The 68159-nt window shown below is 31.3% G+C and overlaps 10 protein-coding genes and 1 pseudogene across 18 annotated transcripts; 7 read left to right on the forward strand and 4 right to left on the reverse strand.

Moving 5' to 3' along the window:
* The first annotated feature begins 442 nt into the window (after positions 1–442).
* On the forward strand, positions 443–2643 carry LOC100790002 (protein ALTERED XYLOGLUCAN 4). Its single transcript, XM_003519760.5, has 2 exons — positions 443–826; positions 1322–2643. The coding sequence occupies exons 1-2, from the start codon at positions 634–636 to the stop codon at positions 2395–2397; spliced, it is 1269 nt and encodes a 422-aa protein (XP_003519808.1). The 5' UTR covers positions 443–633; the 3' UTR covers positions 2398–2643.
* A 1643-nt stretch (positions 2644–4286) lies between these two features.
* On the forward strand, positions 4287–6502 carry LOC121172655 (protein ALTERED XYLOGLUCAN 4). Its single transcript, XM_041010344.1, has 2 exons — positions 4287–4656; positions 5252–6502. The coding sequence occupies exons 1-2, from the start codon at positions 4443–4445 to the stop codon at positions 6331–6333; spliced, it is 1296 nt and encodes a 431-aa protein (XP_040866278.1). The 5' UTR covers positions 4287–4442; the 3' UTR covers positions 6334–6502.
* A 1289-nt stretch (positions 6503–7791) lies between these two features.
* LOC100791055 (protein ALTERED XYLOGLUCAN 4-like) lies at positions 7792–10927 on the forward strand (annotated as a pseudogene).
* A 1095-nt stretch (positions 10928–12022) lies between these two features.
* Positions 12023–14277, forward strand: LOC100809648 (protein ALTERED XYLOGLUCAN 4). The gene is made up of 2 exons (XM_003519472.5): positions 12023–12428; positions 13024–14277. The coding sequence occupies exons 1-2, from the start codon at positions 12155–12157 to the stop codon at positions 14151–14153; spliced, it is 1404 nt and encodes a 467-aa protein (XP_003519520.1). The 5' UTR covers positions 12023–12154; the 3' UTR covers positions 14154–14277.
* A 4279-nt stretch (positions 14278–18556) lies between these two features.
* Positions 18557–20796, reverse strand: LOC100814460 (protein ALTERED XYLOGLUCAN 4). The gene is made up of 2 exons (XM_003519481.5): positions 20315–20796; positions 18557–19832 (listed from the first exon to the last, which is right to left on the reverse strand). Exons 1-2 carry the CDS (start codon positions 20622–20624, stop codon positions 18742–18744), a joined length of 1401 nt encoding a protein of 466 aa, XP_003519529.1. The 5' UTR covers positions 20625–20796; the 3' UTR covers positions 18557–18741.
* Positions 20797–24916: 4120 nt separating this feature from the next.
* Positions 24917–26904, reverse strand: LOC100819246 (protein ALTERED XYLOGLUCAN 4). Of its 2 annotated transcripts, none has more exons than XM_003519490.5 (2): positions 26509–26904; positions 24917–26221 (listed from the first exon to the last, which is right to left on the reverse strand). In XM_003519490.5, exons 1-2 carry the CDS (start codon positions 26744–26746, stop codon positions 25131–25133), a joined length of 1329 nt encoding a protein of 442 aa, XP_003519538.1. In that variant the 5' UTR covers positions 26747–26904; the 3' UTR covers positions 24917–25130. The 2 variants fall into 2 exon arrangements, with proteins under 2 accessions (XP_003519538.1, XP_006574591.1); XM_006574528.4 differs by having other exon boundaries at positions 26740–26879.
* Positions 26905–30274: 3370 nt separating this feature from the next.
* LOC100776316 (protein ALTERED XYLOGLUCAN 4) lies at positions 30275–32775 on the forward strand. The gene is made up of 2 exons (XM_003519494.5): positions 30275–30741; positions 31228–32775. Exons 1-2 carry the CDS (start codon positions 30525–30527, stop codon positions 32331–32333), a joined length of 1323 nt encoding a protein of 440 aa, XP_003519542.1. The 5' UTR covers positions 30275–30524; the 3' UTR covers positions 32334–32775.
* Positions 32776–34267: 1492 nt separating this feature from the next.
* LOC100791581 (uncharacterized) lies at positions 34268–47438 on the forward strand. Of its 6 annotated transcripts, XR_005889023.1 has the most exons (5): positions 34293–35252; positions 41685–41988; positions 42123–42240; positions 45780–45984; positions 46118–46386. XR_005889023.1 is itself a non-coding variant. In XM_026124585.2 (3 exons), exons 1-2 carry the CDS (start codon positions 34615–34617, stop codon positions 41953–41955), a joined length of 909 nt encoding a protein of 302 aa, XP_025980370.1. In that variant the 5' UTR covers positions 34292–34614; the 3' UTR covers positions 41956–41988; positions 42103–42462. The 6 variants fall into 6 exon arrangements, 2 of the variants coding, with proteins under 2 accessions (XP_025980370.1, XP_003519810.1); XR_003263611.2 differs by having other exon boundaries at positions 34268–35252; positions 45780–47438; XR_413044.4 differs by having other exon boundaries at positions 34268–35252; positions 42103–42240; positions 45780–46386.
* Positions 42392–46559, reverse strand: LOC100777910 (probable serine/threonine-protein kinase PBL28). Of its 2 annotated transcripts, XM_003519497.5 has the most exons (7): positions 46418–46559; positions 46128–46315; positions 45761–45959; positions 45519–45682; positions 45324–45428; positions 44153–44275; positions 42392–43088 (listed from the first exon to the last, which is right to left on the reverse strand). In XM_003519497.5, exons 1-7 carry the CDS (start codon positions 46491–46493, stop codon positions 42852–42854), a joined length of 1092 nt encoding a protein of 363 aa, XP_003519545.1. In that variant the 5' UTR covers positions 46494–46559; the 3' UTR covers positions 42392–42851. The 2 variants fall into 2 exon arrangements, 1 of the variants encoding a protein (XP_003519545.1); XR_005889000.1 differs by lacking the exon at positions 42392–43088 and having other exon boundaries at positions 44541–45428.
* Positions 47439–54641: 7203 nt separating the features above from the next.
* LOC100783267 (MLP-like protein 423-like) lies at positions 54642–55835 on the forward strand. The gene is made up of 2 exons (NM_001254195.3): positions 54642–54910; positions 55239–55835. The coding sequence occupies exons 1-2, from the start codon at positions 54724–54726 to the stop codon at positions 55511–55513; spliced, it is 462 nt and encodes a 153-aa protein (NP_001241124.1). The 5' UTR covers positions 54642–54723; the 3' UTR covers positions 55514–55835.
* A 5425-nt stretch (positions 55836–61260) lies between these two features.
* On the reverse strand, positions 61261–65350 carry LOC100792109 (WAT1-related protein At5g40210). Of its 2 annotated transcripts, none has more exons than XM_003519763.4 (7): positions 65038–65350; positions 64841–64903; positions 64333–64446; positions 63200–63431; positions 62481–62639; positions 61669–61820; positions 61261–61489 (listed from the first exon to the last, which is right to left on the reverse strand). In XM_003519763.4, the coding sequence occupies exons 1-7, from the start codon at positions 65229–65231 to the stop codon at positions 61348–61350; spliced, it is 1056 nt and encodes a 351-aa protein (XP_003519811.1). In that variant the 5' UTR covers positions 65232–65350; the 3' UTR covers positions 61261–61347. The 2 variants fall into 2 exon arrangements, with proteins under 2 accessions (XP_003519811.1, XP_006574594.1); XM_006574531.3 differs by having other exon boundaries at positions 61323–61489; positions 65110–65350.
* Between the last annotated feature and the right edge of the window lie 2809 nt (positions 65351–68159).

A 68159-nucleotide genomic window follows, 5' to 3' on the forward strand; every position in this document is an offset into this window, starting at 1 on the left:
TCATGTTATCACATGTAATAAATACAGTAATTAATATATACTAGTACCATAGAAGGGAAATTTTGTTTGCTCGTCGTATATTTATATAAACACTACATTTATTATATTAAATAATAAATACATCTTATATTTAATGACATTAGTTATCTTCATTGTGAATGACATTTAATAAAAATAATAATAAATATTAAATGAAAAGAGAGAGAGAGTACGTAAATAATATATAATATATACAATGATAATGTAATGTTTCTTTTTTCACTGTTTTTTTTTTATCGTTTTTTATATTGTAACCTAATCACAAATTTTCATGATTAATTGTGTAAAAACTTTACATGCACAATACTTACGTGTTAAGATGAAGAAAAAATGTTACTTTTTATATTTACATAAATATATAGTAGGCTAATATATAAAACAAAAAATAGTAGACTAATAGGATAAGATAAAATTCTATTCACGCCTTACGTTGCTAACAGTCCTGCGTGTAGCAGATTACTAATTTAGTATTTGGAGTTTTTAGTTTAGGTGAGGAAACAAGAGAAATCCAAATCCTATTGACACGTGTTTTACGTGAGGAGATGCTAGGAGAAAAAACGAAGGACTGAGAGAACTAAGAGATTGGATTGTAAGATGAATAGTAAGAGATTTACCAATCTTCTTCCTTCTTCTTCTGTTTCCTATGCTCTCCCACCCATTGTTCTTCTTGCCTTTTGCATTTTCTTTTACTATCTCTCAGTTACTTCATCACCAGAAAATCACCTTCCCCATTCCATCCCCATCACCAACCACTCTTCTCTTACTGCTCCTACGCCTAGGTCTCCAGGTATATATTATGTGTGCTGGATAATTTTGTCTTGTTCAAACTATATACTAATGTTATAAAAAACGGTTTGCAACCTGATTTTGGCTGCAACTTCAAGTTTTTGAGGTCTCTGTGGTCATATATAATTGTAATTGGGACCGCATCAGTTATATTTATCTTAATTTCCTATAATATCAAGGATTGTGACAAAACTATAACCCCAGTTTAAGATTTATATTTATCTTAATTTCCTGCAATATCAAGGATTATCACGAAATTGTAATCCCGGTTTAGGATTTGAGTAGTGATAGATGTTGTGCTAAAAAATTCATTGATAAAAACAATGTTTGGCACAAGATGTTTTCTAGCCTCATGTTCAAAAAAAAAAAAAACTGGAGAGAAAGATGAAATAGAAAACTCCTTTGATAAGAACAATGACTTGTGGATTTTGCCATCAAATTCATCTTCTACATCTGCAATTTAAGTACTCAAGTTCTTTTCTTTTTTTGTTGGCAGTTTATGAGAAGCCATGTGACTACTCCGATGGCAAATGGGTCCGTACAAAAAGAGGCCCTTTGTATAATGGAACAACCTGTGTTAAGATGAAAAAAAACCAGAATTGCATCGCCAATGGAAGGCCTGATCTGGGGTACCTTTTCTGGAGATGGAAACCAAGTGAATGCCATCTTCCAAGGTTTGAACCCAACATTTTTCTCCAACTCATTAGCAACAAGCATGTAGCTTTTGTTGGTGACTCTGTGTGCAGGAACCACATAGAGTCCCTTCTTTGCATGTTAGCCACCGTCATAAAACCGAACCGTGTCCGCCACGAAGGTTCCCGTCGGTGGCTCATACCTTCTCACAACGCAATCTTGTCCTTCTATTGGTCCCCATTTCTTGTGCAAGGTGTTCAAAGACAAATCAAGGGACCACACTATAATACAATTCATTTGGATCGTGTTAACATTAGGTGGGAAAAGGATTTGGATGAAATGGACATGATTGTGTTGTCTTTTGGGCATTGGTTTATGGCTCCTTCAGTTTACTACGAGGGTGAAAAAGTCATAGGATGCTTGAACCATCCTGTTTCTAATTGCACCACCGAGATTGGTTTTTATGGTCCAATAAGAAGAGCTTTGAGAACTGCTCTTAATAGCATAATTGAGAGGAAGGTTATTAAAGGAAATGGAGTGGATGTAATTTTGAGAACATACGCGCCTTCTCATTTTGAAGGTGATTGGGATAAGGGAGGTAGTTGTGCAAAGACTAAGCCTTATGGTGTTTGGGAGAGACAACTTGAAGGGAAAGATGCTGAGATCAGAAGGATTGAGTTGGAAGAAGTGGAAAATGCTAAGGCTAAAGCCAAAAACTTTAGAGGGTTTAGGATGGAGGTAATGGATGTAACAAAATTAGCTTTGTTAAGACCAGATGGTCATCCTGGTGCTTATATGAATCCTTTTCCATTCGCTAATGGGGTTCCAAAGCGTGTGCAGAGTGATTGTGTTCATTGGTGTTTGCCAGGACCTATAGACACATGGAGTGAGATTTTTCTCCAGATGTTGGAAAACATGGCACGAGCAGCCAAGGAGTGAAGAGTGAAGCATTCTTCATATCCGTTAATTCATTTGCAATAATTTTTTCGCCACACATGTGATGTGTTGCGTCAAAACTAGAAAGAGTATTTTGTTATTTTGTTTGTGTGTAGGTTGGCTAATGTACCCTACTTATTTTTTTTTTATAAGAAATAAGTTAACAAATTTTAACATCAACTAATCTTAAATGTATCTGGTGGTAACACACATTCTTTCCTATAAAATAAATGGTTGTACATTATTAAATGTTTGTGAAATTTGGTAACACATACACCCATTTTTTTTTATAGAAAGAACATGTTAATAAATTTTAATTAGGACTGATCTAAAAATACATTAAGTAGTTAACATATTACATATATATATATATATATATATATATATATATATATATATATATATATATATATATATATATATATATATATATATGTAATATGGATAACTTAACGGATACATATATAAAAAAAAATTTACTCGTTTATTAATAGAACCAAAGTGGGAAAATTGGAAAAACAATTAATATACTTAGTCATACTTTGCTATTACCCACAATTGGAAAATAATTAAAAAATTTCTCATAATATGTAAAGTAAATTACTTTAATTTATTTTTGACGTAAATCTATATTTTAAAATATCTATAAATATTTATAAATTTCATAAACACGGACCAATAATTTCATCCAGGAGGACTTCAAAATTATTCATTGTCATCCTGTATGGTCTACCATGGAATTATGGATGACTTTGGAATGACTCAGCGAAAAAGACATATCGTACATTTTTTTTTTAATTACGCGACACATCACTAATTTTTGTAAGGTATTCCGGGTGTTGTGCATTTTGTTTACAGTACATGTTAGTTGAATAATTGTTACTTGTTAGGATTTTTTTATATAAAAATCAGTAATAATTTAAATATTTTTATAATACTTTTTATTAGTTTCAACTTTTTATACTATTTTATAATAAATATTAAATACGTTATATATTTTTAAGACACTAAATACATTTATTTTTTATAAAATGGTGGAAAATTTTCCAGTAGTTATAAAATATAACATTAAAAAATTAATTCAATCTCTATTTAAAAAGAATAACTTTAAATCTTTCTAAAATTTTCTCTTATTATACTTCATACTTTTTTTAGGATAAAAATTAAATGTATTTAATTTATATTTCTAAGACACTAAATATTTTTGTTTATATTAACAAATCATACACATATACATATATACATACATTAGGTTCATACTTTTTTTTTTTTATAGCATGTGTATATTAACAAATGTTTGTAAGACTTCTTACTATATTCACACTTATTTTTTAGTCCAACTACACTAGTAAGTTATAACTTGAATTTCTATTAAAATACATAAATAACATAACTTGTTAACACATAATACTAAAAAAAATGTGTATAAGAGAGATGATGAATCTAGTTATTCTAAAAAAGTTATTTTTTATCTCATCATTTATTTTTGTGAAATTTAATGGTTAAAGATTAACTATTTATTAGAACATTTATATTTCAAACGAACAATAATAAAAAAAATTCTTTTATAATTACTGTTATATTAACTTGATCTGATTCATCCTCTCTCTGTCTCTCCATCCTCAGTCTTCATTCTCTTCTAAGCTTACAATTCTGACAAGAAATTCATCTTTGAAATTAACGTCAGCAATTTACAAAGGTCTAAAAATATATAATAAAAATTATGAAAGCCTAACATAAAAAATCAAGATAAAACGAGAGACCAAAAACATTTTACCCAATATTTAACTTGCAACATGCGGGCTTGGTTAATAACTTCTACAATAATATATATATAGGGGAAAAAAAGGAAGAGAAAGGTAAAGAGAAAAATGAGGAAAAGAAAATAGATGTATGTTTATTTTTTTTATATAAATACTAAATTAATAGGATAAGGGAAATTATATTCAAGCTTTACGTTGCTAACAAAAGGAATACTAGTCAAATATAAGCACGCGTTTTTGTAAAGAGGCGTTAGGAGAAAAAACGAAGGACTCTGAGAAGCAGAGATGAGAGGAAAGAGATTGATTTTTAATATAAGTAGTAAGAGATTTAGCAAGAAGCTTCTGCCTTCTGCTTCCTATGCTCTTCCACCCATTGTGCTGCTTTGCTTTTCCCTTTACTTTTTCTGTCTCTCCTTTACTTCATCTCCAGCAAATGAGCCTCCTAATTCCCTCTCCATCACCAATCATTCTTCTCTTTCCGCTTCTCCACTTCCACCAGGTATATATATATATATATATATGTTGCATAATTTCATATTGTTAAAACTATGTATATTATGCTAGTGTTTTTTAAAAAGTACGGTTAGCAACCGCTATTTTAGCTGCAATTTCGTGATTGCAATTGCGGTCCCATTCGTAACACTAGTCTATAATTTTTTGTAACATTAAGGCTTGCAAGAAACCGCGATACAGTTGGAAACTTTTATTATTTATGTTTAGTGATACACATGACTTATAGAAAGAAAAGAAGATAAAAAAAATTAATAAATATGATAAGTGGTGCGATAAAAAGAAAAAAGATGAGTGCTTGATAGTACAAAAAAAGTATCATGCACGAAAACTTTTATCAAAGGGTTTTCCATGATTTCCTTTCATCTATCTTTAATTTTATTTAATAGCTAAGCAGTCAAATATATGAAATCAGTCTTTCATACTTTTTGTATTTCGTACCGTGTTGATATATAAAAGAAATAAATTTCATACTGGATAGCATTACCCTTCTATTATTTATACATTTGCTTGTCAATTTTGCCTCAAATTCATCTCTTAAGTCCGCAATACAAGTACTTAATTTGCTCTTTATTTATTGGCAGTTTATGAGAAGCCATGTGACTACACCAATGGTAGATGGGTCCGTACCAAAAGAGGTCCTCTATATAATGCTACCAACTGCCCCAACATGAAAGAAAAACAGAATTGTATAGCCAATGGAAGGCCTGATTTAGGGTACCTTAATTGGAGATGGAAACCAAGTGAATGCAATCTTCCAAGGTTTGATCCTAACACTTTTCTCCAACTCATTAGCAACAAGCATGTAGCTTTCGTTGGGGACTCTGTATCCAGGAACCACCTACAGTCCCTCCTTTGCATGTTAACCACTGTCACAAAACCAAACGGATTAGGCCACGAAGGTTCTAATACTCGATGGCACTTTCCTTCTCACAACGCAATGCTGTCCTTCTATTGGTCCCCATTTCTTGTAGATGGTGTTGATAGAAAAATCCGGAGACCACCACATTATAATAAGATTTATTTGGATCGAGTTAATGCCAGGTGGGAAAATGATATTGATCAAATGGACATAATTGTTTTGTCCTTGGGGCATTGGTTTTTAGTTCCTTCAGTTATCTACTGGGGTGATAAAGTTATAGGATGCATGAACCGTCTTGTTTCAAATTGCACCACAGAGATTGGTTTTAATGGCCCAATAAGAAGGGCCTTAAGGACTGCTCTTAATAGCATAATTAAGAAGAAAGTGAAAAAAGGAAATAATGGAATTGATGTTATTGTGAGAACATACTCGCCTTCTCACTTTGAAGGTGCTTGGGATAAGGGGGGTATTTGTTCAAAGACTAAGCCATATAGAGAATGGGAGAGGCAACTTGAAGGGGAGGATGCTGAGATCAGAAGGATTCAGTTGGAAGAATTGGAAAGGGCCAAGGGAAAAGCCAAGAAATTTAGAAGGTTTAGGTTGGAGGTACTTGATGTAACAAAATTAGCATTGTTGAGACCAGATGGACATCCTGGTGCTTATAGGAATCCTTTCCCATTTGCTAATGGGGTGCCAGAACGTGTGCAGAATGATTGTGTTCATTGGTGCTTGCCAGGGCCTATAGACACATGGAATGAGGTTTTTCTCCAGATGATGAAAAACATGGCACGAACAGCTAATTAAGGAGTGAAGAAGTTAAGCATTCCTCATAAACTAGAAAGAGTATTTTGTTTTTCTGTTTGGCAGGGAACAACAATTTTAGAGTGTGATTTGTTTCACAGTGGAGTAACAAGAAATGATTTTAACTATACTTAAATTTAATTTTAGATTTAAATATATTTTTTTGTCTTTACACTTTAGCGTTTTTTCTGTTTTTATTCTTGCAATTTTTTCTAGTTTTAATTTTTACAAAATGTATTAATTTTTTTTCCCTAAAATATTTTAGTTAGTATTTTTTTATTGTTTAAAATGTTATATATTAATTCTTTAAGAATAAAAAACAAAACAAACATATTTTACAATGATTAAAATATAAAAAAATTACAGAAATAAAAATAAAAAAACACTAAATTATAAGGATAAAAAATTTATTTAAATCTTAATTTTATAAAAGTATTGATATTTGGTTAATATGAGGTAAAATTTGATTTTGTCTCAAATCTTAATTTGACCAAAAATGACAAAGTAAATACTTTTGCATTGATTTAGAAAATTTATATTGAGAAAGTGATAGTCTTTGTCAAATGAGAGAAGGAGAATAGGAGAGAACATGAGTATAATCTGAAGTAGAAAGGGGAATTAGAATGACGTGTGTTTGCTAATTAATTATATCTTTAATCATGGTCGTTAAATTTAATCCTATAATTACAATTTATTGTTCCTTTGTTCTCGCTGAAGTCACTTCTTATGTGTGTGCACACCACACTGAAATTTTATCAGACTTAACCTCATTAATTAGGTATAAAAAAATAAATAATTTCAAATTCAACTGAACAATTCAAAATTCAATATAACAATTAATATTTGATTAATCAATGTATTAATCTTAAACAAAAAATTAAGATTCACTCGTAATGCATAACTTAGAATATATATAAAACATAATCATTAATCACGATAAAAAAAAAACAACAAGCATGTAAAACATTGTCATACACCAATAAAATATGGAATAAAGCAAGAAACAAGAGAAGCCAATTTCAACATGTCATGTTTCAACATTTTCATTTGTGTCATTTCAAGTTTGAGAGAACAGCCGCAAGATTTTGATGATCGTGGAACTGAGTTAATTTATATATACCAGCAAGCTAGAGAATGGATGAGGATTTGTTTTGAGTTATTGCTGGAGATGCTTAAAGCACGCAAGAAGGGAATTCGAAGAGCAAATGTGAACACTTTGAGATATATCATATCATCACCAAAGCCATTGGATCGGATGTCCTAGCAACTATATTAAATAATCTCAATAAAAATGCATGTGTTCCTCATGTGCATGAGTATGACATTACAACAATCAACAAGTGAAAGGTACTAAGATTTGGTTAACACAGATAGATTTCAGTAGTTTTAATTTTGCAAAATTTTATATTTGAATAACATTTTTTTACTGCATATTTGAAGAAAAAAAAACACACACACACACATAATTTTTGCATACATATATATTAAACTAAAAAGAAAAATCTTTGCTTTTATATCTATATAACAACTAAGTTAATAGGATAAGAAAAAAGTTTGATGCTTTTTCCAAAAAAAATAAATAAAAAATAAAAGGATAAGATAAAATTTTAATCAGGCCATACGTTGCTAACATTCCTGCGTGTACCAGATTGCTCGATTGAGTTATCAGCAAACAAAAGGAATACAAATATAGGGACGTGCATGTTTTAGGTAAAGAGACGTTAGGAGCAAGAAACGAAGGACTGAGAGAAGAAGCAAAGATGAGAAGAAAGAGATTGACTTTGAAGATAAGAAGTAGTAAGAGATTTAGCAGCAACAAGAAGCTTGAGCAGCCTTATGTTTCCTATTCTCTTCCACCCATTGTGCTGCTTTGCTTTTGTGTTCTCTATTACTGTCTCTTCTTTACTTCCTCTCCGGCAAATTATGAGCCTCCTCATTCCATCTCCATCACCAACCACTCTTCTCTTGTCATTTCTACGGAGCTTATTTCCCGTTCCATCTCAATCCCCAACCTCTCCTCCTCCCTTTCCGCTTCTCCGCCTCCACCACCACCACCACCAGGTATATTTATATGTGCTGCATAATTTCATCTTGTTAAAACTATATATATATATATATATATATTATGCTAATGTTTTTTAAGAAAATGTAGGGTTAGCTACTACGATTTCGCCAGCAATTTCGAGTTTTTAAGGTTTCTGCAATCACTCATGATTGTAATTGTGGTCATATCAGTAGTTTTTATCTGCAATTTCCTATAATATCAAGGATTGTAACGAAATTGCAACCTCAGTTTGAAAATTTAATTATTAATGTATGAATAATGATAAACATGAGGTATAGAAAAAAAGAAATTAATAAGAGAAAATAAAAAAATCAATAGATATGATAAGTGGTGTCATTGAACAAAAAAGAGAAAGAGAGAGGTATGAAGAAAGTCGAAGTAAGAACGAGATAGAAGAGAAAATAAATGCATGCTAAATATTTTCTATATTATTTCTACACACTTGCTTGTTGATTTTTCCTTAAATTCATGTTCTACGTAAGCAATGTAAGTACATAATTTGTCGTCTTTTTATTGGCAGTTTATGACGAAAAGCCTATTGATCAAAAAATAGTTTATGAGAAGCCATGTGACTACACCAATGGAAGATGGGTCCGTACCCAAAGAGATCCTTTATATAATTAATGCTACCATCTGTGTCAACATGAAACAAAACCAGAATTGTGTCGGCAATAGTAGGCCTGATTTGGGGTTCCTTTACTGGAAATGGAAACCAAGTGAATGCAATCTTCCAAGGTTTGACCCTAACACTTTTCTCCAACTCATTAGCAACAAGCATGTAGCTTTTGTTGGGGACTCTCTTTCCAGGAACCACATAGAGTCCCTTCTTAGCATGTTGACCACGGTTACAAAACCAAACGGATTCAGCCACCAAGGTTCTACTCGGTGGGTCTTACCTTCTCACAATGCAACCTTGTCATTCTATTGGTCCCCATTTCTTGTACAAGGTGTTCAAAGAAACAATGATGGACCACGTTATAATAATTATAACAATTTATTTGGCTCATGCTAATATGAAGTGGGAAAAGGATTTGGATCAAATGGACATGATTGTGTTGTCCCCAGGGCATTGGTTTTTAGTTCAGTTTTCTACTGGGATGATAAAGTTATAGGATGCCAGAACAATTCGGTTTCTAATTGCACCAAAGACATTGGTTTTTATAGTCCAATAAGAAGGATTTTAGTTAATTTGTTGACAAGTATATCAAATTTGTCACAAATAGTAAAGTATTCCGAAGTCTGAGTATCGAATTCACAATAGATAAGATAAAGATTTAAAGATGAAAATAAAATATTTAAATTAAAAGATGATAAAGATAGAAGATAAAGAAAATAAAAAAATAAAATAAAAGATTAAGATAAAAATAAGAAAAGATAAAATAAGATAGAAAATAAAAAATAAAAATAGAAAATAAAAGAAATAAAATGAAGAACGTGATAATGTTGAAACCTATCTTATTTGTCTAGGATGTATGAGAAATTTTTCTTTTTGATATTTTTTGAATTTGTTTTGCTCTTAGTCATATATTCACTTCATGATATTTTGAATATTTTTTTGATCTTTTTCTCTTATAATCTCTCAATATTTTTTTGATCTTTTTCTCTTATAATCTCTCCTTTTCATATCTACAAGTTATAAATAAAAAAATATCAAATCTTAACATTTAAGTAAGAAATGATTGTTAAATAAATATTTTTAAAGATATTATTAATATATTTTTATTATCAAAATAACTCATATTTAACCGTTATCAGATCTTAAGACGGCTCTTAATAGCATAATTAAGAAAAAGGTGAAAAAGGGAAATGGAATTGATGTTATTGTTAGAACATACTCGCCTTCTCATTTTGAAGGTGCTTGGGATAAGGGGGTATTTGTTCAAAGACTAAGCCTTATAGAGAGGGGCAAAGACAACTTGAAGGAGAAAATGCTAAGATCAGAAGGATTCAGTTTGAAGAAGTGGAAAGGGCTAAGGCAAGGGCCAAAGAATTGGGAAAGGCTAAGAAAAGCTGGAAATTTTAAAGGCTTTACGTTGGAGGTACTTGATATAACAAAATTAGCATTGTTGAGACCAGATGGCCATCCTGGTGCTTTTATGAATCCTTTCCCGTTTGCTAAGGGGGTTCCAAAACATGTGCAGAATGATTGTGTTCATTGGTGCTTGCCGGGACCTATAGACACATGGAATGAAATTTTTCTCGAGATGATGAAAAACATGGCACAGAAGCAGCTCGTGAGGAGTGAAGAGTAAAACATTCCTCATAACATGTTAATTAATTCATTGCTTTAATTCTTCTGCCATTTAGGTATGTGTTGCATTAGAAACTAAAAAGAGTATTTTGTTTGTATTTGGTAGGGGAGAAGAGAGACAAGGCAGGTAAGTGCAAACAGAAAACAAGAAATAGCCGAGAAATAAGGGTTATTTGGCATATGGAAAAGAGTAAAAAAACTGAATGCATGCACGCAAATAAAAAAACCTTAGTGCATGCAAGGACAATATGGTAACCTTACTTCAATATCGTAAGTTTCCGATCCACACCTTTTTTTACCATTTCAGCGTGGAAGTATGTAAAATTTGTTTGTATTTCACAACGAAAATCACTAAAATTTGTTTATCTATTGTTAGGTAAAATTAATTTAATCTCAATTTTTTATTTGACTAGAAGTGTAAAAATAGAAAAATTGCCTTTAAGCTAAAATTATTGAGACATAATTTGTATGTGTGTACATTAGCACATACTTGTGTAATTTGTTAACACGTTCACTTATTTATTAAAAAGAATTTGTTAATAAAACATTAACTACAACTTAAAATATGAATGATTTAATGATATAAATAAATAAATAAAATAAAGGGTAAAAAAATGTTTGAGATCCTTGTAAAATTTGAAAAGTATTAATTTTATTCTCATAAAAGTTTTAGTATTAATTTGGTTCTTGTAAACATAAAATATTTTTTTCTCAGTGATAACTCTATTAGATGGTGATTTGATGTGACTAATAAACTTAAATATATAATTTAATTATAAATGAATTAAATAATTTATAATGGATAAAATCCTCTAAAATGAATTAAACAATTTCTGACGACAAAAAATTCTTATAAATTGCAATTTTTAATCACTTTTTGAATGATTTTCTCATACTTTTCAATGATATTAGTGGAAAAGATGAAATAATAATGAGTTTTAGTGTCTTGAATGTGCTTATAAATGTAAAAAGATAAAATAATTAAGTTCATCAAATACATCAAAGAACCATTTAACCTAGTTATTACAGAAAAAATGTTTTATTTTTATAAGGGTGAAAAATTTTATGAAAACAAAATTAATAAAAATTTTACCCTAAAATAAAATAAAAATTAACTCGCTTATTAATAGAGTCAAAGCGACCAACAATATACTTATACTTGCTATTACCCATAATTTGAAAATAATTAAAAATTTCTCAAAATATATCAAGTAAATTACTTTAATATATTATTGGCATATATAAATATTTTAAAGAGGTTTATTAACTCAGTCACTTATTTTATTGGCATATATAAATAGTAAATTAATAACAGGATAACATAAAATTATATTCAGGCCATACGTTGCTAACATTCCTGTGTGTAGCAGAATGCTCAACTGAGTAATGGCACGTGTTTTCCGTTGCTATGATTTCCCGCGTGTGCCAATTTGCTCAATATAGGGAGGCACGTGTGTTGGGCAAAGGGGCATTGGGAGCAAAGAAGGAAGAAGTGAGAGAGAAGTAAGATGAGAAGAAAGAGAGTGAGTTTGAAGATAAGAAGTAGTAAGAGACTTAGCAAGAAGCTTCTTCCACCTTATGCTTCCTATGCTCTGGTAGCCATTGTGCTGTTTTTGTTAGGCGTTTTCTTTTACTCTGTCTCCTCTGCTTCATCTCCGCCAAATCACCCTTCTAATTCTCTCCCCATCACCAACCACTCTTCTCTTTCCACTTCCACGGAGCTTCCTCATTCCATCTCATTCACCAACCACTCCTCCCTTTCCGCTTCTCCGCCTCCACCAGGTATATACACATTTATACATATATGCTGCATAATTTCATTTTTTTTTCTCAAGAAAATTTACATAGAAGGCATTACGTTCCAGTCCAAGACAAGGAAAGTTTTGAGTTTAAAAACTCTTGCAGAGATACTTACACTTACCTCATCTTAAGAAGACGAGTGAGGATTTAAATCTATTACCTGCCAGATGTGAGTCTTTGGCTGCATCTTCTAGTTTTTAAGGTTTCTGCAATTGCGGCCGCATAACTAATATTTGTTTGCAATTTCCTGTAACATCAAGGATTGTGATGAATCCGTGACCCCATTTTGAAAATTCTGTTATTTATGATGAATAGTAATAAGCATGAGGTATAGAAAGAAAAGAAGAAAAAGGGAAGAAATGAAAATTGATATATTTGAAAAGTGATGTCTTAGAACACAGAGAGAGAGAGAAAGATATTAAGAAAATGGAAGTAAAAGTGAGTTACAAGAGAAAATAAATATATATGTTAAATATTCTCTATTATTTATACACTTGCTTGTGGATTTTTGCCTCAACCGCATCTTCTAGTCCTCAATTTAAGTACTTAAGTTATTTGTTCTTTCTTTAATTTGCAGTTTATGTCTATGAGAAACCATGTGACTACAGCGATGGCAGATGGGTCCGTACCAAAAGAGGTCCTCTATATGATGGTTCCAAATGTCTCCAGATGAAAGCAAAGCAGAATTGTATTGCCAATGGAAGGCCTGATTTGGGGTACCTTTTCTGGAGGTGGAAACCAAGTGAATGCCATCTTCCAAGGTTTGACCCTAACACTTTTCTCCAACTCATAAGCAACAAGCACATAGCTTTTATTGGAGACTCTCTGGCCAGGAACCACCTAGAGTCCCTCCTTTGCTTTTTAGCCACTACTGAAAAACTACAAGGATTCACCCAATTCCAAGAAGGTTATACTCGGTGGCTCTTTCGTTCTCACAAGGCAACCGTGTCCTTCTATTGGTCCCCTTTTCTTGTAGATGGTGTTCCAAGAAAAAACCCGGGACTCCCTTATAACAAAATTCATTTGGATCGTGCTAATATGAAGTGGGAAAAGGATTTGGATCAAATAGACATCATAGTGTTGTCCTTAGGGCATTGGTTTTTAGTTCCTTCGGTATTCTATTGGCGTGACAAAGTTATAGGATGTGTGAGCCATCCTGTTTCTAATTGCACCAAAGACATTGGTGTTTATGTTCCAATAAGAAGGGCCTTAAGGACTGCTCTTAATAGCATAATTAAGAGGAAGGTGAAAAGAGGAAATGGAATTGATGTAATTGTGAGAACATACTCACCTTCTCATTTTGAAGGTGGATGGGATAAGGGTGGTACTTGTGCAAAGTCTAAGCCTTATGGAGTGGGGGAGAGGCAACTTGAAGGGGAGGAAGCTGAGATCAGAAGGATCGAGTTGGAAGAAGTGGAAAGGGCTAAGACAAGAGCCAAAGGATTGGAAATGGATAAGGCAAAAAATGCTGAAGAATTTAAAGGGTTTAGGTTGGAAGTACTTGATGTAACAAAATTAGCATTGTTGAGACCAGATGGCCATCCTGGTGCTTATATGAATCCTTTCCCATTTGCTAATGGGATTAATCCAAAGAAGCCTGTGCAGAATGATTGTGTTCATTGGTGCATGCCGGGGGTCGTAGACACTTGGAATGAGATTTTTATCCAGATGTTGAAAAACATGGCATTTAGAAACCAGGAAGAGTAGTATTTTGTTTTTCTTTGGTAGGAAACATCGATTGTAGAGCCTGTATGGTTTCAAGATAATTGATTTTGAATACTGCCAAATTTAATTTATATGAATAAGAAAGTTTAGTTGTTGTTAGGTAAAATTATTTTTCTCTGAATTTTTTTATTTGACTAGATGTTTATGAATGTGGTTGATAGATGATTGTTTAAGGTAAACAATAATTTATTTTCATGGGTAATTTATGAGCTATCGAGAAGGCAATAAATATTCAAGAAGGCGATGGAAAAGCTAGACAGGGTCGATGATAGGAATATATTGATGAATTGAAAAGGGCTAAGAGACAAGTTATATATAATTGTACTGGTCATTTATTCTTATTTTCTATAACAACTTTTTTTTTTCTATTTTACTTCCACATATTTTTTTTAAAAAAAATTGTCATACTATTTTTATTTGTTTATTTATTTCTCCTTGGCTTCCTCTACTTTTAACACCCATAAAGAGAGAAGAGAAATATCATGAACGTTTTCCTTCCAAATTTTGACTACTCAGACCTGTGTGTACTAGCAAATGATGTGACAGGACACTAAAATGTTGACTACTCAGACCTGTGTCTGTGTTATCGTGTATTAATTATTTTGTAGGTGGGTCCCAATGCAAACTTTGTTACATTAAGTACTTCTAACCTAAACCCTCCAAAGCGGTCGGTGATGGAGATGGAATGGGGAATTGGGTCATTTGCGGGAGATGAAGGAAATGAGAGAGGCTAAAAGCATAATCAAAGAAGGAAAAAGTTGTTGGTAAGACAAAGGGTTTTAGTTTTATCATTGGATTTGGTGTGTTTGTGATTGTACTTCCCATCGTACAATAATTCAATCTCCTATTGTTACTTCTCTGTCAGATTCATTGGGTTTTAGGTTGTAATTTTCTATATTTAGTTTCTATAATATATGATTTTTCTTATGTCACATCTTTTTTTTCTCTCTATTCCTATTCTTAAATAAAATCTAGTTTTGAATAAGGGTTTTTTTTTATAAAAAAATCATAAATATTTTAATAACTAAAAAATAAAAAAGTACCATCTGATTTTTGGCTACTTTTTTTTGTGTGTGTAAGGTATTCTATTCTAAATTAATAGTTTTTTTATAGAGAAAACAAGATTACTTCATTTAATGAACGATAACTAATGAATATGTAAGAAAATACAATCATAATCATGAGAATCAACATGATATCTTGATATCCTAGCTAACTTATGATTCAAGAGATTTGTTTGCCTCTTAACCAAATTCATTCCGGAAGTTATTTATAGATGAAAGTAAATTGTTACAATGAACTAGAATGAAGCTAAAATCTTTGTTTATAGATGAGAGTAAATTAATATATTTTTAAAACATAATTAATAAGATGCTTTCCTGAAAAATGTGATAAGTGTAGATACCAATTTTTATTATAAAAATAAAATTTATTTGTAACATATGTGGAGCTGATAATATCGGCAGTCTTGATCCCTACGATCATTGTTGTAAAAACAATTTCATAAAGTACCGGTTTCAATTATGATAAAAATAGCATAAAAAATGTGAAACTTATAATTAACTTTTGTAATTTTGAGTCTTTTTTAAATTATTTAGCTTGTCTCTTGTTTAAATATATTTTTATTAATTAATATTTAAATAAATTACTAATATACTTAGTATTTTAGAATATATGAGTACTTTATATATAGAATTTGACGAGTATATATATACGTTAATGTTTATAGTTGATCCCACTGGCAGAGCTTTGAAGGGACAGGGGAGCCATGGCTCCCCAAATTATTATTATTTTTTTAAACTGCATATATATATATATATATATATATATATATATATATATATATATATATAAAGAATTTTGCAATAAAGAAAAAATGTACTATAGAAAAATTATAGCCACTTAAATCACTTTGTGAATTGATCCCATTCAAATAAAGATATCTTTATGTAACTGACTTTGAAGGTTTACTAGCATGTTTGTACTTTTTCACAGTACGACGAGTTTGAGATCAAAATTATTCTTACAAGTATTGAAATATGTTATATGCGTACATCAACACTTATTTTTTTAATCCATAATGTGTAATAAAATGATCAAAACTTTGAAACAAAACAATTAGTTATGGAATATAATATACTATTTTTTTATAATTTGCTTTAATATTATTTTTTTATTCACTATTTGTTTACAATATGAAACTTTAATATTAGGAATATAGTAATTATAATATAATATTGGCTAAATTATTTCGTTGGTTTCTTATTTTTATTGTAGGTTATATTTGGTCATTCATTTTTTAAAAATTATAAAATAATCTCTTATTTATTAAAAGTTGTAAAATGTTTCCTTAAATAATTTTTAATAACATCTTTACTGCTGAAGTAATTTCTTTTTATAATTTTTTTTAAGCGTAAACATGCTATAAAAAAATAGTTAAAGAATTATTTTATAACTTTTAAAAAATAATACACCATTTTGTAACTTTGAACAAATAAAGGATAAAATTATAACGTAAAAACAGATAAAAGATTATGTAAATAATTTAGTCTATAATATTACATATGTAATTTATGTATTAAATTTTATTTTGATTCCCCAAAATTTTACTTCAAACTCCGCCACTGCTTGGCCCCTGCCATATAACATTGAAGTTTTAATAAACTATTTAAGACATTGCATTGGCCATTAATCTTGTCTGTAATGTCTTCATGCAAAATGGCAATTTGCAATTTGGACATCACTAGGAACAGCTACTAGCTAGAGTAAAGGTGTAAAAAAACTCACATTTGAATTGAATTGGATTATAATCGAAATTAAATTAAATTGTTTTTTTAATTATTTCAAGAAAAAAATATACTATTTTATATAATTAATTTGGTTAATAAAATTATTTTTATAAAATCAATTCAGTTTAGTTAAATTTTGAATTGAATATTTTTTATTCCAAAAAATTAATTCAAAAGTAATCTAATTCTTAGAATCAATTTAAAACTAATAAAAAATTAATTCGATTCAAAATTAATTTCTTAAAATTTTGAATCAATTTTCAAACCAATTTAATTATTTGAATATAAAATTAAACCAGTTAAAATAATTTAAAATCGAGATTCAATTATTTTACGAGCCTAGTTTTTACACTAGATATTCCAATTTGTTAATGACATCAACAGGACTCATTATCATAAATGTCACAAAGACACAAGTTGGCTGTAACTTATTTGCACATAAAGGACTGAATAATCATAAAGTCTCTTCCCTTCCAACCAATTGTGAAAGAGAAATGTCACCACGTCCTATTTTGGGAATTATATATATTTTTATTACGGGAATTCTATATTTTCAAATTATTAAATTTCATATTTTAATATTTTTATAATCATTTACCATCTTACAAATGATTATAATAGCTTATTAATTGAATTCTCATTCAATAAAACAATAGTTTCTACTTTGCATAAAATCTTTTAAAAAATAAATCTCGTTTTAGACATTCTTAAAATCAATTAAGAAAAATTGAACAAATGAGGCAGTAAACTAAACTTGCATCAACAGGCTTCCATCCGCTTTGGAGCCATTGACTACAATTTATATATGAAAACAAAAACAATGACGAATCCACAATTTTTTTTAAATAACTCCTTTCCCTACCTCTCTTAATTTGATTAAATGTTTTGAACAGTTCCTCCTTCGACACGGGATTCACGTGTGATAGGATACAGTGTTTTTTCCTCTGGACTGACCAAACAACACCATGTAATTGGGTGTTGTGGGAATTTTTGTACACACGAGGGAGCAATGATGATTAATTGGGTATTGGTGCAGTTTTTGCGTGGCAGGTAGTGTTGGGGTAATTAACTACACGTGTTCCACAGTGAGATATCATGCTTTGCATATATAGTACTAGTTGGAATCCAAAGCATGCAATAATTGATGTATTACCGCATAGCTGCTTAAAGTTGGGTACACCAAGCACTTGAAGTAGTCCCCTAGGCACATGCTGACCCTGTCGTGACGATGGTGGTTCTTAGTTTGATGTTTCTGTGGACAATGTTGTATGTGTGAGACATGTTTTACAATATTTAGATGCAAGGAAGGAAAGTGGTGGGGTTATTTAAATAAATTTAATAACAAAAATAGAAAAAACAGGAGGTATACTAAATAATTAAAGAACAATTAAATTTCAGGTAAAGTTATTTCTGTTTGAATGTCTTGGTCTTCAATACAAGTTTGCTATAAAACTAGGTAAATTCTCCCACTCAACGAAAATCAAACTGCGTATGACTTATGATCAAACTGAAGTTTTTGAGACAAAATCAATTTTACTTAACATCTATGTTCTATATTTTTTTTTTATATATATAAAAAACAAAACTCAGCTATAGTTAAAATCAATTCTCATTTCTCATCATTCCAGTTGTAAACCCAAATACATTCTAGAATTGTTAGTACCCTGCCAATGAGAAAATCAAATTAAATACTCTTCCTACTTTCTAATGCTACACACCACCTGTATGGCAGAAAAATTAATGCAATGAATTGACAAGATATGAGGAAAATGCTTCACTCTTCACTTCTTGGCTGCTCGTGCCATGTTTTTCAACATCTGGAGAAAGATCTCACTCCATGTATCTATAGGTCCTGGCAAGCACCAATGAACACAATCATTCTGCACAGGCGTCTTTGGATTAACCCCATTAGCAAATGGAAAAGGATTCATATAAGCACCAGGATGGCCATCTGGTCTTAACAATGCTAATTTTGTTACATCAAGTACCTCAAACTTAAACCTTCTAAATTTCTTGGCTTTTGCCTTAGCCCTTTCCAATTCTTCCATCTGAATCCTTCTGATCTCAGCATTCATCCCTTCAACTTTCCTCTGCCCCACTCCATAAGGCATGGTCTTTGAACAAGTTCCCCCTTTATCCCAAGCACCTTCAAAATGAGAAGGCGAGTATGTTCTCACAATTACATCAACTCCATTTCTGTTTCTCATCTTCCTCTGAATTATGCTATTAAGAGCAGTCCTCAAAGCCCTTCTTAATGGACCATAAAAACCAATGTCTCTCTTGCAACTAGAAACAGGACGGTGCACGCATCCTATAACTTTACCTCCCTCGTAGAAAACTGAAGGAACAGTAAACCAATGCCCAAGGGACAACACAATCATGTCCATTTCATCTAAATCCTTCTCCCACCTCATATTAACACGATCCAAATGAATTGTGTTATAACGAGGTGGTCCTCGGAGTTTTCTTTGAACACCTTGGACAAGAAATGGGGACCAATAGAAGGACAAGACAGCGTTGTGAGAAGGAAAGCGCCACCGACGAGAACCTGGGTGGCGAACCCGGTTCGGTTTTGTGACGGTGGTTAACAAGCAAAGAAGGGACTCTAGGTGGTTTCTGGACACAGAGTCCCCAACAAAAGCTACATGCTTGTTGCTAATGAGTTGGAGAAAAGTATTAGGGTCAAACCTTGGAAGATTGCATTCTCTTGGTTTCCATTTCCAATTAAGGTACCCCAAATCAGGTCTTCCATTGGCTATACAATTTTGATTTCTTTTCATCTTAACACAGTTGGTAGCATTATATTGAGGGCCTCCTTTGGTACGGACCCATCTGCCATTGGTGTAGTCGCATGGCTCCTCATAGACATAAACTGCAAATAAAGAAAGAACAAATTAATTTAAGTACTTAAATTGCAGAAGTAGAAGATGGGTTTGAGGCAAAATCCACAAGAAAGTGTACAACTAAGAGAAAATATTTAACATACATTAATTTTCTCTTCTATTTCACTTTTCTTACTTCCTTTTTCTTCTTTATCTTACTTTTTCAATTTTCCATGACATGACTCATCAGATCTATATCAATTTTCCAATCTTTTTTCTTATGTCTATAACTTTTCATAAATAATAAAAATTTCTAGTTAGTTTGGGCACAATTCTTGGTATTATAGTAAATTACAGATAAATGGTACTGATGCAGTCGTAATTGCAATCACGTTGTGATAAGGTGATTGCAGAGACTTCAAAAACTTGAAGTTGTGGCTGCTAACCGTTTTTTTTATAAAAAAAAAAACATTAGCCTGATATAAATATATAGTTTTAACAAGATGAAATTATGAGGCACATATAAATATACCTGGTGGTGGAGGTGGAGAAGCGAAAAGAGAAGAATGGTTAGTGATGAAGATGGAACGAGGAAGCTCCGTAGAAGTGGCAAGAGAAGATTGGTTGGAGGAGGAGATGGAATGAAGCTCAAGAGAAGAGTGGTTGGTGATGGAGAGGGAATGTGGAAGCTGATTTGGCGTAGGTGAAGTAAAGGAGAGACAGAAAAGGTAAACGCAAAAGCAAAGAAGCGCAATGCGTGAGACAGCATAATAGGAAACAGAAGAAGAAGAAGAAGAAGGAGGAAGAAGCTTCTTGCTAAGTGTATTACTTCTCAGTCTCATCTTACAACTTAATCTCTTACTTCTTCTCTCAGTCCTTCTTCAACATCTCTCCAAGAACACACGTGCCTATAGGATTTGGATTTCTCTTGTTTCATCAACTGAAAACTCAAAATAGTATAATCTGGGATGCACAGCAACACGAATGGTAGCAACGTAAAGCGTGAATAGAATTTTATCTTATCCTATCAATTTAGTATTTATATAAATATAAAAATAAACATTTTTTTAGTTTAATATATAAATTGTGCTTGTAAATGTTTTTACATTATCAATTAATTCATTGTAGTAGTTTGTGATTAGTGGATGATAGTATAAAAAAAACTTACATTGTGATTATATATATTATTTATTTATTTATGTAAACCTCATTATTTTTATTAAATGTAATATATATAATTTAATTGAATAATATTATTAAGTATACAGAAAAAGTAATATTACTAAATATAATATGCATTTATTTAATGTTATTAATGCTGATTTTAATTATGTAACCTCATACTGTCGAGGATTTGGATTTCTCTAGATGATAAAACCAATAAAATTTTAGTAAAAAAAAATAATTCTGGCTCAATTAATTTAGTACAATGTACGAATTATGGTAAATTCTTTGTCTTTAATGATGAAAAAAATTCATCTGCCAAGGAATGTTTTTTGGGTGAAAACTCCGAGATTAAAATCTAAAAACTAATTTTTAGAGGTATTAAGATTTATTTTAAGGACAAATATCTTCTCCTGGATTCGTTTTGTATCCAAGCACAAACATGTAATTAAACTCTTGACCACATATATAAATACCACAAAATTATCATTTAACTATGTGATGACACCATCTTATTTATATATGCTGGAATGTTGAGCATACCACATGAATAAAATTTATTTAATGGTATTAGTTTAATATTTATATACATATATAAATAATTCATTTTTGCTTGTATATTATTAATTTTATTTTTATATAATATTTAATGTTAGCCGGTTTGCTTTAATTTTCTATTTCCAGTTTCTTATGCCACAACTAAGCTAAACTTTAAGTGGATTTGATGAATTGAATCAAAATTAAAATTAGCTCATAATTTTATAAAGAGTTAAATTAAGCTAAATGTTGATTTGTCATGGAATTCTTTTCACTTCTCTCAAAAAATTATACAATCAACTCAAGTAATATTTTGTGAAAATTAATAAATCATACAAGTTTATTATTTCTGTTTATGTATTACGATAGCTACAAAGCTGATCAAATATGTCGGCCAAATATTTCAGTCTTAAATCTTAATATATTTTGTGCAATTTCAATGAGTATTTATTCCGACGTTTTCATTTGAAATAGCTTCAAAGACAAAACCACAAATTTAGTCAAACAAGGTGATGTAGCCTCTTAATATTCGGTTAGAGTAATTCTTACGTGAGCATCACACAAATTAATAATAAATTCACACATATTAAAATAATAATAAAATAACACGCTTTTATTGAAGTTCTTTTAATATGTATATAATTATTTTTAAGTGACTATTTGCCGTTGTGATCATGTACAAAAGTTGCTCTCTTTAGCAATGTTTGATTGTAACTAGTAAAGAGTTACATAATTTACAGACACTTTTGTAATATTATTTATAAATACATTTTTATCTTTCATTCATTATATTTTTTTATTTTATTTTTTACTTCAAATTTTCTCCTTATTAATTTTTTAATTGTTAAAAATATATATAAAAATATTGTTATTACTGAGAATATATTATTCCATTAAAGATGTTTGATAAATATTTTTAATTTCTGAGAATGTTTTTAAATTTAAACAAATTTTAAAACAAAATATTAAATAAATAAATGAGGTAGAATAAGAAAAAAGTGAGAAATTATTTTACACATTTTCATAAGAATAAGAAGATTGAGAAAGATATGTAATATGAATTCCTCCTAATGAATTAGGCTTACCAATATTACTTAATTACCTTCTAATAAACATTAAAAAGTATATTTTTATTTTTATATTCTATAAGATTCTGTGAAATAAACGCTTCAATAAAATTTAATAAATCTTTTTGTTTAAAGTAAAATTCTATTCCATTAATTAAGCTAAATCAATTACACAACCAGTGATATAAAATTTAATTACTTTACATATGTTAATATCACAATAAGAAGGAATCAGGAAAAAATTGGAAAAGCAACATCCTATGAAAATTAAAGATAATTGTTTCTAAAAAAATTAGTTAGTAGGTTGGAGAGATCATGGAGGATCCATCCTTCTAAGTGTTTCCTTAACTGAATAACCAAAGAAACCTGTTTCTATGTCTCTCCTCTTTTTTTTACTTCCACTTCACATGATCAATGCAGAAAACGAAAAAACAGTGTTTCTCTTCATTCTTCTCATCTGATAACACCAGAAGGAGTGGAAAAGAACAGAAAAAGGGAAGCATAAGAAAGAAGGAAGTCTTTGACCAATTCAAAGACATATCATTCACCCTCACCAAGAGACTTATTCCATGGACTATTTGTGTTCTGCTTCGTATAGCTCTGATTCATTCATTCTTTTACCCTTTACCCTTTTCTCCATTTCCTAAAACTGATCTTCCACATTCCACCACCAACAACATCACGTACTGTTCTTCTCTTTCAGCTTCTCCCCCTTCTTCTGCAGGTATAAGCATGTTCAAGTCCTTCTTCTTAATATTAGGATTAGTAATTTTTTTTGTCCCAATAAAATTGCCAATTTTATGTTTTTTGTTCTGACTTGTAAGTTATTTTTTATAAGCAAATATTAATTATTAATTATTAGTTTTTTTTAGCAAACAAAATTGAATCTATGATCTTTTCTTCTCTCTTTTCTTTTTTTATCATCCAATCATTCTTATAACTCCTTCTTCATTAAGTTATAATTTTGAAAGATGAATTTTATATTATAAAATTTTTGTATCAATTTTTCATTAAATTATTTTTATTTTTTTGCTTTTTTTGTTTTTGGAATAACGATTTGGATGTTTCATCTCACCGAAGAAACACGCAGACTCAGTAATCAATAACTGTCTAAATTAAGAGTCTCACCCTCATGTGGGGCAATATTTCCTTAATTCTTTCTTACGATAAACATCTAATTTAAAAATATTTTAGTTATTAAATATTATAATTTTCATTCAAATATTTTCTTGTAAAAATATAATTTAATTTTCGTAGTATGTGTTTCTATGCTCGTACAATCCTTTTTTTTTTATTTATAGTTTTACTCATTTGTTTATCATTTTAATTAGCATACATTTTTCATTTAGCTTCTTACTTTCTAAAAATTGTGATGCAGAAAGAGATCAAATGAAAAATTTGTAATATTAAGAGGGGCTAAAAAGTAAAAACAAAAAACAAAAAAAAAACTTATCCAATAAAACAAATGAAATGTAATAGATTGGTGATACGAAAAAAATGTCCATAAAGAGTAAGCATTTAAAAAATGGAAGATCAAATAAAAAAATTTAAGTCTTATTTAAATTATGGGAAGTCGTAGATTAGTTATGCTATGTACACTTTTTTTCTATTATTTTACCTCGAATAATGACGGGTAAATAAATAATGAACAACGTAACGTGTATTATGTTAATAAGGAAAATATCAATAGATTATGAAATTAGTGTATAATCAGTGGCAGGTCATGACTAAATGTTTTAATAAAGCAAAAATAGTTAATAATATACTCACAATTATTGAAGTATATATATGGACCAACTCCCAAATAGCTCCGCCACAGTATAACCCATCATTCCTTATGTTCACATAATTAGATATGTGGCTATATTTGGTTGTTTGTGTTTGGCCACGGAATTGGATATGCTTACAATTCATATTTTAAATCATTGCATCATAATTTCAGTTGAACATTTAGAAAATTATTTATGAGAATGATGCAAGGTTTATTTCCAGTGGTGTAGGCAATTCCACTCGAGTTCAGTTTTTGTATTATTGTTATCATAATGCTTGTGAGAGTCTAAATTTGCAACTTACACCTACTCCGCCTTGCAAGTTGCAATATTCTGAGTACCATATCAGTAAGCAGATGCTAGAGAGTTCATATGCCTGTACTTTTTTTGGTTTGTTCTTGTTGTTCCTAAAGAGTAATCCGTAATATACTATTATCGAAATTTAATCTTTATCTGAAAATATATAGCGTGTTAAATAATCAAATATTTGATCATTTTGGCATGACTCACACAACTTGTTCCTATCCCAGATATTCTGGTTACCATTTCAAAAAAGAAGAAAACACGAGTTAAACTAAAAATATTATCGATATACTCTTTTTTGGACGCTTTCTTTTTTATTAATTAAAATGATGAGAGTTCTACTAAACATGAGTCCCAATCTCGATTTAGTAGATATTATTTACAAATCGGTAAGATTTACATCAATTTTAACTAATAAAAAAGAATGTCATTAGTATTCCACCAACAAAAATAGGACTTATTGTGTGGTGGAAAAATATTAGTGTAATAAATTAACAAGAGGAATTCTTCACTGTTGGCTTCTTGGCTGTTTCTCCCACTTTTTCATCATCTCTAGAAAGATCTCATTCCATGAGTCTATAGGCCCTGGCAAGCACCAATGAACACAATCACTCTGCACACGCTTTGGAACCCCATTAGCAAATGGAAAAGGATTCATATAAGCACCAGGATGACCATCTGGTCTCAACAATGCTAATTTTGTTACATCAAGTGCCTCCAACCTAAACCCTCCAAATTGTTTAACTTTTGCCTTAGCATTTTCCACTTCTTCCATCTCAATCCTTCTGATCTCAGCATCCACTTCTCCAAGTTGCATCTCACCCTTTCTATAAGGCTTAGTCTTTGAACAACTACCACCCTTATCCCAATCACCTTCAAAATGGGAAGGTGAGAATGTTCTCAAAATTACATCAACTCCATTTCCTTTACCCACCTTCCTCTCAATAATGCTATTAAGAGCAATCCTCAAAGCCTTTCTTAGTGAACCATAAAAACTAACATCACTGTACTTAAGACCATGACACTTTAGGCAACCTAAGACCTTACCACCCTCATAGTAAACTGAAGGAACCAAAAACCAATTCCCAACAGACAGCACAATCAAGTCCATTTGATCCACATCCCTAGCCCACTTCTCATTAACAAGATCCAAATGCATTACATTATGCTGTGGCCCTGTGCTTGTTCTTTGAACCCCTTGCACAAGAAAAGGGGACCAATAGAGGGACAAGCTTGCATTGTGAGAATCAAAGTGCCACCTACGAGAACCCTTGTGGTGGACACGTTTTGGAGTTGATGCAGTGGCTAGCAAGCAAAGAAGGGACTCTATTTGGTTCCTAGCCATAGAGTCCCCAACAAAAGCTACATGCTTGTTTCTTATGAGTTGGAGAAAAGTGTTTGGTTCAAACCTTGGAAGATGGCATTCACTTGGTTTCCATCTCCAGCGAAGGTAGGTGGAGTCATGCCTCCCATTGATGATGCAATTCTGGCTCTCTTTGATTGTAGCACAGGTAGAGCCATTGTACAAAGGGCCTCTCTTGTCACGGACCCATTTGCCATTAAAATAGTCACATGGGGTCTCATAAGTTTTTTCCTTTTCTGCCAATAATTAGAAAACGGGAATGAACTCAAAAAAGTCTCTTAAAAGACTTATAAACCAAACTATTCTACCACACTACTTGCTAATTTGAACTCATATGACAAAATCCACTTGCAATAGTACAGTTTTAACAAAACAAAATCATATATACTAAGACAGTATAACTAAGTTAATTAAGAGTGTGCGTGAATCGTTGTAAATTCTTTAGTACTTGACTTTGACTCCAACGGATCGATAAAAAAAAATCATATACATATGAAGATATGCTTATATTAGTTATATATACCTGCAGAAGGAGAAGGAGGATGAGGAAAAGGAGTGGAAGGAGAAGGAGAAGGAGAAGGAGAAGGAGAAGGGGTGGAAAGAGAGAGCTTAGTTGGTGGAGATGGAGTAAGAGAAAGAGGGTGAAAGTAAAAGGAAAGCAGAACTAAAGGTAGCAGAGGTATAGGAAGTAAAACATGGAGTGTACATGGAAGAAGTTTCTGGGTGAGGGATTGATCTTTGGTTGAGTTTGTACCTCTCATTGTGATAGCATCCCTTAGTGCTAGCTAGCTTAGTCTTTCATGCTTTAACTTTATGCTCCTACTGCACTATGTTGTGGACCAAGAAGATATTCATCAACCACTACCAGGGTCTAAAATTGAGCTTTGTAAATGAATGCACATGAATTATTTTATGCACCCTCAGATTGAAGTGTGGACCATAGAAGACACACAGTTCTATTTTGTTTTAAAATTCTTTTATTGAAAAGAACGAGGATAACGATAAATTGGAGTCTTAATACAGAAGAAAAATTGTAAGCTTATACTCACTTTCATTTTCATCTTATTTTTCTGGTTTGTTTTTATCTTATTTTTTCATTACGACGTCACTTATTATAAATATTACTCATCATTCATCAATAAGAAACATTTTATTAATATTATTATATTATTTAACTTTATCTGTTTATCTCTATCGTGTTATGTCTAATGTGTTTTTGTGCCCAAAAAAATATCTGTACCAAAAAAAATACCTAATTTGTTACTCAAGAATCAATTTTATCTTAGAAAATCATGACATCTTATAAAAAAAAAGTAAGCATAACTATTTTTTATTTTATCTTCAATATGAAAAAATAATTAATTATTTTTATCATAAATAAATCTAATAAACCGATTGATATGCACATAGAAATGAGAAAAATAATATTGAAGAAAATTTTTATACTTTTTTTAGACACACGTCTTTTATATTTTAGTTTAATTTAAAAAAAAATTATTTTTATTCTTTAAATCAAATACACTCTAAAGATAAAACGTGTAAATAAAAAAATATATAAAAATTCTCTCTAATATTACTCATCTCATTTCTATCCAACACACATAATTTTTTTTCAACTACGTACATCAATTTCTGTCGTTAAGCATCAAATGAAGTGTTTAGTAATCATTTTTGTACTGCATATCATAAATAAATTTTCTCAAAATTTAAAGGCGGTAGACAAAGGTGTAGGTGACTGACAAATACAGAAGAAAAAATTAGTGTTTTGACGTATAGTCAACGAACTTGTCACTCAAGAGAGAGGGAGACACAGAGGTCCCCCACTGTTACTAACAAGTTTATCGTTGTCCCAATTTCATCTAATTTTTTTGTTTATCATTCTATACATTTTGATTTGATACAGATGTTTATTTAAATATATATCAGACCGGACCTCACTCGATTTAGACCACATACAAGTTAAATGTATTTATGATGAAGAAGGGAAAATTTTTGTTACAAATCATTAAGATACTAAAAAGAAATAAGATAATTATTTTGATAAGCTTTCTAATGATGATAAGCTTTAACCTTTTAACATGGAATAATTAGAAGTTCAAGAGCATGAACGAAATGTCACTTTACTATGGCAAAATTTAGATGAGGATGAATATTAGTAAAGTTGTTGGAAATGATGATATTTCTAATAAATTTTGGAAATGTGTTGGAAAACATAATATCATTTGGCTCACTAAGTTAATTAATGAGATTTTGAGATATATAAAAATGTCGGATATGAGAATAGAGAAGGAGCACTATATATAAGATCGAATGACATATTCAAAATTACATAACGATAAAATTTATGAGTCACATTACGAAATTGTGAGAAAAAGTTATTGGGCATAAATTGAGAAATTAAAGAGACTGGGATTGTAAAGAACAAATTATTTTTATGTTAATTGGGAAGTTCTATAGCATAATTTATTCATTGTATGAGTAAAAAATAAGCTATTTTTTTCTATTGGGGGAAATGTAGCAAAGTGAGGAAGAAGAAAAAACTTATAGAAGCAGCATTGGGGTTCATATTAAGTCGTACATTTATGTTAGTCTTTTTTGGCACCAAAGCAGATCTGGATGATGGGTTAGCTGGGTTTATTAAATTATTAAAATGATTAACATAGCGTGGCTGATACGATAATGCGTTTCTTGTTATTTTGTTCATTTTTATTTATATAATTGAGATAGTACAATTTTATATTATTATGTGGGACAGAGATAGTGATAGTGGACCTCCTGGCCCAAACTCAGCAAGGGCCCTACTAGGCCCAAGAGGATCAGCAACGATGAAAACATGGCTCTCTCAGAAGTTTGGCGATGGGGGGTGGCAGGGTTTCTGACTTATATCAAAAGGTTTCTAAGTTTACATAGCATGCATTCAATCTTTTTGCTGCGAAAAAAACGTTTTGTGTGTGTCTGTTTTCTATTTTTGTAAAAAAAATCTTATTGCATGAGATTTATTTAAAGCAAATAGCTAACAACGTATGCAATACATGGCTAAATTACATTAACATTATTAATAAAAGAAATACGATATTTTAGTGTACATATTTCCCCCCTAAAATTATCTTTTCAAATTTATTTTTTATTCGTATAAGTATTTTTTTCAATCAATCCACAGTTTCACACCCCTCTCACATCTTGAAAACTGTCCAATATTATTTTATTTTTAAAATTTTTTAGAGAAGCACGAAGTACTTTTTTTCCCCTAAGTATAAATAATTTTTAATTGTAATATACTACCGTATTTTCTTCCCCCTGTCGTCCCAGCAAATCTAAAGTGGGTACAATAAACTTGAGTGGATTACACGATGCATCACTATCAACTATCAAGTGGGTACCATTACTTTCCTATTTCCCACCATCATGAGTTGCAAGATTGTAACGTTTGCAATAGAAACTATGTAAGATTTTACTAATTAATATCTATTTTTTTTACTCTGGACTATTCTGATTCAGCGCAGAAGTACTAAGTAATCTTGCGTTTAATATAAAAAAAAAACCCAACTGTATGCAAAAACAAATTCAAGTCTCCGTCTGTAATAAATATGGGATTTGGAGGGTTCAATGCATCTAATCTAATAAACAAATTGGTTCACATGGGCATATTCACATACCAACAAAAATGTATTATTATACTTTTGACTAAGCACATCTAGCTTCAATACTCCTAATGCACCAAATTATACACTCGGATTAAAAATATATATTAATGAGGCTCTTTCCATTAGATTTTTTTTATAAATAAGACCAAGTGTTCATTCATTACTTCATTTTTACTTTTCACAGGAAAAAAAAAGTATGTGTCCTTTTTTAGTTGGACCCCTTGACCATTCCTCCATTCTAGACGACTCTGTCCTTGCACATATATGCAACATCTACATTTAATATTCTGTTATGAATGGCCAAAACACAAAAGGCAGAAGCAGATGCCATGAAGGAGAAGAAAAAAGTTGTCCTAAGGAGAAAATGTGAAAAAGAAAAAAAAAATGAGAGAGACAGACACGAAGGAATTGAGTTTAGGGAGTTAATTAAAAGAAATGTAGCAATGTATGAACAATATTCAATCACGTAAATGATTTGAATTTATCACACTAATAATTATGTGTTTATATAAAGGTGTTATTTTTATCTGATTTAACTACAGTGCATGTAGTGTCAAGAATCACTGTGTTTTTCTTACTATTTACATTACTAAGAGAAGGAACGAGGACAAGGTTGGAATAGCAATATTCTATGGCTATTAGAATCCAAGAGAGAAATGAAAATTAGTACTAAATTAGAGAGATCATGGAGATCCAACAATGTGTGTTTTTTATTTAACCAAATGAACAAGCCAAGGAACCTGCTTCTCTGTCTACACCTTCTAACTTTCATCTCACAAATGCAAAAACCAAAAAAATACTGTTTTTTTCTCTAAAGACTTCTTCTCAGCTAAGAACACCAGAAAAAAAGAGAAACTGCAAGGAGAAGAAAAACAAGAAGGGAAAGGCTTTGAAGATGGGAATCACAAACCCCTTCAAAGACCAATCCCTCTCCCTCACAAAGAGACTTCTTCCTTGGACCCTCTATGCTCTTCTTCCCATAGTTTTACTTCGCTTATACTTTTACCCTCTACCTTTCCCTCCATCTCCAGAAACTGAGCTTCCTCATTCCACTCCCACCACCATCATCTCACAGTCTTCTCTTTCTGCTTCCACACCACCTTCTTCTCCAGGTACATGTATGCTTAAATTGATAATTTCATTTAGTCAAAACTATACTGTTGCTAGTTTTTTGTCTTGAGTTATAGTTGACAAAACTTACATGCAGTTTTAGTATTGTTTTTAAATTCAGAACTGGAGTTTTATTAATCTGTAATAATAATAAAGGGTTGCATTAAATGTCAACATAGATTATTTGAGGTAAAATTTCAATTTTGATTAGACAACAACAACACAAAAGCATCAATGGAACTGTATCTAAGTTTTGTCAAATTGTAATTAATTAGCAACTTGGGGATGTAGGATTTGTTGCTTCACTAGACTTACATGTTTCTTTGTTGGCAACATAGATAAAATTCCAATTCTGGTTTGTTTGACAACAACATAAAAGCATCAAAGGAACTATATATATCTAGGTTTTGTCGAATTGTAATTACTAATTAGCAACTTGGGATGTAGGATTTGTTGGTTCACTAGACTTACATGTTCCTTATTGGCAGAAAAGGAAAAAACTTATGAGACCCCATGTGACTACTTTGACGGCAAATGGATCCGAGATAGGAGAGGCCCTTTGTACAATGGTACAACCTGTGGTACAATCAAAGAAGGCCAGAATTGCATAACACATGGAAGGCCTGACAATGGCTATCTATACTGGAGATGGAAACCAAGTCAATGCAGTCTTCCAAGGTTTGAGCCTCAAACTTTTCTCCAACTCATTAGCAACAAGCATGTAGCTTTTGTTGGGGACTCAATGGCTAGGAACCAATTAGAGTCCCTTCTTTGCATGTTATCCACTGGTTCAACCCCGAATCTTGTCTACCGGAATGGTGATGACAACAAATTCCGGAAGTGGCACTTTCCTTCTCACAATGTGAGTGTCTCATTGTACTGGTCCCCATTTCTTGTGCAAGGTGTTGAGAAGTCAAACTCAGGGCCAAACCATAATGAGTTGTATTTGGATCATGTTGATGAGAGGTGGGCAAGGGATATGGATCAAATGGACGTGATTGTGCTATCAATTGGGCACTGGTTTTTGCATCCTGCAGTGTACTATGAGGGTGGTTCAGTTTTAGGGTGTCATTACTGTCCTGGCCTTAATCACACTGAAATTGGGTTTTATGATGTTTTAAGAAAGGCTCTAAGGACTACCCTTAATAGCATAATTGATAGGAGAGGGGGTAAAGGCTATGGAATTGATGTAATTGTAACAACATTTTCACCTGCACATTTTGAAGGTGAGTGGGATAAGGCTGGTGCTTGTTCAAAGACCAAGCCTTATAGGAATGGGGAGAAGAAACTTGAAGGGATGGATGCTGATATGAGAAGGATTGAGATTGAAGAAGTGGAAGATGCTAAGACAAAAGCTAATAATTTTGGTGGGATTATTAGGTTGGAGGCATTGGATGTGACCGAATTAGCATTATTGAGACCAGATGGCCACCCTGGTCCTTATATGTATCCTTTTCCATTTGCTAATGGGCATCAAGAGCGTGTGCAGAATGATTGTGTTCATTGGTGCTTGCCTGGGCCCATAGACACATGGAATGAGATTTTACTCGAGAAGATGAGAAAGTGGGAGGAACATCCTAGGACTGAAGAGTGAGGTATTTCTCATGTCTTGTTAGATGATTCTTATTTGTTATACTTACATGTTTTCCACCTCTTGGGTGATTGGTATTGCATTGAAATGGATCCAATTTTGTTTTGGTAGAATGGAGAACAATTTAATTGGGGGGTTATTGTTTTTCTTGCTTGGGTTAATGGAAAAGGAAATATATAATATACTACATCTTCTATTGATGAGGGAGAATAGAGTGACAAATTATTGGTACTATGAGTAATGGTGTTTCTGGAATGAGTTAGAAATGTACGTAATGGTTTAAGCCATTTATTAGACATGCTCATGTTGGGTACAAAAGGGTTTATATGCGTATTTGTGGAGGAATTCGTAACACATGGGCTAGTCTTGTCTGTCTTACTCATTTTGGTGGCCATCAATTTTGTCTAGTAGGCTATTTCAATTGGGAAACTTCCTTTTGATTTAATTTCTCTCATGTTAATTTTATTTGATCCATTTTGTCGTTTTCATAGTTCCTTAAAAAATGTTCAGCAAGTCCATTTGGAACTGTAAACAGTTTAAACGCGTTGAAAATTCTGGCGATTACGTACATAATCTAAGGGCAATTGTGATGTGAGTTGATTGAATTGATCAAATCAAAAGCCTATTTTAACATATTCACATGATCCTTGCTTATGGCTGTAATCAAACGCACCGTCTCTACAAAGAAAGACTCAAAAAGTCAATTTGGTTCTCTTTCTCGTTGCGTTTGGTCTGTTTTTAGATATGATGGTTCTGTCAATGCATGATTGCAGAGACGTTTATCCATCTAACTACATTTAATTGACGCTCATTACCGTTGGGAAATATAATGAAAGAAAAGGAACGACGTTAATACACCTTTTAGGACATCATTTCTTGTAGTATATGTTGTTATTATTAGTGATAATCTAGGTGGATTTTAATAATTGAATTGAGTCTCATTCGACTTCATATTTCTTTTTTAGTTTGTATTTGATGTCATAATGATGTTCTATCATTATTTTTCTTTTTTTATTAAGCATCATTAGTTTATATAAAGAATTACAAGTTTAAAGATAAGTTAAGAATAATGATAGAATATCTTATCTTATATTCTAATAATATACTCTATTAAATACAAACTGATTAATTAGGTTAAGAATATCAATAAAATATCTTATCATATATTTTAATAATATATTTTATTAAATATAAACTGACGACTTATGTTAACAATATTGATAGAATGTCTTGTCATATATTCTATGACGAATGTTCAAAATAACAAAAAATAATGTTTGTACGAATGCATAGAAAATATATTTTTACAGGACTATTGTTACTTATTGTAATTGTGTTAGTTGAGAATAGTCAGCTGGTTAGATTGTTACATTAGGCATTTTGATTTTTTTTTTCTTTCAAAATAGTGGCAAAACAAACAAGTGAATAAAGCTATAAAATAACCTGGAAGTAGTTTTTTTCATTGAACATGGTGCTGCTCACAATCAATCTCAAACACCGCATCATCGGTGTATAAATCCCTGCCAACTCAGGACTCAAGCAGTCATATATCTATAACAAATGGCCTCAGCAATATGGGGTTCGTAACAACGTGCAGCCAAACCTGGTGCTGCAGTAACAGTTTACGATGTGTATGTGGAAACTTTTATATTTTTGAGCGAGTACTGAATCAATTAAAAATAACCGTTACTTTAAAAAAAAAAAAACATTCTTTCATCTTAGCCTTATTTTAGTCCTTATGGATAGGACTAAAAAAAATTAAAAACATTATGCGTAAAGATCCAAAATTGATATCTTTAAGTATAGAATTAAAAAGAAAAGTTTTGGTAACTATACAAATTAAATAAGTTAAGTAAACCTTAAGAATATTTTAATAAACTTATCATATGCAATTCCTTGAAGTCCTTTAAATGCGATGCATATTTTCTCTTTTGGGTAAGAAAAGAAAAATAGATGAGTGAGAGTCTAGTGGAAGGGATTATTAAGCTTCCACTTGAAGAACCAAGATCCAAATCTCCATTAGAAGAGACACTCTTGTTTAAGAACAAGATTACATCCCAAGAAAGATAGGTGGAAAGAAAAGTACCCCTTTGGGGGGAAGAGACCATTGGTGCAAGAATCCAGATTTGGCAGTGGTGGGGTCCATACTCCATAGCTTCCACACACTTAGTCCAGTGATGCCATCCATCACAATTCATAATTCATAACATTTCTTCTTCTCATCTCTTTCTCTCTGACACACACAGACTCAAACCACAACCCCAACCTTTCTAATTATTCCACCATGGCTGCAGCATCATCAACTCTATTTTCCTTCTCCTTTCCCTTCGACCCTCAAATCCAAACCCTCTCTTTCCCTCTCTCCTCCGCAAAACCTCGCCTCTCCCCGAAACCCTTCTCCACTTTTAAACTCACCTCTACCCATTCCTCCTCCTCTTCCTCCCTCACTGTCTCCGACGATCCCTTCAACACCGGCCGCTTCCTCTCCAACGACGAGCTTCGCCGCCTCCGCCTCCTGGAGACCTTCCTCTACCGCTGCGACCTCCCTTCCGGCGGCTCCCTCTCCGTCCGCGTCATGCGCCCCCACGAGACCGACCCCACCGTCCTCCTCCTGGCCGCGTCCTTCGCCGAGTCCATGCTCCTCCCCCAACCCTACGTCAAATTCCTCGCCTTCCTCGTTAAGCAGTACCTCCTCGATCGCAGGTCCCTCATGCCCCACACCGCCACCCTCGTCGCATTCTACACCCAAACAGCCGCCGCCGCTGCTGATCAAGACCAAGAACAAGAACAAGAAGCGCGCTTAGCGGGGACGGTGGAGCTGAGTTTTGACATTAGAGGTGCCAATGCTACCGTCCCCTCGCCCACCCCTCCCAGAGATAAGCCTTACATTTGTAACATGGCCGTCAGAAAGTCTCTGAGGAGGTATCTATCTCTGTGCATTCTTCCTTACCTTACCGTTAAATTAGTTAAAACAGTATGCTCCATCTATTTATTCCTTTCTCCTTGATTATAACATCCTTTCAATTAATTTACATACTAGTAGTTAATTTAACTTTCTTTTTCTTATTATTTCAAAATTACTATTTTCTTTTATTTTTATCTATTTAATTGTTTTTCATTATTTTTAGAAGTGACAATAATTAAGTAAAAGTATATAAGAAAAAAATAATTAATACATTTAAAAATTAGAAAAAAGTCTTATAAAAAAATAAACAAATTTCTAAAAAGATCTTATAAGTATAATTAGGGACAGGGAAAGTAATTTTCTATATATAGTTTTGTTTGTCAAACAAATTTTTAGTAAATAATAATGTATGTACATTACTCTTTAATCACAAAATGACATGTATGTTAAGTTTATTGAGTTTAAAAATAAGAGTCAAACCAACTAATTGGTTGACAAGACAAAACTTTCATCCGATCACAAACTATATATATGTTAAATTTATTAACTTTTATAATAAATAGTTAACACTATAAACCCTTTTTACATTGTTAGTGCGTAGAAATTAAGCTCTATTATTTGTGTTGTTAAATATTCAAAGATTAGTTTGATTGACAAAACTTTAGTCTTAGTTTTTATTAATGTGATAGAACAAATATTAGATCAAGTTCGATAGATACTTTTGTTGTTGTTTTCTAGTCAGAATTGGAGTTTTACCTCCATAATCTCTTGAATAGAAGTTTGTAGTAAATGTCAACATAAGTTATCAGGGGTGATACTTCAATTCTAATTGGAGAACAAGGCCAATAACATCTAAGGAACTACATTGAGTTCTTATAGTGTGATGGACTTGATATTGTTAGAATATATGTCAATATATTTTTGTATTTAGTTTTCTTATTATAGCCTAGGATCTCTCTTGTAACTATGGTATATAACCATAATTTTGTTAATGGAATGAACACAAAATTATATTCTTTCATGGTATCAGCAGTTTAGGGTACAATCCTCTCTTGCTTTCGCTGCACCCTAACTTCTCTTTCTAGCCGCCATTTCTTTTCTTATGTTAGCTACCATGACTAACTCTAATGAATTCCACCCTGCTCTTGTTGTCACCAACATCAAGAACCATATCTCCATCACCCTGGAGATGAAAAACGTCCAATATGCAACGTGGCGGAACTGTTCAAGATTCATGTACGTTTTCACAAGGTCTTCCATCACATCGTCCCACCAGAGAAAGACAAGGAGAAGGTGCCTAAAATCGATGAAGAAAAGGAGTTGTGGTCGACCCTTGATGTTGTAATCCATCAATGGATCTAGGCAACAATCTCACATGACATGTTGCATACTACTCTTGAACCCGACGCAACGACAATGGAGGCATGGAATAGGTTGCGTGATATATTCCAAGACAATAAAGATTCTCGGGCTGTAAATTCTCCTGTACCAACATGGAGGATTTCTCAAATGCCTCTGCGTACTGTCAACGACTTAAGGAATTGTCTGATCAACTCAAGAACGTAGGCGCACTAGTGTCAAATAACTGTCTTGTTTTTCAAATGGTGGTCGGCCTCACCGAGGCTTACAATGGGGATGCCACACTCATTCGTCAAAGCGATCCTCTCTCGCCGTTCTATCAAGCCCGCTCTATGCTCACCTTAGAAGAAGTTGGTCTCGTGAAGAAGGTTGCAATCGACAGGGGTGCCGCCATGGTGGCTCATGACATTGATGACTCTCACTCCCTCTCCAAAAATTCCTATCAAAATCGGAATATTCATGGTGGTAAAAAGGGTCAAAACCGCAACAACAGTGGCAAAAACAATGGAGGCAATCGTGGTGGTGTCAAGAGCAGCAGTGGTGGTGGCCGTAATAGTGATTGGCAGTAGCAGTCCGACCAGCAGCAATCGAGGCACCAGCAGTGGCCTATAGGACAATGACAGTGGCCATGGATGCCTTGGGCTCTTTCACCTTACCCATACCCCTCATCCAACGACCCACCCCCCTCCTTACATTGGATCAGACCCAATTTTCAGCAAGCCGAGCAGTGCCAGACAAGCATCCTTGGGTCAAAACCACTAGAGGCCTACACGGCGATAGCAGCTCCACCTACTCCAATAGAAATTGAAGCAATGATACACACTCTTGGGCTTAATCCTTCGTATGCCAATTGGTACATGGACACTAGTGCCACCTCCCACATGGCATCCGAGCAAGGTAATCTCTCATATTATTTTAATTTGAGCAATAATCGTGGTATAATTGTCGGTAATGGCCATTCAATTCCAATTCGTGGTTATGGTCACACCAATTTGTCTCCCTCGAATCCACCCTTCGCCTTGAAAAATGTCCTTCATGCCCCTCAATTTATTAAAAACTTAGTGTCGGTACGAAAGTTTACAATTGATAATTCAATTGTTGTTGAATTTGACCTTTTTGATTTTTCTGTGAAGGATTTATTGATGGGGGTAAATCTCATGAGATGTGAGAGTTGAGGCGGCCTTTATCCCATCACCACAAATCTAGCCACTTCATCAACTACTTTTTCCGCTTTAGCACCATCGTTATGGCATGCACGTTTGGGTCATCCGGGAGCACCTGTTTTTGACTCCCTTAGGCTAAATAAATTTATTGAGTGTAATCAAACTCGTAGTTCTCATGTTTGTCACTCTTGTTCTCTTGGGAAAAATGTTAAGTTACCGTTTGTTTCTTCTCATTCTTGTACTATTATGCCTTTTGATATTATTCATAGTGATATTTGAACATCTCTCGTTTTGAATTCTTCGGGCCATCGATATTATGTTTTGTTGTTGGATGATTACTCTAATTTTTTGTTGACATTTCCATTGTCTAAGAAGTCTCAAGTTTTTTTCACATTTCTATCTTTTAGAGCTTTCATTCACTCTCAGTTTGAACTGGAAGTAAAAAACATTCAATGTAATAATGGTAGGGAGTTTGATAATGGACCCTTTTAGGAATTTTGTAAAGTAAATGGGTTAGCTTTTTGTCTCTCTTGTCCACATACATCATCACAAAATGGGAAAACCAAAAGAAAAATCTGTACCATTAACAACATTATCCGTACTCTACTAGTCCATGCATTTTTACCACTTTCCTTTTGGCATCATGCTTTGCAAATGACAACATATCTTCTCAAAATTCTTACAAATAAGCAATTAGCCTATCAATCACCTTTCAAGGTTCTTTATCAAAAGGACCCTTCCTACTCTCATCTTCGGCTGTTTGAGTGTTTATGCTATCCACTTTTTCCCTCTACTACCATAAACAAACTTCAAGCCCGTTCCACTCCTTGTGTCTTTTTGGGGTACCCATCTAATCATCATGGGTACAAGTGCTATGATTAGTCTTATCGTAAAATCATACTAAGTCATCATGTCATTTTTTATGAAACTCAATTCCCTTTTGCTAAGTTGCACATTCCACAACCTCACACTTATGATTTTACGAATGACAGACCCTTCCCTTATGTGGTCCACCATTTGACCTCTCCGCAGGCCCAAACCAACCGACCCAGCATGCCTTGCCTAACCCGCAACTTGCTGCCCAGCCTACACCTCTATCCAGCCCACCCACACTTAGCCCACAATCACAACAAAAGCAACCCTCACCCAACCCAGCACTTGCACCTTCACCTCCATATTAGCCCACTCATTTTTCGGCTTTCATACCCGTGACACGTAGTCAGCATGGGATTTTTAAACCCAAACGACATTTAAATCTCAACAATAATGTCACTAAATCCCCCTTACCGCCTAATCCTGTGTCTGCCCGTCGTGACCCGAATTGGAAAATGACTGTGGATGATGAATTTAATGCTCTTATTAAAAATAAGATGTGGGAGTTGGTGCCCCATCCACCTGATGTTAATGTGATCCGGTCTATGTGGATTTTTACTCATAAAAAAATCTGGTGTTTTTGAGAGACATAAGACCCGTCTTGTAGGGGATGAAAAAATACAACAGGTTGGCGTGGATTGCAGTGAGACTTTTAGCCTGATAGTCAAACCGACAACTATTCGCACTGTTCTCAGTTTAGCCGTCTCTAAAGCAGGCCCATTCACCAACTTGACGTGAAGAATGCTATCTTGCATGAAGAACTCAAAGAGACTGTGTACATGCATCAGCCCATGGGTTTTAGGGACCCGAGTCATCCTAATCATGTATGCTTGGTGAAGAAATCTCTATATGGCCTCAAACAGGCCCCTCAGGCTTGGTACAAGAGATTTGCTTATTATGTTTCTACTCTTGGGTTTTCTCATAGTACTTTTGATCATTCTCTCTTCATTTAACGACAAGGTACAACTTTGGCTTACATTCTTCTGTATGCGGATGATATTATCTTGACAACTTCCTTTGATGCTATTCGCAAGTCTATCATATCCCTTCTTAGCTCGAAATTTGGTATGAAGGACCTAGGGCCATTGAGTTGTTTCTTGGGTATAGTTGTAACTCATCATACAGGTGGTCTATTCTTATCTTAGCAGAAGTATGCAGCAAAGATCATTGAACAGGTCGACATGTCATCTTGTAAGCCATCTCTTACTCCGGTTGACTCAAAACCAAAGCTCAATGCTAATTCCAGCACACCATATGCTCGATCCATCTCATTATCGAAGCCTTGCAGGGACTCTTCAATATTTCACCTTCACGAGACCTGATATTGCTTGTGATGTGCAACAAGTGTGTTTATTCATGCATGACCCGAGGGAAGAACACATGCACGCTCTCAAGCGCATTGTGTGCTACATTCAGGGTACTTTTGATCATGGCTTGCATCCCTATCCATCTTTCACATCTACTCTTCTCTCTTATACAGATGCTGATTGGGGTGGGTGTCTGGATACCAGACGCTCTACATTGGGTTATTGTGTGTTTCTTGGTCCACCAAACGGCAAGCTACGTTGTCACGATCTAGTGTGGAGGCGGAATAACGAGGTGTTGCCAATGTGGTTTCTGAGTTTTGTTGGTTACGAAACCTTCTTCTAGAGCTTCATTGTCCTATTCGGAAAGCTACCTTGGTATATTGTGATAATGTTAGTGCGATATATCTCTTTGAAAATCCTGTTCAACATCAGCGCACTAAACATATTGAGAGGGATATTCACTTTGTTCGCGAAAAGATTGCTCATGGGGAAGTTCGAGTCTTACATGTCATGTCACATTATCATATTGCAGGTATTTTTTACCAAAGGCCTTCCCTTGGTTCTATTTGAGGATTTTCGGAACAGTTTAAGTGTATGACAACCTCCCGCTTTGACTGCCGGAATATGTTAGAATATATGTCAATATATTTATATATCTAGTTTCCTTATTATAGTCTAGGATCTCTCTTGTAACTGTGTTATATAATCACAATTTTGCTAATGGAATGAACACGAAATTATATTCTTTCAAATATATTTTATAGATAGTTTGGGTATTTATTTCTTTTCTTTACCCCCCAAAATAACTATAAGTCTATAACTTCTACATTAGGTTAAGGTAGGTTATTACTTGTGAGAAATTTTTAAGATTTTATTTTCAGTAGCACTTTGGTTCATTTTGATTAAAAAATTATTAAATAGTTTTTTTTAAGTTCCTGTTAATTTCTTATAGAAATTATCGATGTTTGGACTAGTGAGTTAGACATTCAGTTGTTTTTGACAAATGTTATGAGCTGGAACCCAAGTTCTTGTCAAGAATGAAGAATTCTTAATATGGGATATATTCTTACCTTATGTGCAATTGTGAATGTTTCCAATCCGAAGATGTCTTGATTATAAATAACTTACTGCAATTCTGAAACTATGAGACAAGTTGGTTTTTGTTCAGAAAGTTAAATATGTGTTGTCTCTCCATTCATTCGAGTGAGGCAGGAGATTATTGTGTATTTTTTTATATGTTTTCTGCAATTTTACCTTGCTTCGTTCTTGTTGCAAGATAAACACAAATTTTGATTTGGGGAAATCTGAAATTTAATTTAAATGATTAAGCATTTAAGCTACCTATTTTACCATCTATGATGTTCAAATTGTATAATGAACTATTTAATTATATCCGTCAACTACTGCCAGAGATTGATATCATCCTTATGATAGCTACTGTATTCTTGTTTCCAAGTATAATTCTGCAAGTATATAATGTCATGTTCATTTTTACCATTTTTTTTATGTTCCACTTTCTGTGAATGAATGTATGGCATTGAAAACCCTATAATAGTTGTTTTGAGCATCCAAAGTTTATCATCAAGTCAATCCAATATACATTGGTAATCCTAAATTCCTATGTTTGCTCACATATTAAAACACGTCGGCTTTTGATTAAATAAAAAACTGAGGAAGTGTTTTTGACTGTGAAACTACCTGAAGGTAAATAACTTTCTAAGTGTATGTTTCTGGTAATTCCCTTCAGGAGGGGCATTGGCTGGCATCTTCTAAGGGCAAGTGAGGAATTAATTTCTCAGATGAGTTCCGCAAGAGAGGTTTACTTGCATTGCAGAATAATTGATGAAGCTCCATTTAACATGTATACAAAAGCGGATTACAAAATTGTAAAGACAGATAGCATTTTGGTCCTGCTGACATTGCAGAGACGCAAGCACCTGATGTGCAAGAAACTTCCTCTTTTAAGTACGCCTCCAGAAACGGATCTGTCAGTTTCTGATGAGCAAAAGACTATGTGAATGTGTGCAAGGGTTGCAAAATATTTTTACAAGGTAATGTTGTGATTGTATCATATTGCTTGAAGGCTTGTACCAGTGTATGTTATGTCTAGCTTCCACACAATATTATACTCAAATATGTCCTATGATAAATTTTCTTATCTGTAGTTGTGGAATATCTGTTTCAGCAATGATAGCAAGATGGTCATGGTATGGTGGTTTTAAGTTTGACGGGAGAATAGAGAGTGGTACCAGGCATCCTTATTTTTTCTCTTATCTGTAGGACAGAGACTGAATGTGTTACAGGTAAATTACGACATACTGTTCTCTAAATTTTTTATTTTCTTGTCTGGCTTAGACACCCAAGTGACGAATAAGATTGTAAAGATGGTAACACGTGATAAATACCAAATCATACATGGTTCTTTATTGAAGAACCTAGGAGAAACATTATAGATGCATGGAAAATACAAATCATATTAACTCTGTATTTCTTCAATATAATCAAAACAACGATTTATATATGCATCTATTTTCTATGGCTTATTTATCATTCTGAAAATTTGAATGTGACTTGGAATCTGTTGAACCATGCCAATCATACGCCTAAATAAAATATTAACGTTAGGAGGTTAAGGAACATTTTCTGCCTTTCCGGGGAGGTGGTTTTTTTTTGGTCATGGTCTCTTAGGTACTCCTGTCATGTGACCAGAAAGGGGTTTGAGTAGCACGAGGCCATGAATGAGGGTGGAGAAGAGAAATGGAAATGCTCTTTCTGCTTTGTCCATGATGGATTGAGTTCCTCATCTCATAAAATCAGCCAAATTTGTTATGCTTTGTACTGATCACTTTTGGAGTTCACTTTTTATTCTCATCAAGAAATCATCATAATTCCAATGTCTAAACTTGTGATTTCACTAGATCATTCTCAAACTATGCATAACCATTCCCAAGCCTTTTGAATTTGTATAGATAATCATTAGGAGTTCTTTTATACATTCTACGATTGAAGGTCTTTCATTACTCTCAGTACGAACGCATCTTGATGCCAGATTGGCAAACATGACTATAGACTGAATGGTATAAGAATTTCGAGCCATCTCTGGATCTATCACCTTACGAAGCTTCTTGCGGTCATTCAGTATGTGCCTCACCTGCATATGAATATCAAATGAATAACAATCTTTCTGTTGTACGAATCCAGTGATTCTCAATGATGGGGCTCAATAACAGAACAAGAAAACATGGATATTGAAAATTCAGAGGTAACTCTCTTTATTACAGTAGAACAGCAAGGAAAGAAATGCAGAAACAGGTAATGCAAGGGTACCAAATGCCAAGGGAACACCTAACTCTCTGAACCAAAATCTTCTACAACATGCGTGAGTGTGTGTTTCAAGTGAGAGTACTATCTTGATGTGAGGGGAGCTAATTTTGAGCATTCAATGACAAATGAATTGTGAACATTAGAAATTTTCTGAACTCCAAGTCCCATGACTATGTTTTTATCTTGATCCTACTTTCGTGGTCCAATTTTTAGGATTTCTTCTTCTCAAGAAACCACTTCTCTAGTGACAAAGGTATATTTAGGAGAGTGAGAAGTGCAAACCTAGGCCATACAACCGTATATGATACATAGAAGATCAAGATTAAAAGTTTTTTATGAATTTAGTATCTTAATCTAATGGGCACTAAGATTTTTCTAACTCCCATTAAACAAGAGTTTTCGCTCAAATATTTTTGGATGCAAACAACCACCAAGTCTTTTCTTATTAGGTGAGGTTAGTTATATGGATTAAACGGTGCCATAATGTTACATGTAAATCATGTCTATAGAGAAACTATTGACCATTAATTTTTTTTAATGGTTTTGCTTATAATTTTTCTTTGTCCTCCTCTTCCTCCAATGATTGAACTATCCTTCATCTGATCTACTCTCCTAACTAGGATTCTCTACAGTCTGTTTCCATACATGCCCAAGCCACTTAAGGCAAATTTCTACCATCTTTTCTACAATTGGTACTACCCTTTTATTTTTTCTCATGCATTATTATTATTTTTGAATAATATTATTATATAAATAATAATGTTGCCTAGTTATTTTCTTAATGAATTAAAAAAGTACACTGGTGAATTTTGGGGGTTTGATTTGTTGCTTTTACATTCCTAAGGATTGATGCTCTAAGGGTGTGCACATGTGTGTGGGTACATTTCCTACCTGTAGTACAAGGTTTTGATCGTTGGGACCTTGGTTTAGATCTACAGCTCGACGTCCAGTCAAAAGCTCCAAAAGAACAACACCAAAAGCATAAACATCACTCTGTAGAGTGAGTTTCCCAGTCTGTTGTCAAATGAATTAATAATGTTAGTGTAAAAAACGTGTAGCAATCCACTGATACTAGATACAAGAAGATTGAAAGTGAAAGATTTTATGATAGCATTTTGTGATATACAGATTTGATTTGAGTTATAAAACTGCTTGGTTGTCATATAAAAATTTAGGCATTTAGGCAAGGACAACGAAATGGTTTTAATAACTTGTAATGCCATCGATGAAAGCCCTCGGGCTGGAATTGTTGATCACTGTATAAATTTCTTTGGTGTACCTGGAATGTTAGTTACTAGACCATGTCCATGGATGGTATGGGTTGAGCTCTTGGGCACAGTATCTATCAGTCAGTTCCTGATACCATGAAACCACTTGATCTAAAAGCACAAGCTATTAATTAAATAAAGGCCTAAAATTGTTTTCATGGCCAAAAGTGTTTAAATCAAATAACTTCTCACTAAGTCTCATGGTGGGCTCCTAGTTATAACAAAAAATTCTTGAATCATTTACTGATAACCTAATAAACCATATAAGGAAACTGAAGGACTTTTAGTAATTGGACGGAATTTCAGCCATAGGCTTCTAATGCAAACCAAAATTTCAAGCTTTAGGCTATTATTGGTGCTTGAGTTGGTGTTGAATTTGCTGGCTTAATTTGCTTGGGTGATTTATTTTATGGTAGACTAAACTAACAAAACAGGTACTAGTATGTACTTCATTGGTGTTGTTCAACCATTGATAAATCTTGCTCTAGATTAAGATGTCCATATTCACAAGTTAAATAAGTATGCATGAGATGAAAGGAAGTTGAAAAGTTGGGTATATTGTGCATGTAACCTACTTTGGTAGCAACAATGGATTCTTGATTTTTAGCATGTGAAGCTGCTTACATCATGTGCACGGGAATAATTGCAAAAGAACTTATTAGATTTACTGTATACTGCATTGCAAATCTCTTTTTTTATCTTCAAGAATGAATATAACCTTATTTAAAGGTGTTGAAAATTGAAAATGTGAATTTTTTTTTAGAGAAAAAACTCTTCATGGCATAGATGCCTACCGATGTATACTCGGGATCAAAATAGCCAAAGGTACCAAGCACTCTGGCAGTCACATGTGTCTCTTGCCCTTCTGGCATTAACTTCGCGAGTCCAAAATCAGATATCTACAGAAAGGTTGTTAATTTTAGCCATGTGCACATGATTGTCAGAAGGAAATGTTACAAGTCATTATACGAAAACTTTTTTTTTTATACCTTTGCTTCAAAGTTATCGTCTAAGAGAATATTGGTCGATTTGAAATCCCTATGAACAATAGGAATTCCAACATCAGAACTTGAATGGAGATAAGCAAGTCCTTTTGCAGCTCCCAGTGCCACTTGGAGTCTTCGAGGCCAATCCATGTTTCTTTCCCCAATTCCTAAAATTAGGTGTTGATTAATAGAAGCTTGATGTTAGAAATTTTGACTGTAGTGTAGATTTTGGGTAATTGACAAACCATTCAAATGATCCTGCAGGTTCCCTTTACGCATATATTCATATACTAGGAATCTATGCTTTCCATCAGCACAGTAGCCTATCAAAGAAACAAGATTTGGGTGGTCAAGTCTGCTCAAGATGTCAACTTCGACTCGAAACTCGCGTTCCCCCTCAGCTGCTTTAATTGCTGGCAACTCCATTTTCTTGATTGCTACAACCTTCAGAAGGAGACTTGTTGTATTAGTATGTATCTATATCAAGTTCACTTATTTAAACCTTTTTATAAGAAGCATGCTTTCTGCATGGAAGCTATGATTGATGTTACAAAATCTTATGAATTATAATGAATTCCTGTGGGCTATAAACTTTTGTCCAGAGCTTATTACCTCTCCTGACCGCAAAGTGCCCCGATAGACTTTGCCAAATCCTCCTTTTCCAAGCAGATTCTCATCACTGAATGAACATGTTGCCTCCTCCATCTCCTTCAGTGTGTAAACAGATGATCCATGTAGCCTTTTTGTAGGTCGTGGTGTTTGATCTTCAAGTTGCCAAAGCTGTGCAGGTTTGTAAACCCCTGAATATAAAGTTTGTAAATGTTACAAGTTGGTTGTGCAATGAAACAGCACTGAAGTACATATGCTTAAACCATGAAGGAAAAAAAAAATAAAGACAATACAGGGATCTGTATGATCTTGAGATTTGCTTCTACGGCGCTTGTTCCAGGCCGAGAGTGAGACCAAACCAAATGGCATGATTGATTACTCTATCTTATATGTTCTCTGCTTAAGAATTGAAGTGCTAGGTTCTAAAAACAGAAAACAATTGGACAGAGATGACTAATTGTATTACACACTTAGAGATACAGGTGATTTTGCCAAGAACCTTGAAGTAAAACACTCTTTTGATACGATGAGAGGGTGAAGTAATGACTTTGGAATAGTTGGCATGTGCTTGAGAAAGTTATTATTCCCATATAAAAAGCATATTGATAACATGGGAATCCTCTATTGGGGTACGTGTGGAGCAAGTGAAGCTAGCGAGATTAGAATACTTGACATAACACCTTCCAACAACACTGAGAGAGAGACAAAGATATGTGCTTTAAGGCAAAGAGAAAGCTCATAAAAGTAGGTATTGCTCACCTATGGTTGAGATGTGGTAGTAGGGGTGGGGGCATGCTTAGTTTGATAGTGAGATGGAAACAGCCACCCCATTCACCATGTTGATCATTTTGTTTACGTTTTACCGTTTGCAATTTGAAAATCAGTGGCGGTTGCAATGGCCCTTTCATTTGTTCTCTTCATTGCTAAATCTGTTGTTACCTTGTTTCCAAATCTTTCTCTGGTATGGTGCAACCGTCGCTGTTGCTATTAAAGCATATATGATCATCAGCATTTGAATACGTTTTCTTTAGCACCAATAATAATCCATGACCGTTCATGCGGGTCCCAAGAGCCAGTGTATACGTTTTGTCAGTTAACATGGCCAGAAAATCTGGGGTAAGGTTAGGAATAATTTATATAGAGAGGATTTGATAATAAAGTAATTTTATTTGTTTATATGAAAATCAACTGCTGATATTTTAATGCATACATATATAATGTTATGCACACCATGTAACATTTACAGCTAATTTTTGTATCAACTACTGAAATTTCTTAATTTACTTTCCCCTTAAATATGTTTTTGGTTATCAAGTTAGAAATTTGTCTTTTTTAATCTTGCAAATTAGCATTTTCTAGTTTCTCAAATTTGTATTTTTTTTTAATTCTTTTGGGCTGATTTTTGACAGTTTTGATGTAAAATTTATGACAGTTTCTTTTATTGAAGAAGAGATTAAAATATTTTACAAATTTCACGGACTAAAAAAATGCATGTTTTAATTTGGGACTAAAAATAATAAATTCTCAAATTTGAGAAACTAACAACATATTAAAGCTTTTATTGCCCGATTTAAGATTCTACTCTTTCCATCACAATTTTTAGCAATGATTGCATAACACCAGCAAGGTTAGGAAAAATTAATATAGAGGATTTCATCATGAATTAAGTAATTTTCGTTGTTTACGTGAAAATCATTGGCTAATATTTTAATGCATATATAATTGGTCACGTATGCGTTATATTAACCGTTAGTTTTTTTTTTTATTAATTGAAATTATTTGCTTTGTTGTGTTGGGTGGAAGATTCTAGGTTCTCACCACAAGTTTTAGCACTTGCTTCTCCCCTATATTTCATTCGGAGTTCAGATGAGAAGTGGAATTTTGATTTTGGACCCAAGGAAAAATGGAATTGACAGACCTGCATTTGAAATCAAAGAATGTAAAAGGCATAATAAAGATCCCAAATGTAAGCAAATAAATAACTAAATAAATGTTACAAATTGCAACAAAGTGAACGGGTCAAGGTCACTCAGATGGCAACGAGAATGAAAATAATGATTAGTGAATCCCTCGGGTAACGTCATTCACCGAATAAATGAGGTGCATATCTGGTTTTTCTTTGGAAAATGGCTAAACATCGTTTGGGTAAAAGTTAATCTCTTATATTTTTTTTTTATCAAAATTATAATAATATGAAGATGAAAGATTTCATTAGAGAATCACACTCGAATTCTAGCATGTTTGGTTCTGAGTTTGAAAAATCTCGAAAATCATAGTTTGGACAAATAATGTTGTGGTTCTTGTCTGTTTTGAGCTATGTGTGACCCTTTTATTGGATACACTATTTCTTTTTTCTGTTGTCCCTTGTGATTGTCTCTATTTTCGTTGCATAGCACGTGTTTGTCTTAATTTTTGTTGTCCCACACCTCACCCTTTACGGAGAACATTATTAGTGGAACCTACACTTCCAAAAATAGTTTTTTTAAAACACTCTATTGTTAGTTGAATTGTTTTAGAAAATAAATCCTACTTCTCATTTAATTAGCCTCTTTCCTAATTTTATAATTTTCAATAAATTTTAATTAATAAAAAAATATTTGTTAAAAAGAATGTGTTAGAGATTATACTATTACTTGTTAACCATCTTCATATCGTTTTTTGTGCTTGTTAGGTTTGAAGTGAACTGTAACCTGAATCCTAGGCCTTGGGTTTATCTGTATTTTGGGCCTTGTCATTTCGGAGATAGGCAAAAAAAGAACCACGACCATTACATTGGGAGATATCATGCATTATTAACTATTAAGGATTGAAATTATTTATTATTTTTTTACTGTGTTTTTTATTTTATATATTTATCTGAGAAAAATAATCATTAAAAATGTTTTTTTGGTCAATTAAAATATAGTTCTTTTAAATAATAATATTTAAAAGAAATGGGTCATCGGCCTTGGGTTTAATGGTGCCTTGCGCCTTGGCTTCTCTTCATCTCGAATGTGTGGAAAAAGTGTATTGTTATCAGTATTATGTGGAACCAAAAGTGTATTAGTGTTAAGGATTGAATTTAATTTTTATCATTTTCTTTTGGCTTAATTGTTGTTTTTGTCATTTATTTTCCACGTTTTTGTGAATTTAGTTGTCGAACTATGAAATTTATATAGTTTACCACTCAACTTTTGAAATTCCACTCATTTTGTTATCTAACTTTTATTTTTGCACATTTTGCTACTAAACTTAAAAAAATTCGTGCATTTTTTCATCTAATTTTCAAAACAAAAATGCTTAATTATAATATGAGGCAAACAGTGCACAATTCTAACAGCTGAGGGCCAAAATGCATGAAATTTTAAAAGTTGGATAACAAAATGTCCAAATAAAATTTGAGTGGTAAAATGTGTAAAATTTAAAAATTTTGATGAATATGTGCAAACTTTATAATTTAGTGTCACAATTTGTGATAATGTGAAAGATGAGTAGAAAAAGTAGAATTAAATCCTTTCTTTTTCTACCTTTCATTTCTCCAATAGAAAAATGAATTTAATTAACATAAATTTATGGCTTTATTATGTTTTCACTCTATATGATAAATTAGAAAATTTTATTTTGGATTCATAATTTTTTTTTCTTGTGTTGAATTCTTAATAAAATAAAAATTTTGTTTTTAGTCTTATTTTGTTTTAATCCTTCAAAAATATTTATTTTTCTATTTTTATCCCTAAAATATGCATATCATTTATTATTAGTACTTTCAAATATTTTTCAAAAGGACTAATATAAAATGATTAAAATTTTTTAAGGACTAAAATGAAAAAGTAGATATATTAGAATGACTAAAGCAATATAAGAAGAATAAAAAAAATTTTATTAGAGACACAAAGTAAAAAAAAATTTATTAAGGATCCAATTTTTTTTTGGTTTATCAAATATCCAAAACATATTTAAACCTAAATTTATAGTGTAAAGATTTTTTTCAATCATCATCAAATTATTAATTTTTTATATATAGAGAAATTATTAAGTTAATAATAATTGGTTTAGAAATTATATATATGTTATGTTTAGTAATAAATTTTAGTTAATTTTTAAATTTTTTTACTAGTTAAAAAACTTGTTTAACTGTTTATTAAATGAGCTTTTCTTTAATAATTTTTAATGTTTTTTAAATGTTAGTTAAAGTAGATTTTTTTAAAATGCTATCTTATATCTTTTAATTTTTTATATTTTTTATCCTTAATATATTTATTAGATTTTTTTATTATCTTTTTTTAAATAAATCATAATTTTATTATTTTTTTTATTATTTTATACTTTTTAATTATTTCAATAATTAAGTTTATCAAATATATACACACACATGGGTGATAATTTTGAATTAGTTAAAAGGGTAAAAATCTTTATATCAACCGTCAAACATTACAAAAATAATTCACTAAAATTATCAAAAAGCGATATTTCTTTTTAATTTGTTAAAATATTACTTTTAAATTAGAAAAACAGAAAGGGGCACATATACTTAAAGAGACAAGTAATTTTAAATTCCCAAGATCAAATATATGTCCTGTTTCTCTTTTGATTTATGCGGACAGTTGAGCAGCACAGCTTTTGTTGCATTTTCATTATCATCATTTCACAAAAGAAAAAATCTTTTTTTATCATAACGTTGACAATCACCTTGTTATGCGGCCGGATTGACATCACCGAAAACGTTGTTATAGGGATTTAATTAATTGATTCGTACAATCTTACGGGTCTCCTTCATCTTAATTAACGCATATTGAATACGTTGACATGTAGTTCATATGCATAAATTTTATATGCAGATAGTCATTTCCTACAATACAAAAAAAAAATAGTCATTTTTTCCTATATCACCAAGAAAAAGATAGCCATTTCCTATAAATATGTAACCAAGGATTTAATTTTCAGATTTATGTATAAAACGTTTACATGAAGAGACTAACATCTTAATCTTAATTAAATGAATCCCAATATACCTTCAGATAATTATTCTCCATTTCTTAAATGAAGGATACCTCGGAGTATATAATAATGTAAGTTACAATAAGAGTAATTTAGATTAATGGATTTTAGTCTTTTTTAAATTCTATTTAAAGTTAAAAGCCAAGTCAAAGATACAACTAATTGGCATGAATTTAGACAAGAGACTGATATAATAATTCAGAAATTAAATTATTACCTTTTATCCTATATATAAAACAAACAATTACATAAGATTAATAAAAATGATTAGATTAGTTAATTTGTCATAAATTTTAATGTTATTTTAAGATTATGTATAATATTAAATGGTTTAAGAGGTTGTCATTTTTTAAAAGATATTTTTTCTACCAAAAAGTGTTTTTTATTTTATTGATAACTCAATAAATGTATTTACTTTCATAGAAAAATAAATGTATATAATTAATAGACCTCATAATTAATTAGGATAAAAGAAAAATTTAACAATAAAGTAATAATATGTTTCTTATAAGATAAAATATTTTTATTGGAAGATAAAAAATTATGCTACTGATGATCATTTTTGCATTCTCTCTTGTGATTTACTTTCTCCGGCAAGATATTTTTCAAAAATTTATTTATCCCTTTTTATAAAGATTTTTTTTTTAATTTCTAGTTGTATTAATTATTTTTCTCTTCATATATCCTTATTTAATTATTATTTTTCAAATATTAATGAGAAACAAGAAAGTAGATAAAAAAAAATTTAAGTAATAATACAAATAATTAACAAATTTAAGGGACGTGAATTAGTTGAAAAAAATCTTATAATTAAAGAAAAAAAATACTTACTAAATGTTTTTTCATTTAATTCCTTACATAATATCCTAAAAAAAATCCTTAAATAATATCCTAAAAACATTAATTAACAAGACTCTTCTTGTAATTAGTACAACCAAATATTATCTTTTGTTTGTTTTACATAGGAGGAGTAGAGGTTGCATTATATATTAGAAAATAATATTATTAAGACAACGTCCGTTTACACATCGAGTTTAATTTTTATACATTAACAATATAAAATCTAATCAATTGATATATGATTAAACAAACTTATACTGTTTACGCTTGTACATGATTAAACAAAGTTTCATTCACAGTATTTTTCTTGTCATAGCGATTATGAACAGGTTGAACTACATCAAGTGATATATTTAGTAAATGAAACATTTAGTATTCTAAGTTTTAAAGCTCCTAGCTTGATTCTAGTAACCCCTTAAAAAAAAGCTTGAATCCAGTAATTAATAATGTTAAGTGTTTTTTTGACACAATAATGCCTAGAGTTATAAAAAAATAATTGACTTAAAAAGGTTTGTTTGTGTTAAAACTGATTAAACTGTCAGGTATATTAATTTCTTGAGAGACGATAGCATAATTTTAAAATAAGAGAGAAAACAATGTAATTTAAACATTTATCAATAAAGAGTGCTCAACTTAGTTTGACTGGTTTTTGAAATCTCTCTCAATTGAAATACTACATGCAATTTCACAAACATCATCAATTTGGAAACATCAGTCAAGCTTGCCAAACTATAGGATGGATTAAGCTTAAATAGATTAGTCTAATTTGGATTGTCATGGGAGTTTTTGAATTACAAAACTTCCTTAAAGCAAGAATGTCAAAATTTATTAATTTCCTAAATGTTGTGATACATAATTAAGTTAATTTTAACATATGTGAAAATATTATTTATTTTACTTTCTTGATTCATTTTATTTTCTTCTCTTATGTATTAGTATTAAGAACTTCCCCTAAACTAAATGTTTTTTTAGAGGGCACCTTAACTAAATGTTAGTAACTTGTTTTGATCAGTAATTTGCAAATACAATACTAATTAATGGGAGGTTATGAGTGAGATAATTCAATATATTAGCTAACACTACTAATTAATGTAGAAAAAAATAATTTTATTAAAAATAAAAATTAATTTAGAATGAAAGAAGTATTAAGTTTAATTATATTATAATATTTTAAACATTTCTTTTATTAAATATCAACATGCTAAACTAAAATTTGCATCCCACCAAAATAGGTGAATATAATTACATTTAGAGTCCAACAATATCTCAAAAGTGAATTACTCTACTGGTCTAATAATAATTTCATCCAATTTCACTACTTTAACATTAATGATTGGGTCCCAAATTTCCTTTGAGGCACGTGAATGGTTGAAACATCAAGCAAAGTTAGAAGCGGCATCATAAAGTTGTAGTTATCCTAAAGTTGTAGTTTTGTCCGGAAACAGTATAGTGTGGTCTCTTCTCTCTATATGTATATATTCAGATTTCATACAGGACATTTTCATTGCATAGATCACAGCCATTAATTTAATTTGTTTTATAAGAAATAATATAAACCAATGTTTGAAATTTTGAATGGGTATATGAGAGAGGTATCCCTAATACTAATTATATTTCACTTCTCTGCTTTGAAAAATGATGAATGGATAAGATGGTTCACTTTGTCCTTGTATTAAATACGTGGTGAGGTCAATGGGTTAAATTCTGAATGCATAATTAATTACCAGATCTTTCTTGTGTTAGATCCTTTTTAATTTTTGGTCATCACATGAATTTTTTTAGAACACAATCTTATTTAAGGTATTATGAATTAGATACTAAATTTTTGTGTTTTGTCAAACACATTTATGAGTAATTATTAAATTCGTGAATTAACTGTGTGTAATTATTCGAGCTAAATTAGTGTATTGTGTTGAGTGTTGAACATGTAACTATTTAGAGAAATTTTCTTACCATCATTAATTTATTTAAAGTTAACCTAAAACGAGTCTGATAAAGTATCCTATATTAATTTCTGTAAAATGAGTCTCATAATAAGTTACATCTCAATATTTTTAAATGTTTAGGAACCGATTTTTGTATAAGAATAATTTTTACATGCAACATCCTCCTTATCTTCCTCCGATAGTAAAATTAAATAAGAGCGGTTCTTAACTTCTAAAGATCAGTTAAGAGCAAGTGCTGGCAATTAATTAGTTACAAATCTTGAACTGATTCCCTCATTACTCATTAGTGATGGTGGGCTTAGGGCATGTTACCTGATATTGACGTACGTCAAAATAGCAATAAATGATAAATCAGCACTCTTAAATCCAGAAGTGATATATTTCTTTTTTTTTTTTTATCGTCTTTTAATATAAATGATATTTCTAATTATTTATCATATTAAAAGTATAACTAATATTTTCAAGAGTAACAAAATGACAATCATCCATAAAAAAAACATATTTTTAAAGAAAATGACTTCCAAATCTGCAATATTCCTAAATTGAAAGGTAATTATGATAAAGATTCAGAAACTATCGTGTTTTCGACATCAGAGCATTGAGTGGATATGACTTGACACGAAAAGAGTTAGATGCATCTTAATAAATTGGTAGTTGAACTAGTAACTAATGAATTTATAGCCTTTGTCCTGAATCACAAGTATTGTTTGCAACTTTGTAGATAAAATTATATATATATATACCTGATCGATATCTCATGTTCTCACAGCATATATATCAATAATCTATTTTATACTATACCTACATTTTGATAATTTTCTTTGTAGTTGATAGCCATGGCTACCCGTGGAAAGCTTGAGGTTGACATTGATCTCAAGTCCAACGCAGACAAGTACTGGCAAACCCTTAGGAATTCTACTGAAATATTCCCTAAGGCCTTCCCACATGATTACAAAAGCATTGAGGTTCTTGAGGGTGATGGCAAGTCTCCTGGTTCTATCCGCCACATAAGTTATGGTGAAGGTAGAAACATGCATGCTTCCCAAAGATAGTACTAATATGGATCAAACCCTAGCATGTCACATGCATCTATCCTAACTCTCACCACTAGGCCGATCTCATTGGATTACTTTCTTCTTCTCTAATGCATGTACTAGTAATTTAACATGCCTACTTTTCTCTAGTTTTATAACGAGATTGGATTCAATGCAGTCAATTTTACGTTCACACTAATTATAATACTTTTTACATACAGTCCAACTTTCACTGATGAACTAAGCTATGCCTAGAATTATGAACCCCCTTTAGCTTCTTAAAACCATGATATAACCTCATGTATGTATTGATCCAGGTTCACCACTTGTGAAATCATCCTTTGAGAAGATTGAGGCTGTTGATGAGGAAAAGAAGGTAGTGTCGTACACTATCATTGATGGGGAACTCCTCCAGCACTACAAAACATTCAAGGGAGACATTTCAGTGACTCCAATTGGCGATGGATGCGAGGTGAAGTGGAGTGCTGTGTACGAAAAGGTTAGCCATGATATTTCTGATCCAACCCTTGTCAAAGATTTTGCAGTCAAGAATTTCCTAGAGGTCGATGCCTATGTTCAAGCCAACGCATAGAGAGGTTCTATTCTATGCATGCCTCTTAATTAATAATGGCTAATGTTTTAATCTGTGCATGTATTATGGACTATTATTAAATAATATGGTTGTACTTGTACCATACCTTATCTAATATAATGTTGCAGTATCATGTGTCTTTCGTCCTTGCTTGTTGTTGGACTAATTAAAGAGTCATGGTGTTCTATATATGTGGTAGTTCTGATCGAGAAACCATTTATTTAGTTTGAGCATTAGTATGTGAATTGAAGTGTGTGGTTCTCTTTCTATATACATATTAATGTATGCGTACCTCAAGCTATCTAAACCACGTCGATCTGATCACTCACAGGTTTACCCATATGGGGGATATAATAGGTTCCTCTAAAAAAAATCAACAAGACATTAATATATTTTTTTTAATAATATCTTCATGTTTTAATTGGTATCTCATTTAAAAAATATGAAAACAAGTGGTAATTAATTATGTAACAATCGTACATGTACGACTGGCAATGGAATTTATGCAATAATTGTAAATTTACGAAGACAAGATTAACCACCATGACTCTCATTAATTATGTAACAGCAGTTAAAATGTTAACCGTCCGTCAATAGTTCTTTATTTTCACCTTAATTTGCCTAATTTCTGGGGTTATTTCTGTGGAACATTATCAAAATAATTATTGTATAAGGAAAAAAATTGTTTCAAAATAAATATTATTTTAGCTTTTTAATGCTGTATTAATTACTTTTTTTACTTATATCCCTTATAATATTAATTATGTGTTACAAAAATAAAAATGAATTAATGATGATAAGATTAATTTTATAAAATTATTATCTTTTATCTATTTATTGACTTTTCTTAGACGGTATAAAACAACCTAAGACGTCAATATTATAATGCGGAGTATATTTTATTGGTGTTAGTATATGTCAAGCATAATACAATTTTTTTGGTAGGCCGGTAATAAATTTTGAACATCAAATGTTGTGTAAAGTTTTTTTTATTGATTTCGTGGTTTATAGCAGTTTGGCCCGATTCTAAACACTCCTAGTATAAACTATCTAAACCATCACTATTAAGCAAATCCTAATAATTATTCAAGGATAATATGATGATACATAGACTAATCATCATAAGATTTGTTTTTTCACCTAATTCAAAATGTAAAATTAGATTATGCATTCCAACCTTGGAAAGGTGCAGGAAGTAATTATGGAGTTGTAGCAAACAATTGCCTCGTGGTGTTGCTCCATAAGGTCTTAAGTATTTTTGGTCCAAGTGACAGAGCTCACTTACTCCATGTGCTATTTTTGGCCCAATATTAAAACCCAGAGAGCTAATTCAGTTAAAAAAGTATATTTTAGAAATTAAAGTTGACGTATATCTTTTTCAGACAGAAAAAAAAAATCGTATTTTAAGTTTTAAATCCGGGCAGTCAAAAAAAGTTTTAAATCCGTTAAACCTGAATATATTGGGCCTTTCTTTTTATTCTCACTATTTTTAAGGATACCTCCTAATTTTTATTTTAAACTTTGTTTGTGATGTTATCCCTAACACTTTGTTTTGTTTATGAAACAAAGATATATTAAAATAATAAAGTGAAAAGAAAAAAAAATAGAAAATAAGTCGATTGTTGTACTAATAACGTTTCCTTAGTTTACCATTTAAAATAGTTAATCTTTTAATTGATCTTTTAGAATAGTTTTTCCTTTAGATAGTTTTTAGATAGCATTTTGCTTATATATGTGGTTACACATATTAAAGCCTAATGAGGTTTTTGTTTTTTTTTTACGGAGAAGCCTAATGAGTTAAATGATATAGATTTGTGATTCGATATTTTCCGTGCATAACCATTAAACTTATTATAGAAGTTATATTTAACCCAAATATTTAATTTTGTGTTTGTATAAATTGTAAATTATTTTAATTTATTTGGAATACATAGATATAGAATGCTAGAGATATTTTTTTTTACGTAATTCAAATACGTGCTAGTTTGATTTTTATTTTTTTGCATTATCATCTAAATATAAATTTTGATATAATTCAAAATTATTTTCTTTTATATTAATTACTTTAAAATATATAATATTTTAATTAAATAGTTGATAATGTAAAAATATTTACATTAAAAATGCATCAAAATTAAACTCTACCTTTTCTTACATATTCTTTATAATTAGATAACATTCATGTAAAATTATATCAAATGAAAAGAGTTTTAATTTTTTATTTAATAAATTTTAATCTACTTGTTATTTACTGATTATATTCAACTTTCTAGTTAATAAATTTTAGATAGATTGAACATGATAATTCTAATATTTTTACGTAGATTTCAAGTCATATTAATCTATAAATCATTATTTGATTAATTCAAAATGACTAAATTTAATTCAAGGATAAAATAAGTTAAAATTCAAAATAAATTACTTGAATCCCTTAAAAATAATAGAAACATTAATAATAAAAAATATTGTCACATTCTTTTAAGCATTAAATATTCAAGGTGTGTTGTTTCACCATACCGATAAGATAGCTAAAAACTTTTAAGTTAAAAGGTAGAAGTTGAAGCTTATAAACTAGCTATGATTAATTAAAAATGCTTAATGAATAAGATAGCTGATAAATATAGTATATCGTATTGTCTCCATCTCAATTCTGGTAGATAAATGGAGTATATTGTTAGTAGCATTTTAATGGGACTTTCGCTGGTGTATCAGGTAATAATTTTGAAACAGTAAGAATTAAACATCGTTAGTAAGAATTGAATATCATTTTTAAGGATCCAATGATGATTCACAACTCACAAAGGAAATTCTAATAAATACTTGGTGAAATTTGTGTTTATTTTCATTAATAAACATAATTTCATAAATATATTTAAGGAGAAGAATAATTTTTCCTTTCAAGACCTTTTATTTTATTCAATATGATAATTGTGATTTATAAGGATATTTTGGGATTACATAATATAGGAATTGGTAATTTTTCTTTTCTATTTCTTTTTTTTTTTGCAAATAATTGTTAGTTTAATATTATTTAATTTTTGTACAAAAAATATTAAAAGTTGGTGAATTTATAATGCTTAGTAAGTAAAGTCTAAAAGAGTAAATTGAAAATATGAAGAGACGCACTTAGCGTGTCACAGACGTTCAGCGTGAGGCACAGGCTTAACGGAAACAACATGTTTAGCGTCAGCAAGATAATTCAAGAAAACATGACTAATTTAGGAAAGAGTCGTACTTAGCGAAGTCACGCGCTAAGTGCGAGGATTACTGTCATACTCGCTAAGCACAAAGGTTACGTAAAAATTAAACTGATCTGCACCTATAAAAGAAGAAGGAAAACACACAGAAAATTTAAGAAAATACGATTCCTTATAGAAAACAAAGGTTAGAAGATGGAGAAACAAACATTAGGAGTCATTCATTCCCTTTCTCAATTTCCCATTTTTACTAAATATTCCTTTTTTGCAATTGTAAAGTCTCCTATGAAAATGAAAAGCCAAACTCCCTTCTGTTGAGAACAATGAACTACTTTTGATATAATTTCTCTTCCTATCTATTTAAAAATATTACTTTTGTATCATTTCTTGTGCTTAATATTATTACTCGTGGCTTAATCACCCATTTGCATGGTAAGTTTTAGGGGTAGCGTTGGGAAATGCTATTTCCTAACAAAATTGGAAAAATGATATCTAAATAAAGTCATCATTAGAAATAGGTTGATTTTGTTTAGCCCGGTTATACATTTTTACTCTCAATACCATTTAACTGTTTGCTTTCTACAAAAGGATTTGAGAGAAAAGATAGATAAATTAGACTCTTTCACTTGAGGAAACTTGGTTAGAGTATATTAATCGATGCAGGTATAAATTGAAATAATTATAAATAGAAAAAAATCATTAATATTACATCAAGAGCATCCCTGGTTTCTGAATTCAACTTCTATAATATTGGTTTTTCTTATATTTTTTGTTTTTAATTAATTAATTTAAATTCATGTTTAATTTCTTTCCTTGTTTATTTCAATTCTTTGCCAATTTAATTTACTGTTTTTCTACAACTTTTTCCAAATATTTTTCTTAATTAAATATTTATCTACTTAAGTACAAATAAAGTTCCTATGAATTCAACACTCGGTTTTCCATTTTAACTTTACTACTTGTGACAATTTGGTGCAGTTGTCAATCCTCTAACAATAGGTCCTTCATCATGGGTGCATGTGTTAAATTTTTATGTTTAGTTCGATTTAAAATATACGATCCCAAGTACAATCAAACAAATTATGGATACATATTAAGAGAAGATATTGTTGAAAGGAAAAAGTAATATAAAAATGAGAAATGGATGAGAAGAAGATGTGCAATAAAGGTAAATGAAAGCAAATAAAGTTACTTGATGAAAATGATAAAATGCTCGAATTGAAATGGTAGTTGAAAATATTATCCTGATGTGCCAATTTGTAAATGTCGTGTGAACTTGTGAGTGTTGCCTAAATTTGAGAGGATATAAGGGTGTCCTAACCTGTCAATCCGCAAACGTCATATGAACTTAAGAGGATATAGGAGTGTTACATGTTCCAACCTTTATTACAATGATACAAATTAGTGTTTATAGACAATAATTTCAAACTACCCATTAATTTTTCAAACAACTTCTGATAACTTTTAATTGTGATCTTCACCATCGATGATTTTTATATTCGATCTTCACATTTGATGACTTATATCTTCAATCTTCGTCATTGATATCTTTTATTGTCTTGATGCTTTTCAAATTTTTATTTCTTCTATCATCATACAATTAGTCAAAATACTATATTTTAACATTTAGTAAAAATAGTTTATTAAAAGACTAATTTTTAATATTTTATCGAAGAGTATTTTTTACAATTGAAAAATAGAAATGTTAACAATGCCACAAGAATAATTTAGATTGAAATTGTTTGAGAGAAAACAATTATTACAATTAAAAAAAACACTAAAAAATTATTTTTGGATTTTCATTTAAGAAAGAAGAATTCAAAAACACAGAGTGTGGGATAATTCAAATAAACTAGAAAGTCGTTAGACTTAGGTCTTGTTTAATTTCATTTGGAATTCCTATTTTGAGTATTAATTTAATTTGGTTTCTAACTTTATTTATTAGAGTTGCTAATTTGTTTGAATACTTTTTCTTAAGGAATTTTTTTTCTCTCTAAGAAAAGTGGTAAAGTGGGGAGGTTCCCCAAACTACTTGGCAGGACGCTAGTAGTATGTTGGGGCTACCAACAAATGTTCACATAGAAGATTAGTATACAAGTTTAAACCTTAAATAATTTTATCCAATTATAAATATTCAATTAGCCTTATATGTTTTGGAATTTCCTTGGGCATGGTTTTACAAAACCTTAACTCCTTGGGGAACGTTTGATAAGGAGAAGGAATTCATCATCATTTTTAGGTATAAATAAAATTTATTTGATTAGTTATAAATATTTTAGGAAATATTTTATAATTTTTTTGTGAATAAATAAGTTACGTGATATTTTTTACTGGTAATTTTATTTTTTTATTAATTATTTTAATTATTTATCACATTAAATAAGAGAAATGTGATCTTTTATTGTAGTAAGAAAAATAATAAGTTGGGAAAATTAGATTCTCAACTCTATTTTAAAGAAGTTTTCGTGTGAAACCTAACTAAAAAATATTTTTAAGAAATATTCTTTCTGAATAATGTTATTTTTTTTAAAAAATAAATATCAAACATGAAAAATAATATATAACTTTTAACTAACTTTTTAAGTGTCTTGCAATATCACATTCTTCTCCATGTCAAACATTCAACCTACCTGCTTATTACGTTCTATTTTGTAATAATGGAACATTGTGGCACGATGACTCCAAGTTCTCAACCCCTTTCACAATCTTGTTCTCTTCTATGGATTTTCCCCACAACACAGCATAAAATCCTATCACGATTATAACCGCACCAATCAAACTGCAAAAAGTCATTAGAAAATTAAGTTTTTGGTCAATATAATAGAAAACAAAATTCACTATTTTGGCAAAAACAAATCGATGGGACTTGGCATAATTTTGACATACAAGTGTATGTTTCATTTTCTGTTCCATGAAGCAACAAGTTGTAAAGTTGTTTTTCTAGTTAAAATTTTTTACCTTCCAAGGCTTAAATCATCCCCGAGAAAAATTGCAGCCATGAAAACGGTGAAGATGATTGACACAGGCTTGAACATAGAACAAAACAGAGGTCCGGCTTTAAGGACGCACCACGTGCAAAGGATGTAACGTATCAATGTTGCAGCAATTGCCTATTCACAAATCACAATCGGCATTAAAGAGATTACTGTATTAAGGATGGACCACAAGCACCAAATTGTGTAGACAGCGAACTAAACCATGTCAATTGCCACAGTATTTACCCTTTAATGAGATGCTATGTAAATACTTAACAGGGTTAAAAACAAAAGAGAAAATAAAAGATTTTTACACTGTTGTCTGTTATTCAATTGTAAATGATGATATACGATAAACTTTTTATTTTTTTTATATTAATTACATTAAAAAAACATATCTATTGTGTTTTGTATTTTTTTTATGGTGACATTTAAGGGAAATATTTATCAACTTTATTTTTGACGGTTATGTCAGGTTCGAATCGAAAGACGTTGAATTTGAAGTTCTCATTTTGAGTCTTCATATCACTTAAGCGGTTGACATCTATGTATTTTATTAATGACTAATATTTATTAGAAATCTTGATTGGACCATCTTTAATTAAATCTTGTCTTTCAATCGGTGTAAATTTTTTAAGATAAGTGCAAAATAATTATAGTAAATGAAAATATAAATGTATTTAAATATTGCATTTTTCAACCATGCATGTCTTAGTGAAATATTTATCAAATGGTTCCTTTTCATCTTTCAACCCTCTCATTTTCAAATTGACAGATGAGAAAATGACCTGTTACCTGATATAGAATGCCAATCAAGCCGATATCGAACTTGAGCTCCCATTCCGTTGGATCTGGAACAGCAATTAAGGCAAATACTGCACACTGAATGGTTGAAAATAAGAGTTGGAAGAAGACTATGACTGTTACAGCAGGGAATTTGTGTGCAACCGAAGCCTGAAACGTGTAGCAGCAAAAGGAAGAAATAACTGAAATTAGATCAATTACACTTATAGTCTTTATATCAATAGTTACTCAGACTAAGTTACTTATCCTGAATTTTCATTCAATAATTAACAATAATATAAAAGACTTATGATATATCTTTAACATGCATAGATTTGTAACCAAAAGGCTAGTGTAGTGGTATAAAATTTCCTTATATTCACGTAAGATTGTGTATAAAATTTATTTAAAATAGTGACAATCACAAATCAAGAACGAGATTAATTTCTCATCCAGTGAATTGAAAAATACATGTGATCTCTGATGCATTGGTAGTATAAAATAATTATTTTAGTACATAGACATCATTATTATTTTTATCAATTTTATATATTTTTCTTTTGTTATAAAACTATAAGCAATAAATATCAACTATTAAAATTAAAGGGCCTAAAATTGCACAAGACGTTAAGTGTGGGGATAAAAAATTCAATTAACTTATTCATTTTCTTGGTAAAGAGTAAAGACTCTTTGATGAAAAAAAAAATAGACTAGGAAGTAATAAACAAAACCTGATATATGTACCACAGGGAACAAACGATAGAATCTCCAACACAAAATATCCCTCCCAATATCCAGTTTATTTGCTGCGAAAATTGAAGTTTGTTCGAAGAGTTTGACCAATGTGTCTTAAAGATCGGTGGGCCTTTGTACAGTATCACAACAAATGCTCCACCAATTGATATTAATGTTCCTAAGACCTTAGCTTGGCTGCTAGAATGTCTCCAATGTACTTCTTCCATCCTAAACCATTAAATATATTGAGATAATATTAGTTAAGAACGTACACTGCAATTAGAACTTTATCATAAATTAAGTGCGATTAGAATTGAGAAGTTTGGCAGATATTAAGAAGAAAGGGTTGTTCAAATTGTTTAACTGGGATTCAATTTCTTTGTTCTGGAGGTCGATCTCTTTAATCATAATTATAGTCATATCAGCCACAAGTCCAACAACTGTCCACAATTTCTCTAGTTATGTAATGAAATCACAATAGCAAATAGCAATCTAAAATAACAATAAGAAAGTCTTATCTCACATTGAGATAAGTCATGTGGATCACATGATGCTATATATTTAAATAATTACAAATTAAAGTTTTAAGAATATTATTTGGATAAAATATTTTTTATAAAATTTGATTTTAGTTCTTGAACTTTAACTTTATTTAATGTGATCTCTGAACTTTACAAAAGTACTGTAATTTCCATCCTTCCTTATGATGAAATTATCCGTGAAAAGATATGAAAACCACTGTTTTTTCTAAAAGTTTATAGACTGAATTAATTAAAATACAAAAACTAATATTTTTTATACTGAAAATACATAAATTAAAAACATATTTTGTCTAATATTAACTTTGATGAAGTGGTTTCCAGAAGATACCCATAACTAAAATCTAAAATCTTTAGAGGTGGTTTCCATGTGTGATCGAAGATAAGACAATATATCTCATAATCCTTCTAAATAAAAGGAAATTAATGATGACATCAACTGTCGGTTTTATCGAGAAAAAGATTCCCTACTAGTTTGGTTAAAGACTAACCACCAAACTCCAAAATTTTCAAGAAACAAGCATCCTGAAGGTCCTATTGTTTACAATTTGAGTTGTACAAAGTCACAATTGGTTCAGAAAAAAAAAAACCTAAATATGAGAGCAAGTATAAAAGTGAAAGCTGGAATGAGATTAAGCATGGCTGATGCAAGAGTAGCCGAGCTTAGATCTATGCCAACGTAAGCCATTATCTGTCCTGAACTCCTGCACATGGTACATAAAATACTAAATCAGATATACCACATTTATCAGGAAAAGCACCACATGAACGAATATAACAAACAAACAAAAAAAACTAAAAAAAAGAAGCTAGAAATAGGATCAGATAAAAAAAAAGTACATTATTATAATTGACAAGAAAAACATCCTAATTTATTAAAAAAATGAGGAAACCACAAAATATTATAATTAATTAACTAGTAGGTGAAACTAATAAGATTGGTTCAATCGTTAAAAGAAAAAAGACATTAAATAAAAATTATGAGTTTGAATTCTTTCCATTCATATTTTAATAAAATTAACCATTAACATTTGTTAATAAAAATTAACTAACAAATGCAGATGAAAGCATCATAATAGTGAGAAAAGTAATACTAACCCAAAGATTGCAAGCAAAAAGAAACAGCAAAGTGCAGAGAATGTGAGTGGAGGACGCTCTGACCTGCTAATTAAAAGGAGTAGTGAGGTGGGAATTATACAAAAAACTTTCGGTTAAACTTTGTTCTTTCAAACAAAGAAGATACATTTCCTTCCATGTAGTGTAAGAGATAAAATAAAAGGAAGGATCAAAAGAACCTGTGAAGAAACAAAGCAAAGGGAAGAAGCAAGATGGTGGAAAGTGCCAAAGAGTAGACAACCATGACATACTTGTTAATCCCATCACTCATGGCAACTTTGATAACCACCATGCTTCCACTTTGAGCTAGCATAACCAACACCATACCCAGAAATGGGAGTAAATTTCCCCTACCATTCACCCATCTCGCCATTTCTTTCTAGTCTTCTTCTGTCTGCCACTCCCACCTTCTCTACCTTTTTCTCTTTTCTATTATTGTTTTGTATGTTTTACTCTTTTTCAGCACGTTTGGCTTATATAATAGTATTACTATATTCTTGTCCACATACAACAAGTACCTTATAATATATATATATATATATATATATATATAGAGAGAGAGAGAGAGAGAGAGAGAGATCACAAATATCTTTTATGTAGTTAATCTTACTTGAGTTAAAAAAGATTAGTGTTTTCCTTTCAAATATTAGATACCGTATGTCTGAAGCTTCATCTTACCATCAAACAAGTGTATATATCAACGGGCGCCAAACTAAGATTATTTAAGTTTAATTAGATGTTTTGGATTTAAAATGTTGATATGCAGTTGAGTTAAATACTTAGAGGAATTACATACATATTTTGTATCAACCGCATGTCATAAATTTTTTTACACCCTCAACTAACAAAAGAATATTAGATAGTATAATTTTAAAGATAAATATTATAAAAATTCATAAAGTTACCATACATGATTTTTTTTCTTTCTGAATTGCCATACATGATAATTATAGTTAATGATAATGTAATTTTTTTACACAATTATTTTATGCATAAAATATTTAATTATTAGGCTTAAATACAATTTTTTTCCTCCTATTTTGTTCAATATGTAATTTTAGTGTTTCCATTTTAAAATAGAAATTTTTTGTTCTTGTGTTTTAAAAAATCTATTATTTTAGTTCTCTTATTTTAAAAAAGAAATATATGTTCATCTTATTTTAAAAAATTTACAATTTTAATCAAATTCTCCATTTTAACTATATTTTATTTTGATTCAATTGAATCCTAGATTTAACATTTATTTAAAATACTATCAAGAAATGTGAAAAAAAATTGTTTCCTTGAATAATTCATTAAGCACCATTTGCTTATATACAAGATTACAAGTTAAATATATATAAGCTAAAGATATATTAATCCAAAATTGGATAAATGGTTTTGAAGATATTGGTAATTTACATTTCTTTTTTCATAATTTTTAGTTTATTATTGGTGTATTGTTTTATTTATTTGACTTATTAATGATATTTTTTTTTTTGTCTTTGTAGATGAAATTAACGGTGATGTTGAGAAAGAAGAAGAAATTGTTCTGGATTTCATAGTCTACAACTCTAATGTTTAATTTCAATATTTTAGAAGTTTATTTTTGATGACATTTAAATTTCAATTATCAAATGGTTATTTTGAAGACTTTAATCACTTTAATATTGAATGTTTGAATTTAATTTAGTTTGATTTTTATATTGGATTTTATTTTAAGTTATTTGAAATAATTTTTTTTTTACAAAAAAAAAGACAAAAAGTGGGTCAATCCACATAACCTATCAACCCGTGGTGGACTGGACTGACATTTTATTAGCCTACACAAAAGTAGGTCGAGTTGGACTAATCCATTTTTAGCTCAATCGGTTACAGGTCAACCCACATGAGCCGGACTCACTCATTTTGACAGTTCTAGTATCGTGGTGTTGGTCCATAAGGTCTTACGTATTTTTGGTCCAAGTGACAGCTCACTTACTCCATGTGCTATTTTTGGTCCAATATTAAAACCCAGAGAGCTAATTCAGTTAAAAAAGTATATTTTAGAAATTAAAGTTGACGTATATCTTTTTCAGACAGAAAAAAATCGTATTTTAAGTTTTAAATCCGGACAGTCAAAAAAAGTTTTAAATCCGTTAAACCTGAATATATTGGGCCTTTCTTTTTGTTCTCACTATTTTTAAGGATACCTCCTAATTTTATTTTAAACTTTGTTTCTGATGTTATCCCTAACACTTTGTTTTGTTTACCAAACAAAGATATATTAAAATAATAAAGTGAAAGAAAAGAAAGTGAAAAGAAAAAAAATAAAATAGAAAATAAGACGATTGTTGTACTAATAACGTTTCCTTAGTTTACCATTTAAAATAGTTAATCTTTTAATTGATCTTTTAGAATAGTTTTTCCTTTAGATAGTTTTTAGATAGCATTTTGCTTATATATGTGCTTACACATATTGAAGCCTAATGAGGTTTTTGTTTTTTTTTAACGGAGAAGCCTAATGAGTTAAATGATATAGATTTGTGATTCGATGTTTTCTGTGCATAACCATTAAACTTATTATAGAAGTTATATTTAACCCAAATATTTAATTTTGTGTTTGTATAAATTGTAAATTATTTTAATTTATTTGGAATACATAGATATAGAATGCTAAAGATTTTTTTTTTCCGTAATTCAAATACGTGCTAGTTTGATTTTTATTTTTACATTATCATAATAAACCAATGTAGCCTTCTGGATCGGACAATGAAGCTCCAAAAGCAGATTTCGCAACCAACATGACTCTGAAACTACATTGGCAACCCTTCGATATTCAGCCTCTGCACTAGACCTAGACAAAGTAGCCTGTCGTTTAGCTGACCAAGAGATCAAATTATCACCAAGAAATACACAATACCTAGAAGTAGACCGTCTCGTATCTGGGCATCCACCCCAATCAGCATCCGTATAAGAAATAAGAGTGGATGTAGATGATGGATAAAGATGAAGACCATGGTCTATAATACCCTAAATGTAGTGCAATATGCGATTGAGAGCGTGCATGTGCTCATCCTTTGGGTCATGCATGAATAAGCACACATGTTGCACTGCATATGTAATGTCAGGTCTAGTAAAAGTAAGGTATTGCAGAGCCCCAGCAAGGCTCCTGTAGAGAGTCAGATCCTCAAATGAAGTGCTTGATGTAGCACTAAGCTTTGGTTTAGTATCAATAGGGGTAGGTGATGACTTACAAGAAGACATGCCAGCACGATCAATAATCTCCATGGCATATTTCTTTTGAGATAAAAACAAACCACCAGCATGATGAGTTACAGCA

The sequence above is a fragment of the Glycine max genome, chromosome 2 (genome assembly GCF_000004515.6).
Source record: "Glycine max cultivar Williams 82 chromosome 2, Glycine_max_v4.0, whole genome shotgun sequence".
Classification (NCBI taxonomy): domain Eukaryota; kingdom Viridiplantae; phylum Streptophyta; class Magnoliopsida; order Fabales; family Fabaceae; genus Glycine; species Glycine max.

Excerpts from the sequence above, each read along its gene's own strand:
- LOC100790002 (XM_003519760.5), top strand. The coding sequence starts at position 634 with ATGAATAGTAAGAGATTTACCAATCTTCTTCCTTCTTCTTCTGTTTCC. Across the intron at positions 827-1,321 it reads TCCTACGCCTAGGTCTCCAG|TTTATGAGAAGCCATGTGAC; the intron begins GTATATATTATG and ends TTTTGTTGGCAG.
- LOC121172655 (XM_041010344.1), top strand. The coding sequence starts at position 4,443 with ATGAGAGGAAAGAGATTGATTTTTAATATAAGTAGTAAGAGATTTAGC. Across the intron at positions 4,657-5,251 it reads CGCTTCTCCACTTCCACCAG|TTTATGAGAAGCCATGTGAC; the intron begins GTATATATATAT and ends ATTTATTGGCAG.
- LOC100809648 (XM_003519472.5), top strand. The coding sequence starts at position 12,155 with ATGAGAAGAAAGAGAGTGAGTTTGAAGATAAGAAGTAGTAAGAGACTT. Across the intron at positions 12,429-13,023 it reads CGCTTCTCCGCCTCCACCAG|TTTATGTCTATGAGAAACCA; the intron begins GTATATACACAT and ends TTTAATTTGCAG.
- LOC100814460 (XM_003519481.5), bottom strand. The coding sequence starts at position 20,624 with ATGAGACTGAGAAGTAATACACTTAGCAAGAAGCTTCTTCCTCCTTCT. Across the intron at positions 19,833-20,314 it reads TTCTCCACCTCCACCACCAG|TTTATGTCTATGAGGAGCCA; the intron begins GTATATTTATAT and ends CTTTATTTGCAG.
- LOC100819246 (XM_003519490.5), bottom strand. The coding sequence starts at position 26,746 with ATGAGAGGTACAAACTCAACCAAAGATCAATCCCTCACCCAGAAACTT. Across the intron at positions 26,222-26,508 it reads TCCTCCTTCTCCTTCTGCAG|AAAAGGAAAAAACTTATGAG; the intron begins GTATATATAACT and ends AATTATTGGCAG.
- LOC100776316 (XM_003519494.5), top strand. The coding sequence starts at position 30,525 with ATGGGAATCACAAACCCCTTCAAAGACCAATCCCTCTCCCTCACAAAG. Across the intron at positions 30,742-31,227 it reads CACACCACCTTCTTCTCCAG|AAAAGGAAAAAACTTATGAG; the intron begins GTACATGTATGC and ends CCTTATTGGCAG.
- LOC100791581 (XM_026124585.2), top strand. The coding sequence starts at position 34,615 with ATGGCTGCAGCATCATCAACTCTATTTTCCTTCTCCTTTCCCTTCGAC. Across the intron at positions 35,253-41,684 it reads GTCAGAAAGTCTCTGAGGAG|GAGGGGCATTGGCTGGCATC; the intron begins GTATCTATCTCT and ends AATTCCCTTCAG.
- LOC100777910 (XM_003519497.5), bottom strand. The coding sequence starts at position 46,493 with ATGCCATTTGGTTTGGTCTCACTCTCGGCCTGGAACAAGCGCCGTAGA. Across the intron at positions 44,276-45,323 it reads TTGATCCCGAGTATACATCG|ACTGGGAAACTCACTCTACA; the intron begins GTAGGCATCTAT and ends ATTTGACAACAG. Across the intron at positions 43,089-44,152 it reads ATCAAAACCTTGTACTACAG|GTGAGGCACATACTGAATGA; the intron begins GTAGGAAATGTA and ends ATTCATATGCAG.
- LOC100783267 (NM_001254195.3), top strand. The coding sequence starts at position 54,724 with ATGGCTACCCGTGGAAAGCTTGAGGTTGACATTGATCTCAAGTCCAAC. Across the intron at positions 54,911-55,238 it reads CCACATAAGTTATGGTGAAG|GTTCACCACTTGTGAAATCA; the intron begins GTAGAAACATGC and ends GTATTGATCCAG.
- LOC100792109 (XM_003519763.4), bottom strand. The coding sequence starts at position 65,231 with ATGGCGAGATGGGTGAATGGTAGGGGAAATTTACTCCCATTTCTGGGT. Across the intron at positions 64,904-65,037 it reads TTTGCTTTGTTTCTTCACAG|GTCAGAGCGTCCTCCACTCA; the intron begins GTTCTTTTGATC and ends TTTAATTAGCAG. Across the intron at positions 63,432-64,332 it reads ATACTTGCTCTCATATTTAG|GATGGAAGAAGTACATTGGA; the intron begins GTTTTTTTTTTT and ends TTAATGGTTTAG.